This window comes from Gopherus evgoodei, chromosome 15 (genome assembly GCF_007399415.2).
Source record: "Gopherus evgoodei ecotype Sinaloan lineage chromosome 15, rGopEvg1_v1.p, whole genome shotgun sequence".
In the NCBI taxonomy this organism is placed as follows: Eukaryota; Metazoa; Chordata; order Testudines; family Testudinidae; genus Gopherus; species Gopherus evgoodei.
Window position 1 is genome coordinate 3156108 of NC_044336.1, and position 60948 is coordinate 3217055.

Genomic DNA, 60948 nt, shown 5'->3' on the forward strand with positions numbered 1-60948 from the left:
TGATCTTTTTTATCATCCAAACAGACTGAGCTCTTTCAATAGCTCACTAGCAAGCATTTTTCTCCAGCCCTCAAAACCTTTCATTGCTTTTTGCTGCCCCATCTCCAATATTTCAAAATCTTTTTCAGAGGTGGATGCCAAAATTGGATGCAGTATTCCAGGATCAGTCTTACTGATGGTGTGTCACCTCCCTAGGCTACTCACTGCTCTTTTCCTACATCTAATGATGGCATTAGCCCTGTTCACCACAGCATCACACTGGGTGCTCATGTTGAATGCCTTGCCCATCATGGCCTCTAAATTCTCTTCAGTTAGTGCTTTCCTGGATACACTTCCCCATTCTGTAGGTGTGGCCTGCATGCTTTGTTGCTAAGAATAGGACCTTTCATTTGGTTCTTTTCAAACTTGTTTTCTTTCAGTGGGGCCAGCTTATCAAGGGATCTGATTGCTCTGTGTCACTGCCCTGTCCTCCGCATTAATTATCACTCTGCTAGTATTTTATCACCCACCGATGTTAGCAGCAGTGATTTTATATTGTGTTGCAGTTCATTGATATTTATTTCCAAGAATTATTCCTTGAGAGCCTCTTCATATCCCTAGTGCCCAGAACCTGCTCGCACAGCCCAACGAGAAAAGGCCATCGAGTCCAGCTGTTCCATAGAGGCTAAGCACAGAACAAACTTAGAAGCTTGTGTTATCCATAGGTTCTGAACAAGAGGTGGGGATCAACAGCTTACAAAGACACTCTAGACTGGTAGCGTAGACAGGCCCCAAATGTATCTAAGTTTCCAGGCTTGCAAAATAGGAAAGAAAAAAACCATAACCTTGGTTCGCTTTATTTTATAGTTGTGGAAACTGAGGAACACAGAAGCAAAGAGATTTGCTCATGGTCAAAAAGCTAGGAATAGAAAATGGCAGATCTGCTGATAGTCAGTCCTGGGCCCTAGCTGTGTTTATCCTGGCCTCTCTGCTTCATCTCCAGTAACAGCCCGAGTAGAGATTTTCTTCTTCTCCATGTTCTTTAACTTCACAGCTGGCTCGAATGCATGTAGATGGCTTTTCAGAAGATGTGCTCTGGCTCAGTCACATGTCATAGGTTTTCTGGAGGAAGCACTTGGTGATATTCTAGGGCCTGTGTTATTCAGAAGATGGACATAATGGTCCTTTCGGACCTTAAACTTTTTCTTTTGCTAGGAGGATAATGCTGGACATTTTCTCACATTCAGTTTCCTTTGGAATAATTTAAATCCAGTCCAAAGAATTTCTTCTTCCATTGTGTTTTCAATACCTTTCATAGAAACAGTTACTATTAGCCCACAGGTTTCCAGTTTAGGCTGTCTCAGGGTGAGATGGCCATTAAAGGGGTTGCAACTCAGCTTAACCTATGCCCAGGTGAAGGGAATAAGTGCAGGGCTCACATGAGTAGGAGCAGCATGTAACTAGGGTCCAGGCCTGTTGGGTGACATAAGGACAGCCTGTGCTCAGCCAGGAGAGAGACCCCCAATGGAAGCACACCTGGGAGGGACTTGGATAGTCCTTTAGAGGCAGTTTAGGTTCACAGTAGGGGATGGAACAGCCAAGCTGCTAGGAATGGAAGCTGAGCCTCGTGGCCCCGTATGGTCCGTGGGGGGTGCCCATTCCAGTGCGACAGCCTTTCTCAGGGGTCCACTCTCTCTCGGGGTCAGGCCTCTCCACCTCCTGGAGCCGCACCTCTCTGAACCTTAGCACACTTGTTCCTCGGTTTGGGCCCCCTCAGGCAGTCCACTCGCAACCCTGTTCTCTAGACCGAAGTGACTCCCAGCCGGTGTAAAACAGGAGGGTTTATTCAGAGTTGAACACAGCGCAGGAAACTCCAGGGCATCAAGCCTGTCCTCCCTCAGCACAGCACATCCCAGTCCCCCTGTATCCTGGTGGGCTCTGCCTGCTCCCCCTCTCCAGTCCAGAGCCCCCTTGCTTCCCAGCTAGGCATCCGATATCCCCGGCCCCAAGCCCTGCCTCTGTTCATTGTCTTCTCTCCAGGTAAACAGAGTCATAAACAGGGTGCCTGGGCCTCGCAGCCCATTGTCCTCCCACTGGCCAGACAGCTATGACTCCTGAGCTGTGTCTCCGGGTCACCAGGTCACCAGTCGCTGGGGTATCCATCCTCCAGGCCATCGGCTGGGGTCCTAAGTTCCCTCTCTGGTCCTCTTTAATGACAAACTCCCTCTCCCCTCACCTCATTAAACCAGTAACACTAGGGGACACTGAGTCCCACTCCCTCTGCATGCAACCCACTGGAAAACACGGAAAAACCAAGAAAACCCACCACTTCGTCACAGGAGGCATTTCCCCCTCACACCTACTAGCCACTTGTTGGGTGTTGAGTCCTTGGCTTTTATTTCTAGATGACCCTGGAAGGGGAGAAGTTTGGAAGTGACTGGGCTGGAGGGCCAAGTCAGGAGAGGAGGCAGCTGCCACCCCAAGAAGGAGAGAGCTGTTTGAAAAGTTAGCCCTTTCAATGCACCAAATGTAAATATGGCTGGTTGGAGCTGTCCTCTATTGGTCCTTACTGAATACAATCAAGTCATGATCATTGGCTCCAGAGCAACTAACATGCAGGCCAGCGATCAGTTCATATTTACTCACCACAGTGAGACCCAGAATAGAGTCTTAGAAAAGTATCTGTAATTTTTTTTAAATCTCCAAGGATGATTTACTAATGGCTACTTGAGACCTCACCCATCTGTCTCCAAATAGGAACTCCCCCTTGCTAACCCATTTGCCTTCCCACAAATCATAAGCAGGTGCTAAAGGAGAAACTGAACCTTCTCTGGTTTGGATTCAGTGAACTGTACCAGCTCCCCACTGATTCCCTGCTAGGCCTTGTTAGTTAGCAGGTTGAGCCCTGTTCATTTGAGGTCCTGGGGTTCTTTATAACCAAGAACTTTAAACAGGTAATGATGTGTCTAATGTCAAGTGCCTCCGAGCCCACTGCTGTTATCATCTCTCCCCTTCCTATTCAGGTTGTAACCAGTGTCTCTAACATTCCAGTAATAAACATCGTCCCATCAGGTTTCCCTATTCTATCCACTTTCCCCTCCACATTGAGAATTTCCAGCTTCTCTTCCTTCTTACCTAGACTCTCATGCTAAAAGCAGTGTTACTTCCCTTCACGCTTCCAGTGAGCATCTTGCAGGGCATGTACACTGCAGCACAGCATTCCCCTGAGCACACACTTGTGTTATGGCAGGAGGGTTATCAGCAGTCAGACCTGACTCTCAGCCAGCCAGTAAAACAGAAGGTTTATTAGGTGACAGGAACATGGTCTAAAACAGTTTGTTGGTACAGAGAATAGGATTAGGATCCCTCAGTCAGGTCCATCTTGGGGGGCAGGGAAGCCAGACCACATCTGCACCTCCCTCCATTTCCCCACCCAGCTCCAAACTGAAACTCTTCAGCCCACCTCTGGCCTTTGTCTCTTTCTCACCTGGGTCAGGAGGTCACCTGATCTCTTTGTTCTCCAACACCTTCAGTTGTCACTTTGCAGGGGAGGGGCCCAGGCCATCATTTGCCAGGAGACAGGGAGTTGGCCAGTCTCTGTGCTGAAGGCATCACACTGGCCCTCTCTCATATTTCAAACTTCTAAGTAATAGCCAGGCAAGGTGGGTTTCTCAACTTGTGAATGTTCCTTTGCTAGAGGGAGGTTTATCCCTGTTTTACTGTAACTTTGAACCTAATGCTAGAGGGGGTTCCTCTGGGCTCTTCGAATCTGATTACCTTGCAAAGTTATTTTCCATCCTGCTTTTACAGAGATGATTTTTTTCTTTTCTTTTAAATAAAATCCTTCTTTTAAAAACCTGATTTTTCCATTGTCCAAAGATCCAGGGGTTTGGGTCTTTGATCACTTTGTAACCAATTGGTTAGGATATTATTCTCAAACCTCCCTAGGAAAGGGGGTGTAAGGGCTTGAGGGGATATTTTGAGGGAAGAGGAACTCCAAGTAGTCTTTTCCCTGTTTCTTGTTAAATCACTTGGTGGTGGCAAAGGACCAGGTTTTAACCAAAGCTGGTAAGAATAACCTTAGGGGGCTTTCATGCGGGTCCCCACATCTGTACCCTAGAGTTCAGAGTGTGGAAGGAACCTTGACACCATCTCTGGAGGGAAAGCAAGAGGGTGTCCTAGGGCAACCTGTCTGTCTGGGAATTACACAGTGAAGGCCGGGCACTGTGCAGCCTGGACATAGCCTTGTCAGATGGGAGAATGACATCGGTCTCCACCCAACAAAGGCAATGGCTGCGGATCTGGGAGCCTGAGAGCAGTGCCCTTGTTGAATCACTGAGAGGAGATACAGGTGCAGAACTGTGACACCTATTTCTGTGAGAGGGGCAGGGCTTAGGACACACCCTTCTCATCAGCATCTCCCACTGGCTACATTAGGAAGTGTCACAGATCCACAGGATCAGTACTAAGCCCCCAGCTTTGAAACAGTCTCTAAGAGGAATCAGTTCAGTGTGCCAGACCCCCCTGGGGTCTCACTCCTCCTCCAGGCTAAGCCACATGGCCTCACCGCCTCCTTACACTGAGCCGCTGAGCTCCAGCACTCCAACTTCATACCAGGAGCCATGTTCAGTGAGTGCAGCTGAGATAGACTCCTGGGGGACACTTGCCCACTCTTCAAGGACTAATGCACCTCATCTGGCATTTGCATTGACACTCAAACGATTTATTAATCATCTGGAAACAGCATGGGAAGTCCTCAAGTTAGCACAGAGAACTGAAGGTTAAAACATAGACCTTTCTGGTCAGCCCAGAGCCCAGCCAAGCTGCAGAGAACCCCATTGTTCAAGCTCTGTCTGTTTCTTCCTCTGACCTCCTTGATCAGAACCCAGGGGAGAGCCCCAAATCCTTCCACAGCCAACTCTTATTCCCCACCTCACACCACTCCAGTCCTTTGTTCTGAGATGAGGGATATTTGCTCCACTTCTCTGCTGAGATGTGGGGGACTCCATCTGCCTCTGAGTGGTTGGTTGCTAGGTGTCAGTGTCCGGGTGTGACACTTTGTTCCTCAAAGCAGCACCTGGGAACCACCATATTCACCACTGTAATGACTATGATATGTTTTGTACTAAGTATGCCTTGCAAGGCACCATTCTAAAAGTCTTCAGCTGTCATAACTATGAAGGGAAGGGTAACAGCCCTCCTGTGTACAATACTATAAAATCCATCCTGGCCAGAGACGCCAAAATCCTTTTACCTATAAAGGGTTAAGAAGCTCAGGTAACCTGGCTGACATCTGACCCAAAGGACCAATAAAGGGACAAGATACTTTCAAATCTTGGTGGGGGGAAGGCTTGTGTTTGTGTGCTCTTTGTTTTGGGGGTTGTTCGCTCTTGGGACTAAGAGGGACCAGATATCAATCCAGGCTCTCCAAATCTTTCTGAACCAGTCTCTCATATTTCAAACTTGTAAGTAACAGCCAGGCAAGGCGTGTTAGTTTTATCTTTGTTTTCTCAGATTAAAGTTTCCTTTTTGCTGAGAGGATTTACCTCTGTTTGCTGTAACTGTGAACCTAAGACAAGAGGGGATTCCTCTGGGCTCTTTGAATCTGATTACCCTGTAAAGTTATTTTCCATCCTGATTTTACAGAGATGATTTTTACCTTTCTTTCTTTAATTAAAAGCCTTCTTTTTAAGAACCTGATTGGTTTTTCCTTGTTTTAAGATCCAAGGGGGTTGGATCTGGACTCACCAGGAATTGGTGGGGGGAAAGGAGGGGGAATGGTTAATTTCTCCTTGTTTTAAGATCCAAGCGTTTGGATCAGTGTTCACCAGGAAATTGGTGGAGGGAGATATTCTGGGGGGAGGTAAACAGAGTTTCCCAAATAACTCTTGAATGATTTGGGTGGTGGCAGCCAAACCAGATCTAAGCTGGTAATTAAGCTTAGAGGTTCTCACGCAGGTCCCCACATCTGTACCCTAAAGTTCAGAGTGGGGAAGGAACCTTGACATCATCTGTTGAAAAATAATATCCTGTTGGATTGTCTGTGCTATCATTGTATGGAACGTTATGACGTGTTGCTCTATGTGTCTTTGAAATGTTGGAGAAAAACATAGTTCTCACTCTCTGGTTGGGTGCAGCAAAGTCAGATACTTTATTTCTCAAGCAACTTCATAGAGGGAGAGAGTGCACTAGGACACAGGGTTTCCCCCTCCTAGGCAGGTCTCTCTCCAGGTAAACAATTACAGAAAGCATTTATACCTTTTGTTACATACAATAATAAGCAACAGCTGCATTTTGTTTATACATAGGTCGTCTTGATATCTTATTTTTCTCACTTCTATTTAGACTACAGTCTACATTCCATATCTAACACAAGGTCACACAGTTCTTTCCCATTCACCTCACACAATCCTTGCTTCTACAAATCTCGATTAGGGTTACAGCTAGCCTGACTCTTGCTAACAGAGACTGTCATGCATTGAAATCCCCTTCAAATCCCTGTCAGTTCTTGCTCTACTTCCACAGAAATAGGTTGTGAGGTTGGGAAAAGCCACAACCAGACTTTCAGGTACAACAAAGGAGGAGCCTTCAATAGCCAAACAGCTTTTGTGGCTCATCAACACACAGTCCACTATCTCAGAGGCTTCTGAGAAGGCATGTACGCCATGGGGGAGGACTAACCCACATACAGCAAAGATCTTTCTAGCAAGCTGGAAGAAAGCATAAAAGAGAGACAGTGACATCCTCCCTTGGCCTCTCTCCCCTTTGATCTCAACACCTGGCAGCATGGCTGAAAGACAAGGCTTTGAACTGGGGAAGGGTGGTCCCAGACTGGAAGGTAGTCCCAGCCTGTGTACTGAGGAACTGTAACCTGCTTTTACCATCTCTCAGGGTGAGAAAAGCTGTTTGATTCAACTCTTGCTTAGACTAAAAGTTTAGGATTTTGAATGTGTGTTTACTTTTTATTTTCTTAAGGTAACTATCTCTGACCTTCATGCTTACCACTTACAATCAATCTTTCTCTAGTTAACAAACTTATTTTAATGTTTTATCCTGACCAGTAAGTTTGTCTAAAGTGCTTGGGAAACTGCTCAGGTTACAAAGGCTGGTGCATGTCCACTTTCCTTTGACGAAGTGGCAAACTAGGCAATGAACTTACAGTGACCAGGCTTCTGCCCAGTGCAAGACGGTACAGTTCTGGTGTGCAAAACTGTGGACCTGGGGGGAATTGGTAGGAGCTTCCTTATTGATGGTTCATGAGTGGCAGGGAGATCATTCATGTAGCACTGCTGGGTGTGTCCCTGCCTGTGCATGGCTGTGTAAGTGCAGTGCCTGCTAGAGGCTTGGAGCGTCACATCAGCATCACAGTGTGAAAGGCAGCCCCAGTTGGTGGGTTTGGAGGGCTCAGGGGTCCCACAGTCCAGGTTGCACCCTAGGGACCCTGTCACATCAGGTAATGGTTTGCCATTGTCTTCTAGGATTATCCATTAATATGAGATTGGCTTCAGTCAGACCTTTTCCAATGACCCATTCAGTCTCTAGACAGCTAGATGACATTCACATCTATGTCTCTTAGCATGCCTGAAAGCAAACAGTCCTTTTTCACCTACTGGGTAACCACGCAGCATATAGGGGAAATTGAGGCACATATCGGCTTCATAAAAATATTGCAGAAAATTCCCACTTTGTCACAGGAGGCTCCTGGCCTAGCGTGCTGGCTTTGTTGGAGCCCCTTCTTAGGTGTCTGTCTCTCTCCCCATGCACTGTACAAGGAGCCCAAGCACCTAACACAGGCTTTGTGGATCACAAGGCTGGTCTAGTGATTTTCCAAGTGCCTAAAAATTAGTCATTGCAACATCTAAGTCCCTCTGTTGATCTGGACCACAGTCCCCAGTTCTGTGGAGAACTGGCCATGTTGGGTACTAGAGGGTAAAGGCTGGAGGGGGGCTTCTGCAGGCTAATGTCATTCAGAGAGGTGCTGTTTCTACACCAACGGAAAAACCCCTGTTGCTGCAGATTGTATCTACATAACGGGGTTGTGCCAGCATAGACTGTAATGTAGACACAGTCTGAGGGAGAGCAATGTATAGTGCTCACATGCACCATGGTTCCCTGTACAGCATCCTCACCAAGAGAAGATGGAGCAACTGGCTGGAGCCGAGGAGAGTCCAAGCTGTAGGAACTGGCTGACATGAGGATGGGGCATGTCTCTTTGTCCCTAATGACTATTTCCAACTCAGCCCACAGCAGGATGTAGCTGGCAGAAGGGAAATACCCGGTTGCTGTTAGGGTAGCACTTTTATGGGAACAGGGACGTGAAATTAAACCTTTTATTCCTGGTTCACATGGGGGTGCGCAGGAGAATAAAGCCAAGTGAACTTTATGCAGCTGCCAAGTGGCCTATGGCATCTGATAAGTCTGCAGCAGCTGCTCCAGAGCAGGCTGGGGGGAACACATCCTGACAGGGCTGGGCTGCTGTGGCTGGGGGTTGTTCTTCATAGGCCCAGAGGTGGGTGGTGCCTTTGGGCAGAGACAACACAGAGCTGCTCAGGAAGCCCAGGGGGCCTGGCAGCTCCCAGGGACAGACAGAGCCTGGGGAAACACTGAGCCCAGAGACGGACAGTAAGGACTGATCAGCCCCACTCTAACCATCTCTTCATTCAGGCTCAGGGCCTGCACAGAGCCCCACTCGTTTGTGCAGGAGCTGGTGTGGGCAGAGCCCAGGGCTGCCTCAGGAGTGTTTTCTAGCCACCACGGAAAGTCCCCCACCCCCTGAGGGAGTTTTAATGACCAACTCTTGAGTTTTCGTGAAAGCTCTGGGTGGCTCAGGGTTGGTGCTGAAGGCAACTGCTGGGGAAGGGGGCAGGGTCCGATCACTACTGTGCTAGTCAGGGCAGCAGCAGTCCTGAGAGGGGGACCCAGCCCCCCAGAGCAGGGATTGAGGGGAGGGCTGGGCTGTGTCCATGGCGTCGCTGGGGCTGAGCCAATGGGCTGGGTTCTGATAAATCCCATGATCCCCTCCCCCAGCCCCAGTGGCCTCCAGAACATGGAACAGAAGCAGGAGGGGGAGCAAATAGCCCAGATGGGGCCATGTCCCTTATGCTCAGTTCAGAGAGACACTCCCAACCAGAGACCCCCTGCAACATCCCACTCTGCCCAGCACCCTGCCCCAGATCTCAAAGTGGCCCCCTCAAGGATTGAGCTCACAACCCTGGGTTTAGCAGGCCAATGCTCAAACCACTGAGCTATCCCCCCCATCATCCATCACCATGTGCCCCTGCCCCCCCGCCCCTCACCCCTCTGAACAGTGCCCCTTGTTCCCTCTGCACAGCGCCCCCTGCTACTGCCCCCTCTGTCCAGCAGCCATTAGTCATGGCAAGACCCCACCACCACAGACCAATGAGATGATTCCAATGGGAGCCTCCCCTCACTCTCCCATGCACAAGCACACATGCCCATGAACACACACACACATGCACACACACACACTCCACCATAAAAAAATCAAACTTTGGTATTTGCACGAATTCCTTGTCAATTTCCATACAGGGGACATGTCTGCATATGGTCTCACAGCTGTTCACGTTTGTCTTATCTTCTGTTCTGGTTGCCTAAATCCGGTTCATGTCGCCCACTGTGAACGTGGTTTCATTCAAATTAATCATTTACTTTTAAACATATTATTTGTGTTGCTCTTATAACATTTCTATGTTTCTATTGTGACTGTCATTTAGTATCGTTAATGCTGAAGTTTGCTTTTTTGTAATAGCACAAGTTTATTCCTTGCGACCCTGTGATTTCAATGCTGACTGATTTCCTGGGTTGCCCATCTTGTCGTCCAGGGGAAGTAATTTGTGACAGAAGGGGGTCCCCGTCACACCATGCTACCTGCACCTGTTCCCGAGGGGAGCACTCTGAAATGGGTGGATGGCAGCCCCTCCTGTCACAATTTCCTACACCTGTGAAAACTCCATTTTAAAGTTGGACACAAATGAAAGTAAGCCCTCGTCCAGACTAACCCGCCGCATTGGCGGGTTAAAATCGATTGCTCGGGGATCGATATATCGCGTCTAGTCTGGACGCGATGTATCGATCCCCGAGCGCGCTTACATCGATTCCGGAACTCCATCAACCCGAACGGAGTTCCGGAATCGACACGGAGAGCCGCGGACATCGATGCAGCGCCGTCCAGACTGGTGAGTACCTCGATTTTAGAAATTCGACTTCAGCTACGTTATTCCCGTAGCTGAAGTTGCGTATCTAAAATCGATTTTAATATCTAGTCTGGACGTGGGCTAAGTAAAGGTCTAAGGCCTGAGGCAGCCCTAAGGGCCACCAGGGGAGCTGTAGCTGAGGGAGGTCAGGCAGGAGCCTGACCTCCTGCCCTGAGCCTGGGAGACCAGCAGCAGGAACAGCAAACCCCAAACCACACACAACTAATGGAGAGCTAGAGTCACACACCATGGGACAGGACAGGAAAACACACAGGATTCTGGTGTAAATCAGGGATCACCAATTAGAGTCACTGTGACCCCTAAATTCTTTTCAGAGTCACTGCTTTCCAAGATACAGCACTGCCCCCTGCCCCATTCTTTTGGTATGGTCCACATCGCTTGTGCCTAAATGCGGAACTTTCTACTTGTCTCTATTAATAAACATTTTGTTGGAGGTGGGGGCAGGGGTTGCACTTCTGGAGGAATCTGAGCTCCCTTTCCCTGCCCCCTGTATTTATGCCAGGATGTCCCTCTGGAGTTGTCTGAGTCCCTCTCAGTGCTTCTTATGCATTTGTTAGCATCTGGGTGGCCCAAACCCTCTGTTGTCCAGAAGGCCTTCTCTCTGCCTCCCATATAGTTACCGAGATATGGGGGGTCCTGCCCTTGTAGGTGTTATCAATCCATCCCCTCTCCCTGCTACACCGCAAGTCAAGAGTTGGTGGGGCCAACGCTTCCTGGGGTGTCTGAGCCTCTCTCCAGTCCCCTCATGTGAACTAGGATGTGAGGAGTCTTGTCCCTCTACAGCAGGGGTCAGCAACCTTTCAGAAGTGGTATGCAAGTCTTCATTAATTCATTCTAATTTAAGGTTTCGTGTGCCGGTCATACATTTTAACGTTTCTAGAAGGTCTCTTTCAATAAGTCTATAATATATAACTCAACTATTGTTCTATGTAAAGTAAATAAGATTTTTAAAATGTTTAAGAAACTTCATTTAAAATTAAATTAGAATGCAGAGCTCCCCAGACCGATGGCCAGGATCCAGGCAGTGTGAGTGCCACTGAAAATCAGCTCACGTGCCGCCTTCAGAACACGTGCCATAGGTTGCCTACCCCTGCTCTACAGAGATCAGAGCCCCTCTCTCTGCCCCCAGGTAAGCCAACAGCTGGAGAATCCCTGGGAGCTAAGAACAGACATTCTGGGAGCGTGCACCAAGATCACACTGCTGTGGCCTGATCTACACTAGAAATGTGCAGGGTTGGAATGAGTTCTCCCTGACATCTTGTGGTGAACTGGGGGAAAGACTTTAGGGACAGACCGTGTTTTATATATGCCTACTATGCCTAGGTGCATAGCAGAGGGAACTGCTCTGCCAAAATGATCATTTTGGGCTGGTGTTGGGTTACACAACACTCCAAGGTTGAATGCGGGGAAATGGAATGTCATTAGCCTTATTTCATTAGCAAAGGGCAGCAGAACTGTGCTTAGCCTGCCCTGACTGAGGTGAGTCACCCTCCTCAACTGAACCTCACTTGCTAAGTAGAGATGCCAAATCCCAGTGAAAAGGAGATGGGGTGGGTACAGGTGTTCCTAAGGGCATGGCTACACTTGCAAATGTAGAGCGCTTTGAATTAAACCAGCCCTTGGAGAACGCAGTAGGGAAAGTGCCACAGTGAGTCTGTCCACACTGACAGCTGCAAGCGCACTGGTGTGACCACATTTGCAGCAGTTGCAGCGGTATTGGGAGCAGTGCATGATGGGCAGCTATCCCACAGAGCACCTCTTCCCATACTGGCGCTGTGGCTTGTGGAAAGGGGAAGGGCAGGGTGGGTGCATTCTGGGTCCTGTCTCAACACCCTGTGATGCATCGGTTTGCATCCCAGCATTTCCTGTGCTTACATCTGCATTTGGCACCATCTTTCAATGGTTTTTGTACTGCACGCTCTGTCTTCCCTTTCAGTCTGCGGGAAAGGAGCCCAAACTGCTGAGGAATATGCTGACGAGTCTCGCCAGCATGTCACATTTGGCAGTTGAGTTACTCCTTAAGATCGAGGACCCTGATGATATTGACTCGAGTAATGCACATGACAAGATTGTTTGTGGCATTCATGGACATGCTCACCACTGTGGAATGCTGCTTTTGGGCTTGGGAAACAAGCACTGAGTGGTGGGATCAAATCATCATGCATTCTTCCAGATTGCAATAGCAACCCGTTTCTCCACTGTCAGGGAAGCTCTCAGTCTCATGTCCTTGCACCACAGGGTTTGGGTGAGCTGATCACACAGTCCCATGAAAGTTCTGCAGTCACTGTTCGTCATCCCAGACTTGCATGTCGATGTGACCCAAATGATAACTCTAGCCTGTGTTCTCGCACATAGGTTGTTAAAACCTGGGAATTGCAGGGAGCAGATTTAATCAGGCTCTATTCAGTACCACGGACAATACCAGTATTTACTGACAGCTACAGATGATTTTTCAAAAGAGGTAGAAGAATTTCCACTTAGAACTATGACAGCACATGAGGTGAAGAAGACAAGATGTAAAATTATATATCAACATAGCTGTGCAGAGCAGATACTAGCAGATCTAGGTTCTCAATTGAATAATGAGGTAACAGTTTACATTTGGTGTTATTTTCACTGTATGGTCAATTACACAATCAAGGCAGTTTGACAGGGGGCTGTCAGCAGCTACAAACAGAGCCCTTTGGAAGCCAGCACCCTGGTCACTGAGCACACCCAGGGCACTGGGTACAGTTAGAGTAGGAGGGACTGAGTAGTTTGGGTTTGGAAGGGCAGAAGGGATCACTTGCACCTGTAGGGAGCCTGGGAGGTCAGTAGCTCAGTGCTGAGAAGAAAGCAGCAGCATAAAAGTCTGAATCAGAGAGCAGGAAGGGGGCTCCTTGTAACTGCTGCTATGTTGTGATGCACCATAAAAAGTAATAAAGATACATGGTGGCAGTTCCCTGGCAGACTGCCTGCTGCTTAATTCACAAAGAGGTCTGCCAGCCAGGGGTTACAGGAACTGATTGAGGGAACCCATTCATAGTTAGAAATTCAAAAATGAACATTGCCTGCAATCTCTTCATGACACTTCAGGCTGTCAATTGTGAGTGACAACACTTTTTTACGTTTTGTCAGATAGTAAAAAACATGTTGTATGTTAACCTATTTGCCAATATATTTTCCCATGTAATAACACAATAAGATTGGATAAGAAACCACAGTAATTACACATAATTCAGTGAGCAATAGGGAAAGGAACGCAGAGATTTCTGAAGGAAATTTTAGGGGAAAATTATCTATTTTTAGATTATAGTTTCCCTGTGCTAAAAACTAGGAAAAACACATAGCTTCAGCAGTCCATGCCACCTAGACACCAGCAGACAGGTTAACACCACAAATGAATCCATCACAAGATAATTTTAGGGTATTTATTTTCAAATAATCAAGGTAAGTTTAGGACACACTGCCATGAATGGCATATTGTGAAAAAACCTTCAGAACTGAATTATCATATTGAAAATGTTCCTAATGCATCAGGTTTAAAACAGAAAGGAGTCCTAGCAATGCCACATGATGTGCCTCCCCTCATACTCTGCTCAGCTAGCTCTTCGAGAAATTAGGTACAATCGCTAATTTCAAGGAATTAGACCAATCAGTCACTATTTTTACAGAGCATTCCAGAAGGTGGTGGACAGAGAACCCAGAGGAATTGTGATGAATTTCCTGGAGTAACTTTCTTTCTTTGGCACCTTAGAGATTAACAAGTATTTTCTAAATTAGAATAATCCTTTTCTTTCATATTTTACATTGAGATTTCACAGGCATAGAAAATTCTGACAGGAGTGAATAACCCTATCCACACCCACCTGCTACCCCTAGGGCAGGGGATGGGGAAAGGTGAGGGCTGGGGGTTCCCAGGTGTCTGGTTTTCGACTGAAATCTCCAGCTGAAAAGGGAAACCGGCAGCGTCTGGTCAGCACAGAAAGTCGAGTTGCTGCAGTAATTGGCCCCCACCATTGGGGGCAGGAAGAGCAGCAGCACTAGGAGGGGCCAGTCTGTGCCGTGGGGTCACTGTCAGGGACAGAGATTCCCTCCAGATTGAGCTGGGACCGGGCAGATTATCAGGGGAGCTGCGTTTGTACCCCCAGAGTTGAGACCAGGACAGAAATAAGGGTGGAGTGTCCTGGAGAAGCTGCCAGTGAAAGTGAAGAGATGGGACCTGTCAGTCACATTGTAAAATGAGACCTCGCCCACCTCATAGTCCAGGAAAATCCCCACTTGGCTAGGCCTGGTGCTCATGGGGAGGGGGGTCGAGGGGGAGGTGGGGGCCTCGTATTCCCCACCCGTCAGCCACACGGCCCAGTATCCATCCTCAGGTGTGAGTGTGAACTTCCCCTTCTTGCTCACAGATTCCCTACAAACCCCCAGTTACCATCTCATCTTGTTTCCCACCTCCACCTCCCAGTAACGCTTCCCACTCGTGAACCCCTCAGTGCCCAGGACACAGACACAAGGATCAAATCTCTCAGGGTTGTGGGGCAGATCTTGGTGTGTGTCTGTGTCTCACACGTTTCCGATCCTCAGACACAATGAGTTGGGGATGAGCCGTGTCTGGATCCAGAGTCACGTCCACTGGGGAGAGAGTCACAGAATCACGGCCGGGGGCAGGGGCTAGACACTGGCATCAAAGGGAAATTAACCTGCATCCCCATTAATCACTGGGGGGGGGTTGTTGCCTGAGGGGAGTCAGGGCCCCTCTGCCTGTGAGGAGACAATGAGGAGAAAGGGCAGGAGGAGCGGGGGAGGGGTGAAAAGGTGTCAAAGGAGGCAGGGGAGGGGACACACTGATGCTGGGAGAGGAAAGGGGAGGGGGAAGTGACAGGAGCAGAGGGGGTGGAGGGAGGGGCAGAAGGGAGGGCCAGGCACAAGGGCTATGGGGTGACAAGAGAAGGGGCAGGCACCAGGAGGACAGAGGGGGGTGAAGGGCAGATTCCAGGGGGCTGTAGCGGGAGAGGGGAGGGATGGGCATCAGGGCAGAAGAGGACAGACCCCAGGGGGCACAGAGAAGCAGGGAAGGGGCTGGCACCAGGGGGCAGAGGGGTGTGAGGGAATGGGGGAGCTCCAATGGGGCAGGGGAAATCAAGGGGAGGGTGAGCTGCCAGGGAGTGAGATGATGAGGAGTGGGGGAGCTGGAACCATGGTGGGGGGAGTGAATGGGCAGGCACTGGTGACAGAGGGGCAGAATGGGGGGTGAAGGAGAAGGTGAGCAGAAGGGAGGCAGAGGGGGTGTGGAGAAGGGTGGGCTCTAAGGGGCAGAGGGGTGTGAAGGGAGATGTGGGCACCAGGGGGGCAGAGGGACGATGAAGGGAGGGGCGGAACCCAGAGGTTAGGAGAGGGAGAGGTGAGGGATGGGGCAGTGCTGAGGTGTGGGGAAGGGCTGAGACCAGGGGTCCCAAAGGGGGGCGAGGGAAGGGATTTGCACCAGGCAGGCAGAGGGGGAAAAGGAAATGGCAGGCATCAGGGAGGCAGATGGGGCAAGGGTAGAGCTGGGACTTGGGGCAGAGGAGGAGCTGGCACCAGGGGACTGGAAGGGTGGTGAGGAGTGTAGGTGTCATGGAGTCAGAGGGCCAGGGGAGGGGCAGGGGTGAGAAATAAAGAGAAGGTGGCATGGGTGATGGTGGCAGAGGGGCGAGAGGAGAGCAGGGCCAGTGGGGCAGAGGGTGGTGGGCACCAGGGAGGAAGGGGAAAAGGGGAGTGTCAGGTGTTGGGAGGCAGGGTGAGTGAGGGAAGAGGCAGGCAGCAGAAGGGATGCAGGGGGGGAGGGAAAGGGCAGGTGTCAGGGGGATTGAGGGGGCTGAGCAGAAGGGCAGACACAGGGAGTGCAGAAAAGGGGAGGAATGGGAATGGGAGGGGGCGGAGAGGGGTGAGCAGAAAGGTAGGGCAGGTGGGTCGAGAGAGATGTTAGGAGAGGGGATTGGGGAGAGGCAGGTGCCAGGGGGTTAGAGGAGGGGTGGGCACAGGGTGGTGAGGGAAGGGGTGGGTGCCAGGGGTCAGAGAGGGAGACGGGCAGGTGTCAGAAGGACTGAGGGGAGTAAGAAGGGCGAAAGCCAGGACAGCAGAGGAGGGTGAGGGGTGGGGTGGCAATCAGATGGTAGGGGGCATGATGGTAGTGGTAGGCACCAGGGAAGCAGATTGGGGTGAGGGGAGGGGTAGGAGACATGGCAGCAGAGGAGGGAAAGGGGAGAGGTGGATGCCAGGACATAGTGGGGGTGTGAAGTGATGGGAGGGCTCCAGGCTGCAGAGCATGTTTGGGGGAGAGGGGTAGATGCCAGGATGGCAGGGGGAGAAGGGATGGGGAGTTCCAGCGGGGCAGAGTTGAGTGGAGGGCAGGGGCACATGCCAGGGAGGCAAAGTGGGAGTAGAGGGGCAGGGGCCCAAGGTAGTAGAAAGGGAGTGAGAAGAAAGGGAGGGATGTGGGTGAGGTGTCAGAATAGACACAGGGTCCAGGGTCCCTCATAGGGGTGAGGGAAGGGTAAGGGAGGGGTGGGAGCCAGAGAGGGATGAAGGAGAGGAAGGCCCCAGGGAATCTCTGCTTTTTTGGGGCCACATGTGACTGGTGTGTTGCTAAGAGCAGGTCGGTGCTGTCCCCACACACACTGGGGGTGCAGCCCTGCCCTAGGGGGAGCAGCTGGGACTCTCCATGCTGGTGGGCCCCACAGGCCCCACCTTCCAGCCACAAAAACCCCACAGCCATCCCCTTCCCTTGCCAGGCCAAGGCCCACTCCCACAGGGGCAGTTGTCTGGATTGGGCTCACTTGGGGGGGCATTACAATGGAAGATTCTGGGGGGAGGGGTGTATAAACACATACTAATGGGCTGTTGCTAATGAGGCCAGGGCAGTGGGGAGAGGAGGGGGCATTTCCCCACTTACTGCCCCCTCCATCTGGGAGAAGTTGCACTGGGGACCAGTCCCAGTTCACACCTGCGCAGCGCATCTGCACTAGAGGTTTGCACCAGTGCAGCTACATCAGTGCAAGGAAATCCCGGCAGACATGGCCTGAGACACTGCTGGTGCCAGGGGCCTGACCCACTGGGCTGCAGAGTCATTCTCACTCCCATGCTCTGGCCCAGTGCCCATGGCAGTGTTTAGACACAGGGGGACATCAGACACCTGGGGCCCAGTGGTTCAAGCCCTCATGGCATCACACGGGGGGAACTGAACCTGGGGCTCCCAGCTGAAGGCCCAGCCACTGGGCTAAAGGCTAGAAGGGAAACGGCAGCACCTTCTTCTCTTAATTGAAACTAGTCAACAAACTTGACGCGGATTCACGAATAGTTTCTCTTGACCCAAAATATAATTTTGTAGCAAATAAACTATTTGTCCAAAACATTTCACCCAGCTCAATCGCAAACCTCTTTGAGCAACTTAGGAGCCCCAACCCCAGTGACTTGCAATGAGAGACTGTTAACATCCTCAGAAATGCACAGGTACGGACAGGCCAGGTTCAGGACTTCAGCTATGAAACACTCCAGAGCTGCTGTTTAATTTGCCCTTGGCAGACAAATGTCCCCTGGGCCATTGACCTCACCCCCACAAATCAGGCTGAAAATGAAGACTCAGCTCCAGCCTGAACTCTCTGCCCAGAGCCATTTGTCCCATGGATGCTGCAAGTGGCACAGATCCTCTGCAGCTGCACCTGGGTATCTCCCAGAGTGGATAATGGTCACAGAGACCATCTCAGAGCCCCAGGAGCTCAGGAGTCTCCACCTAACGACTGTGCCAGACACATGCCTCGTTCTCATTAACCAGCCCTGGGTCCTGTCCCCGCACCATCGTTTCTCCCTGAACCCCCACTCTCACACCGCCTCTTCTCCCCAAGCCCTTGCCTTCACACCACCTCTTCCCCCCAACACCCTGGTCGTTCCTCTCAGCCCCCTCCCCCCTCATTGCTCACCCTTACAGCTGGTAAAAAGTGAGAGGGAATAGCTCTCCCATTGTTAAAAGTGATTGGCCATGGCCCCTGGCCCCCCTCTTCCAGTGCCCCTTACTCATCCCCCAACCCCTGGAGCAGATGGGGCCTTGGGGCAGTGTCAGTGAGTTCAGTGCTGGGGATATGAGTGGGATTTACACATCGGCTGCTGGAGCTCTGTGTATTGAGGGTACGAGGACGTCATGGCAGCCGTGTGAGCCCCCCACTGTCCTGTCAACATGGCTCAGCCCTGACACCTGCTGGAACCTCTCCCTGGGGAAGAACCATCCCTGTGGCCTGTTCTGGCCTTGGCCTTGGCCTCCCTGCGGAGGTGGCCGGTGAGACTGCTGTTAATGTGAGTTACGATGTGAGCTCCTGCCCGCTGGGAACCAGATTCTCAGCCTGGGCTGAGATCGGTGACTGGGGAGTGAAAGGCCCCAGCTGCAGGGCTGACTCCAGGGTTTTTGCTGCCACAAGCAGCAAAAAAACAAAACAAAACCCACACACATGCAAGCCCCGATCGCGATCTGCGGCACTTCCGCCACGACTCTACCATTGCCGCTTCTTCAGTGGCAATTCGGCGGCAGGTCATTCCTGCCGAGAGGGAGTGAGGGACCCGCTGCTGAATTGCCTCTGAAGAGCCAGACATGCAGCCCCTTTCTATGTGCCACCCCAAGCACCAGCTTGCTACGCTGGTACCTAGAGCCTGCTATGCCCAGATGCCCTCACTGCCCCCCTGAGCCAGCCCAGTACCGCCAGCCATTCAGTGTGATAACAGTGATGCTCACACTTGGTGACACCCCCAGTGCCCCAGCAGGCAGGGCGAGGGCCTCTCCAAGGAGCAATGGGCACAATCTGCAGCAAGGGAGACTGAGGCTGGAGATGCGGAAACACTTTCTAACTCTCAGGGCTGTGAAGCTCTGGATCTGGCTCCAAGGGAGGCTGTGGGATCCCCGTCACTGGAGGTTTGTAAGAACTGGACAAACCCCTGCTAGGGATGGTCTAGGCCCTGCGCAAGTGCAGGGGGGCTGGATTAGGCAACCTCTCGAGGTCCCTTCCAGCCCTGCATTGCCATGAGTCTAGGTTACAGCTGTACTGGGGCTGGGCCCAGGAGGCTCTAAGCCTGGTGAGTGGCACGTGACAGAGTTAACACTGTTCGTGACCCTAGCAGCTGGCAGCTTAGCATCCCTGCCAGAGGCATGGGCGGGCATGTGGCTGCCTGTACCTGGCTCAGACAGGTGTTACTGGGCTGTGTGGACAGGACCTAGGGTTGGCACCTTTCCATAGGGTTGCCAGGGATCTGGTTTTTGAGTTGGCACCACTGACTGGACATTAAAAGTCTGGTCAGTGACACAGCAGGGGTCAGGGCTAAGGCAGGCTCCCTGCCTGCCCTAGCTCCATGCAGATCCTGGAAGCAGCCGCCAAGTAACTTCCCTGGAGTTTGAAACTTTTCTAACAGAGAGGAACATTTTACACAGAAGATCATCCCTATATTACCCTCAAGCCAATAGGGAAATCAAACATTTTAACAGATGTTTGAAAGAGAGTTTGCAAATGGCTGAACTGGAAGGGCGATTGTGGATACCCTCCCTTCACTATGGATTTCTTGAAAGCATACTGGGCTACACGGCATGCCAGAACGCAAAGATCACCTGCAGAGTTACTACATAGGAAACAGATTAATACTAAACTGAACATTGCTGGATTGTTAAAGGCATGACCTGAGGCCCCTACCAAGGATGATGTGAGAAAAAAAACAGTTGAACGTAACCAAGCAAAGTATAAGGCTTTCACAGACAAGCGGCGGGATGTTAAGGAACCAAAGTTTGAGTGTGGTTCCTTCATTAGAATACAAAAACGTGGAATTTTATGCAAAGGGGATCATAAATTCACAGCTCTTCTTAAAATCATATAGAAGAAGGGACCTTATACCTATCAACTTTCTGATGTGCAGGTATGGAATGCTTCTTATCTTGCACCTGCCTGTGCACCAAGAGGAGATTATGCCAACACTCAGTCTGTACTGGATGACTTCACCATAGTATCCACACAACAAGACATTGCACTGGAACTGGGGCTTCAGAGACAGCCTGTCAGACCCAGACGACCACCTGTCTGGACTAGAGACTATGTTATGTAGTATCTACAGTGTTTTCAGTGTAATATTTCTGCCAACAGTATAGTGTCTTGTTTCATATTTGTTTCTGTGGTTAGAATACAAATGTTTATTTTAATTGGGAGAGTTTCTTAGAGAGGAGGGCATGTCGTGTTTAGATGTTTGTAATTATTAGAACTGGGAACACTGGCTGTTGGGAGTCTGAAAGGACAAGAAACGGGGGAGGGGGGGAGAAGGAGTTGAGGAGGCTGAGTGAGAGCTACCAAGGGTGCAGCAGCAGCTTGGTAAAGAGGTTTCCACTTTAAAAATAAAGTTGTGTTGAAGTTTGTTAGTACCTTGCCTGGTCACTACAACACCATGGTAAGTGCTGCTGGGACCCTGAACCCTCTCACGCACCCCCTCCCACACCGCTAACTCTCTGCCCCAGTCCTGAGTCCCCTCCTGCTCCCAAGCTGCCTCCTGGAGCCCACACCACTCATTCCCACCAACACCTCAACACCCTGCCTCAGCCCAGAGCCCCCTCCTTCACCACATACCCCTCATCCCTGTCCCCACCCCAGAGCCCGCACCCCCAGAGGGAGCCCTAACCCCCTTCCCACACCCCAAACCCCTGCCCCAGCCCAGTGAAAATGACTGAGGGAGGGGGAGAGCAAGCGACAGAGAGAGGGGGGATGGAGTGGACCTCGGAGAAAAGGAAGGGCAGGGGCAGGGCCAGGCCAGGGGTGTTCTGTTTTGGGAGATTAGAAAGTTGGCAACCTGACCTGTCCATGTTTTCCCAGTATTGTCCCTTTGTCCATGTCACTCTCCTGGGAAATCTGTGAGTCTGCCCAGGACATTACCAGTCCCAGGTGTGTCAGTGGCTGTAGCGGCAGAGCTGTGGGGTGGTGGTGGTGCCTATGCAAAGGGAGCTCTGGGTGCAGAGTGTCTGGGAGCTGCAGAGATAGACTCTCATAGAGTCTATCTCTCATAGACTCTAGGACTGGAAGGGACCTCGAGAGGTCATCGAGTCCAGCCCCCTGCCCTCATGGCAGGACCAAATACTGTCTAGACCATCCCTAATAGACATTTATCTAACCTACTCTTAAATATCTCCAGCGATGGAGATTCCACAACTTCCCTAGGCAATCTATTCCAGTGTTTAACTACCCTGACAGTTAGGAACTTTTTCCTAATGTCCAACCTAAATCTCCCTTGCTGCAGTTTAAGCCCATTGCTTCTTGTTCTATCATTGGAGGCTAAGGTGAACAAGTTTTCTCCCTCCTCCTGATGACACCCTTTTAGATACCTGAAAACTGATATCAGGTCCCCTCTCAGTCTTCTCTTTTCCAAACTAAATAAACCCAATTCCTTCAGCCTTCCTTCATAGGTCATGTTCTCAAGACCTTTAATCATTCTTGTTGCTCTTCTCTGGACCCTCTCCAATTTCTCCACATCTTTCTTGAAATGTGGTGCCCAGAACTGGACACAATACTCCAGTTGAGGCCTAACCAGCGCAGAGTAAAGCGGAAGAATGACTTCTCGTGTCTTGTTTACAACACACCTGTTAATGCATCCCAGAATCATGTTTGCTTTTTTTGCAACAGTATCACACTGTTCACTCATATTAAGCTTGTGGTCCACTATGACCCCTAGATCTCTTTCTGCCATACTCCTTCCTAGACAGTCTCTTCCCATTCTGTATGTGTGAAACTGATTGTTCCTTCCTAAGTGGAGCACTTTGCATTTATCTTTATTGAACTTCATCCTGTTTACCTCAGACCATTTCTCCAATTTGTCCAGATCGTTTTGAATTTTGACCCTGTCCTCCAGAGCAGTTGCAATCCCTCCCAGTTTGGTATCGTCCGCAAACTTAATAAGCGTACTTCTATGCCAACATCTAAATCATTGATGAAGATATTGAACAGAACCGGTCCCAAAACAGACCCCTGCGGAACCCCACTTGTTATACCTTTCCAGCAGGATTGGGAGCCATTAACAACTACTCTCTGAGTACGATTATCCAGCCAGTTATGCACCCACCTTATAGTAGCCCCATCTAAATTGTACTTTCCTAGCTTATCTATAAGAATATCATGCAAAACTGTATCAAATGCCTTACTAAAGTCTAGGTATATCACATCCACCGCTTCTCCCTTATCCACAAGGCTCGTTATCCTATCAAAGAATGCTATCAGATTAGTTTGACACGATTTGTTCTTTACAAATCCATGCTGGCTATTCCCTATCACCTTACCACCTTCCAAGTGTTTGCAGATGATTTCTTTGATTACCTGCTCCATTATCTTCCCTGGCACAGAAGTTAAACTAACTGGTCTGTAGTTTCCTGGGTTGTTTTTATTTCCCTTTTTATAGATGGGCACTATATTTGCCCCCTTCCAGTCTTCTGGAATCTCCCCCGTCTCCCATGATTTCCCAAAGATAATAGCTAGAGGCTCAGATACCTCTTCCATTAACTCCTTGAGTATTCTAGGATGCATTCCATCAGGCCCTGGTGACTTGCAGGCATCTAACTTTTCTAGGTGATTTTTTACTTGCTCTTTCCTTATTTTCGCTTCTAAACCTACCCTCTTCCCGTAAGCATTCAGTATACTAGACATTCCTTCAGACTTCTCAGTGAAGACCGAAACAAAGAAGTCATTAAGCATCTCTGCCATTTCCAAGTCTCCCGTTACTGTTACCCCCTCCTCACTGAGCAGTGGGCCTACCCTGTCCTTAGTCTTCCTCTTGCTTCTAATGTATTGATAAAAAGTCTTCTTGTTTCCCTTTATTCCCATAGCTAGTTTGAGTTCATTTTGTGCCTTTGCTTTTCTAATCTTGCCTCTGCATTCCTGTGTTATTTGCCTATATTCATCCTTCGTGATCTGACCTAGTTTCCATTTTTTATATGACGCCTTTTTATTTTGTAGGTCACGCAAGATCTCAAGGGTAAGCCAAGGTGGTCTTTTGCCACATTTTCTATCTTTCCTAACCATCGGAATAACTTGCTTTTGGGCCCTTAATAGCGTCCCTTTGAAAAACTGCCAACTTTCCTCAGTTGTTTTTCCCCTCAGTCTTAATTCCCATGGGACCTTGCCTATCAGCTCTCTGAGCTTACCAAAATCCGCCTTCCTGAAATCCATTGTCTCTATTCTGCTGTACTCCTTTCTACCCTTCCTTAGAATTGCAAATTCTATGATTTCATGATCACTTTCACCCAAGCTTCCTTCTTTTACATTCTCAACAAGTTCCTCCCTATTGGTTAAAATCAAGTCTAGAACAGCTTCCCCCCTAGTAGCTTTTTCAACTTTCTGAAATAAAAAGTTGTCTGCAATGCAGTCCAGGAACTTATTGGATAGTCTGTGCCCCGCGGTGTTATTTTCCCAACATATATCTGGATAGTTGAAGTCCCCCATCACCACCAAATCTTGGGCTTTGGATGATTTTGTTAGTTGTTTGAAAAAAGCCTCATCCACCTCTTCCGCCTGATTAGGTGGCCTGTAGTAGACTCCCAGCACGACATCACCTGTGTTTTTTACCCCTTTTAGCCTAACCCAGAGACTCTCCACCCTTCCGTCTCCTATGTCCATCTCCACCTCAGTCCAAGTGTGTACATTTTTAATATATAAGGCAACACCTCCTCCCTTTTTCCCCTGTCTATCCTTCCTGAGCAAACTATACCCATCCACACCAACATTCCAGTCGTGTGTATTATCCCACCAGTGGGATGGGGCAGCTTGAAACAGTGAGTAGATCAGGAGCTCAGGGTCAGCAGGGGCCAGTCACCACCGTACAGGTACCATCGGTGGGGGTCACCACTGGGGGGGACAGGGTAGAACTGGTGCCATGTCCTGCTGGATGAGGTTGGTACTTGGGGCAGTCCAGGAGCAGAAGCCTCTGGGGAGATTCGGCTGGGGAGACAGTGCCCAGGTGAGGGGACAGGTGGTGTACATGAAGCAGGCAAATTTCCTGTTTTGTTGCACCTCAGAGGTGGCGACCCTAACAGGACCCCCAGTGGTGTTTGTGTAACTGCCCTGGGTGCCCCACTCCCTCCCAACTCTGTGGGGTAGGATACCCTGCAGTGCATGGACCCCTGGGCCAGTGGTGCTGCAATGTGTGTTCATGGCCCCTGGGTTCTTTGATCCCTACTGGAGCTGCCCAGACTCTCCCAGCATACACCAGGGCACACACCGAATCAGGCTGCATGCTGGGTACAAACACACATACAGAGCTCAGTCACGGCTGTGAGACATAAAAGTTGCTGCGTGGGCACAATTTGTTGCAACTGGGTCAGGGGAGCATCGCAAGCTGGTTATAAAAACCTGTCTGCCCTGGCAGTGGAGACAGGGCCTTCCTCCCCCCAAATCCAGGGGGGACACTGAACAGCTCCTATCTGGGCCTGTTACGCTAGAAGGAAATTGTGGGCTAAAGCCCGGTCTGAGCATAGAAACCCTGCTGCTGGGAAGACAGAGCTTAGCAGTTCAGTGCAAATGATGGACAGATAAGAATGTCCATCCTGCAGAGCCGAGGTACCTCCCTGCAAAGGTGATACCAGGGGACAGTATTCCCTCACCAATCAGCCCTTTCCCAAAGGGGGCATGTCCCTGCTCTGCAATAAACCTGGGTTTTGTCTGCCCCTTTCCATCTACCCCCAGTGACATTGCTGTTTCCAGCCTATTGAAAGTCATAGGAAAATGCTTTGTGCAGGAAAAAGAGCAGAGAGTTCCCAGGGGTAGGTGGGGTTTCGCCATGGATAAAACATCAGCAGTATGTACAGTACCTGTGTAGATCTGGGCGCTTCTCCATCCTGTAACCAAACACAGACAGAGGGGTTAGAATGCTCCTGACTACCGACACGCTGAGCAGGAGATAATGTCACACAGGGTGATACAGGGGGAATGGAATTTACTGAGCTCAGCCTGGAGTTTGTCTAAAAATAAAGCCAAGAGAAATGAGTTAATACCACATAAAGTGACCAGATGTCCCCATTTTATAGGGACAGTCTCAATATTTGGGGTTTTGTCTTATACAAGTGCCTATTACCCCCCATCCCCTATGCCGATTTTTCGTTTATTGTCTGGTCACCCTAATATCACATTATCTTGCAGAAGAGAAGTGAGTTAAAAAAAGACTTTAAAGCAAGGAAGTTAAAATCCTTAGGCTCAGCCTGGAGGCTACATCAGCAACCAAAGCCTAGCACCTCCTGAGCAGAAAAGGAATTAGCACGGGGAGAAATATTATAACCCCACCTGGCCAGGTGCAGAAGGTGGTAGAGCCAAACAGGGATCCCTCAGCATATGGAAAATATTAACCCTGTGAAGCCTGCAGAAAGGAGCATAAAGTACATCAGGTGAAGTGCATGAAGGGAATTAGGAGGCTAAATGAAATTAGCAGAGTAAACGTCCAGAGATATAAAACAAATACCAGGGAATTATTTCAGTCCATAGGTATCAGGAAGCCTGTGAGATAATTGATGGGTCCCCTGGATCAGCAGGGGGGAAAGGGAGAAATTGAGGAGGGTAAGGACAATGCTGAGAGACTGACTGATTTCTTTGTATCAGTTTTCACCACAGAGAATGTTGGGGAGAGACCTGCCCTGGAGGTGCTCTGTTCATGAAATGAATATCAGGAATTGAGGTGTGAAGAGGAGATATTGGAACAACTGATAAGTTAAAGAGCCAGCAGACACCAGAGCAGCATAGATCCCTACTAGATGGCAAACAGCAAAAAGTTCTGAAATGACATCAGAGCAATATGGCTGAGCTGCTAACAATAATACACTTCTCTCATTAAAATCAGCTACTATTCTGCAGATTCAGAGGGTTGGGAATGTCATACACGACTTTAAAAATTTGGCCAGAGTAATTCTGAGAATTACAGCTGTGACAAAGTTCCTCCTCTACCTTAGTGGGTCCTGCACTTATTGGCAGATTTGTTCACCTCAGTGATCTTCCCCTCTTGTGGAACCTACAGTCTGGGGGTATGGCTACATTTGGAATTTCAAAGCGCTGCCCCGGCAGCGCTGCGGGAGCGCTGCCGCAGCAGCGCTTTGAAGTGTGAGTGTAGTCGGAGCGGCAGCGCTGGGAGAGAGCTCTCCCAGCACTGCATGTAAACCACATCCTTGACGGGTGTAGCATGCAGCGCTGGGAGCCGCGCTCCCAGCGCTGCCGCCCTGATTACACTGACGCTTTACAGCACTGTATCTTGCAGCGCTCAGGGGGGTGTTTTTTCACCCCCCTGAGCGCAAAATTTGCAGCGCTGTAAAGTGTGAGTGTAGCCATGGCCTAAGTCAGCACATCCTATGTCTGATCAGGAGTTGGGAGGAACCCAGGCCCACCCTCTACTCTGGGTTCCAGCCCAGGGCCCTGTGGATCACAGCTGTCTATAGTGCCTCCTGTACCAGCTGCATGACAGCTACAACTCCCTGGGCTACTTCCCCATGGCCTCCTCCAAACACCTTCTTTATCCTCACCACAGGACCTTCCTCCTGGTGTCTGATAATGCTTGTCCTCCTCAATCCTCCAGCAGTACACTCTCACTCTCAGCTTCTTGCTCCCAGCAACTCTCACACACTCCTTCTCCTCTGGCTCCTCCCTGCCTGACTGGAGTGATCTCCTTTTTAAACCCAGGTGCCCTTATTAGCCTGCCTTGATTGGCTGCAGGTGTTCTAATCAATGTAGCTATCTCCACTGCCTTCTAGAACGATCTTAATTGGCCCCAGGTGCCTTGATTAACCTGGAGCAACTGCCATTTGGTTACCAGGGTCCTATTGGTATCCAGCGGGGGGGGCGGGCGAAGCCCGCCCACTTCTAAAGGGCCTCCCCCCAGCCTAAGGGGAGGACCCACAGGTCTGGGACACCAAATAATTACGGGGGACAACTAATGAAAAAAACAGGATTGGGAGTGAGGTCATAGGGCTAAACGAAGGGAACCCGATGGGGACACCGAGCAGAGAACCCCGGACAACGCCCACTGCTCCTCGAAGACGTCAAGGGAGCCAGTGGACGCCGCCCAGAGGAACTCTGCCCGGATGCTTGAGCAGACGGAGGAACGGAAATAGGCCCTACAATCGCAGGAAATCCCGTCGGCCAACCTCCTCTCCCTGGTGTTGTAGATGGTCAGTTTGGCCAGGGCCAAGAGGAGGTTGAGAAGGAGATCCCGCGACTTTGTGGGGCCACGGATGGGGAGCGCGTAGATAAAAAGGTGAGGGGAAAAGTGCAACCAAAAACGCAGGAAAATATTCAGGAGGAGCCGGAACAGGGGCTGCAACCTGGCACACTCCAAATAAACGTGTGCCAAGGTCTCCTTCTCACCACAGAAAGGGCAGGTGCTAGGGACAGATGTGAATCGCGCCAAGTACACGCCCGTGCTCACGGCTCCGTGAAGGAGCCTCCAACTGATATCCCCGGCGGGCCTCGGGACCAGGGCAGAGTACAAGCTGGCCCACCGGGGCTCCTCACCCTCGAGAGGCGGCAGGAGGTCCCGCCATTTGGTATCGGGGCGGGATGCGAGGGTGAGGTAGTGAAGGGTATGGAGCACGAGCGAGTACAGATGTTTCCGTGGCGCGGTCTGGAACAAAACCGGCTGCAGATCATGCAGCTGGCTGGCAGTGAAAGGGTGAGGGGGCCGATTGGGTCCACGGGGCAGGGGCCCGATAAAAATGTCCACGGGGCCTGGGGTGGAGGGTGGGCGGGGCGTGCCCTCTTGCAGGACCCGGTCGAGGTAAGCCCGAGCAGCGGGCAGTAAAGCGGCCTTCACCTCCTGAAGTACGCGCTGGGGAGTACGAGGTCTGGAGAGCCCCATGCGCTGAGCGAGCGTCAGGGGATCCAGCCAGTCTCCCCGGTCGTAGTCCAGGAGGTCTCCGACCCTGGTGACTCCTGCCGAGACCAACCTCTGGCACACCGTGGGGGACTCCGCCACCTGCACACGAAGCTGGGGATTGTGTAGCAGGGGCTCCGCGAGGAGGTCAACCCCCACGGTGGCCGCCACGGACCTGGTCGTCGAAAAGAGCTTCCAGGTCCGGAGGAGGTCTTGGTAGAAGACCGGCCGCCCGGAGAGGTCTCGCGGAAGACCTCTCGGATGGAGGTAAAAGAGCTGCCGGTCGTATCGGAGCCCTCGAAAGCGGCGGAGGAAGGCGTGCGCCAATACGCTCCACGCCGGACTACCCGCACCAAACAGGAGCCTCTGCAGGGCCTGGAGGTGGAAGACATGGACCTGAGCGCGTAAGCACTTCAGGACCTGCCCCCCCTCCTCCAGGGGCAGGTGGAGGACCCCTGCAGAGACCCAGTGCGTCCCTGGCCAAAAGAACTCCAGAATCACAGTCCGGAGGTTGGCCAGGAAACCCGGGGCCGGGACCAGGATGTTGAGTCGGTACCAGAGCATGGACAGGACCAGTTGATTAAGCACCAGTGCCCTCCCCCGAAGGGAGAGGCACCGGAGTAGTCCTGTCCATTTCCGGAGCCGCTCCGTCACCCTGCCCTGCAAATCCTGCCAGTTCTCCGGCGGAGACGGATGCGTGGCAGAAAGGTAAACGCCGAGATAGAGCAGCGGACCCGCGCTCCACCTGATGGCCTGAAGCGCAGGTGGGAGGGAGCTCGCCTGCCACTCGTCCCCGACCACCAGGCCAGAGCTCTTGACCCAGTTGACCCGGGCAGAGGAGGCCGCCGAGTACACAGCCTGGCAAGCCTCCACCCGCGCCAAGTCGCCCGGGTCCTGGACCACGAGGAGCACATCGTCGGCGTATGCCGACAGGACCAGCCGCAGCCCCAGCTCCCGAAGCACCAACCCCGTCAACCTCTTGCGGAGGAGACAGAGGAAGGGCTCGATCGCCAGAGCGTACAGCTGGCCCGAGAGGGGGCACCCCTGCTGCACTCCCCGCCCGAAGCTGACCGGCTCGGTCAGGGTCCAGTTGAGCCTGACCAGACACTCCGCGGAAGCGTACAGCACCTGCAGAAAACCCACAAACAGGGGTCCGAAGCCGAACGCTCGCAGAGTGCCCAGGAGATACCCGTGATCCATCCGGTCGAACGCCTTCTCCTGATCCAGGGACAGGAGGGCGAACGACAGACCATCCCTACACCCCAATTCCAGAAGGTCCCGGACCAGATACAAGTTATCAAAGATGGTGCGGCCCGGGACAGTGTAGGTCTGGTCTGGATGGACCACGTCCGCCAGCACGGATCCTAGCCGCATCGAGATGGCCTTCGCAACAATCTTCTGGTCCGTGCTGAGGAGCGAGACGGGACGCCAATTCCGTAAGTCGCGGAGGTCTCCCCTCTTCGGCAATAAGGCCAGCACAGCTCGCCTGCACGAGAGAGGGAGGACCCCGCTATGCAAAGCCTCAGCCCAGACAGTGACCAGGTCTGGGCCGAGGACGTCCCAGAACACGCGGTAGAACTCCACGGTCAGCCCGTCCAAGCCCGGAGATTTATTGGTGGGCATGCGACGGAGGGCCTCCGAGAACTCGGCCAGAGTGAGAGGCAGCTCTAGCCGGTCCCGGTCGCCCGTGCTGACCATCGGGAGCCCGTCCCAGAGCACTCTGCAAGCGTTAGGATCGGTCGGATCCGGGGAGAAAAGAGTGGCGTAGAAGGCCCTGGCCCTCTGGCACATCTCCGCCGGATCCGTGAGGGGGGTGCCGTCCTCCGCCAGGAGGCAGGTGACGTGCTTCTCGGCCCCCCTCCTTTTCTCCAGGGCGTAGAAGAAGCGGGAGCCGCGATCCATCTTCCGAAGGAGGTGGATGCGGGATCGAACAAAAGCACCCCGGGCCCGATGGTCTTCGAGGGCCCGGAGCTCCTCCCGCTTCTCCCGGCACGCTCCGCAGAGGGATGGATCCTCGGGGCTGGCGGCCAGACGCCTCTCCAGCTCCAAGACCTCCCGCTCCAACTGCCCTATCGCCGCATCCCTCCGTCGGCTGGCACCCCGAGTGTAGTCACGGCAGAAGAGCCGGGCGCGCACCTTCCCCAGATCCCACCGCCGCCGCGCCGAGGAAAAGGCGCGCCTCTGCCCTCGCCAGGCCAGCCAGAACTCCCGGAAGGACGCCACAAAGCCCACATCCTCCAGCAAACTATTATTAAAGTGCCAATAGGCCGGCCCCGGCCTCTCCGCGCAGAGAGAGGCCGTCACGGTGGCAAGATGGTGATCCGAAAAGGGGGCCGGCCGAACGCTGGAGGAGTGGGCCCGTGAAAGATGGAAACGTGACAGGTAAATACGGTCCAGCCGGGAGTGGCACGACCGATGGGCCTCCACCCGGACGAAGGTGAACGTCGAGACGTCGTCTGGGTGGTGGTCGCGCCAGACGTCCACCAGGGAGTGGCGGTCGACAATCTCCCGGAGGACGTCCGCAGCTGCCGGGCACTGCTCGGTCCCCGAGCGGTCCCGTTCCTCGAGGGTGGTGTTAAAATCCCCTCCCAGGACCAGGCACTCACGAGGGTCCAGGGAGCCAAGGAAGGCGGATGCCTGCTGATAAAAACGTAGTCTCTCCGGGCCCGATGTCGGGGCGTAAACGTTGACGAGATGAACCACAAGCCCCTCCATGCGGACCCGGAGGTGCAGCAGGCGACCCGGCACAGCCTCGGCGACCCCTAGCACCTCGTGCCGTAGGTCGGGGGAGAACAGGGTCGCCACTCCAGCCGCGCAGACAGAGAAATGGCTAAAGTAGGCCCCATCCCCCCACTCCAGCCGCCAGCTAGCTTCAGCGGCCGGATCCGTATGGGTCTCCTGCAGGAAAACCACAGAGTACCCCCCCTCCCGGAGGAAGGAGAGCACCTGGCTCCTGCGGAGACCCATCCTACCGCCTCGGGTGTTCAAGGTGGCAAGGACGATCGGCGCCATGAGGAGGGCTGGGGGGGATCCTCGCTGGCAGACACGCCCACGGCTTCCGGCAGGCCGCGCAGCAATCCGTGACCAACCCCGAAGGTAAGCAAGGAGTCACGGAAGGCACGGACCCGCCGGTAGACCACGGCGGCCTGCTTCCCGGTCCTCCTACCCTCCCCCATGAGGGCCCTTGCGGCCCGGAGGACCAGATGGAAATCCCCCCACCGCTGGAGCGCAAGATGGACTTTGTTCCGGGAGCCACGGACGTCCTCAAGGAACTCCCGCAGCTCCTCCCTCAGCACATGGGGGGGTGGGGTCACTGATCGAGGACTGGCCCCCAGTGGGGCCCCCGTCACAGCCCCGTGGCCCACCAAGGCGGGCAGGCAGGGGGCAGATCCCCAACGTGGCAGCAGATGGACCGACGCCACACGACCCGCACCGCTCTCAGAGTCAAGAAGGGGTGGTGGAAGGAGAACAGCAGCCCCTGGGGGGTCGGGACAGGAAAGAGCTAGTGAACCCGCTCCCTGGGAGGTACTGCCAGGGGCGGCACTGGCATCACAGGAAGCGGGGGGGACAAGGACAGGGCCGACAGGAGTAGGGCGGGGATCAGGGAGAGAATCCGGGAAGGAGGTAGAGGCAGGATCCGGAGCCTCCACAGGTGAGACGCCAGAAGGTGGCTCCTCCTGGCCAGGGTCAAGGATCTGGGAAGCTGGCAGGGGACCCCGAACGATGCCGGGCTCAGCCACTGTGGCACGTGCGGCAGCCTCGGCACCCAGAGAGAGATGGTGGTCAATGGGGTCCCCGCTGGGGAAGGAGGGCGGGTCCTCCACACCAAAGAGGGACACCCCCTGGGAAGCAGGTCTCGGCAGCGGGGCACTGGCCGTCGCCCCGAGGGGCTCGGCAGCTGCCAACAGAGTGCCACCCACAGCCGAGTCGAGGGAAGAGTCCAGGGGACCCTCAGAGGTGGGAGCAGAAACAGCGGGTAGGGGAAGGGAACCCAGGGACAGGGGGGATGTAGTGAGGTCACCCAGATCGAGGCCCGCCGGCAGAGGGTCGTCCTCCCCCTGCGTGACCGGGGTCAAACCCAGGGCCTCGATTTCTGCGTAGATGGGAGGGAGATCACAGTCCACCACCCCAGGGCCCTCCCTGCCAGCACCCAAGGCGATACCCACCGCGGCGCTCTCAGAGGCGCCAAGTGGGAAGGGGGCGAGAGAGGCTCCCTCGGGGGCTTCCACGGGAAGGGACCCTGGAGGAGGGGCGGTGTTACCGTCCGGTGCTGCCACAGCATCCCCAGCCAGCTCCACACAACGGGAGTCATCAGGGGGCAAGGCGGAAGACTCGACATCGGCGCCCCCCTTCCTGCTCTTCCGGGGGGCCTCCGAATCCGAAGTATGTAAAGAAACTCGAGCCTTCCGCTTGCCCCGCTTCCCCTGCACTAAGGACCAGCCCTCCATGGCATCATCCGGGGGCAGGCTAACAGGGGTCGGCTCGGGGGGCAAGGGCAATGGCTCGGGGACTCGAGGAGGCAGTGGTGGGACAGCAGAAACCGGGGAGGATTCCCCCTGGGACGGGCCCTCTCCCACGGCCGGCGGTAGCCCCGCCACACCCTCCTCCACAGAGGTGGACCGAGAAGGAGGAGGAGGGGCAGCTTCGGGTGCCGGGCAGCTAGGGGGACCGGCGATGACAGGGCCGGCGCCTTGCCGGGGCTCGGGGGTCCCGGACACTCCTCCGTGCTGGGCCAAGGGACAGTCCCTCCGGACGTGCCCCATCGCCCGGCAGAGGTAGCACCGGGCCTCCCCCGTTGAGTAATGCACCCGGTAGTGGGCTCCCTGGTAAGGGACCAGAAAGGACCCCTCGAGCTCCTCTCCGCCACGCGCCGCCGGCAGCAGTTGAAGCTGCACTTGCCGGCGGAACGAGAGAACATGACGGAGGGCGGGGTCCTTGCAGCCCAAGGGGAGAGGGCTGATGACAGAGACGGGGCGTCCCAGGGCAGAAAGGGCGGGCAGCAGGGCGGCATTGGGCAGGAAGGGAGGGACGGAGGTCAAGATCAAGCGGACCCCCAGGTCTTCTAACGGCTCCAGGGGGACGAACACGCCCCCCACCGCCAGGCCCGTCTCTACCGCCTCCTGGGCGGCAGCCTCCGATGCCAGGAAGAAGACCACCTTCCCGTACATTTTGGAGGCCGCCACGATGGCCGTGGGCCCCACTACCCTGGCCAACGCCCGCACGTAGGTCTCCACGTGGGGCGAGGCGGGCACCAGGAGGCAACGGACGCCGTGCTTCCTGGTCAAAGTGGGAAAGGGGCCCCGGCCGCTGTAGATGTTGGCGGAAGCAGCGGGCGGAGGAGCAGCAGCAGGCGGGGGGGCCGCCGCCACCTGGGCGTACGCCCTGGGGGCCGGGGGAGGGACACCTGCAGAGCTGGTGGAGGGAACAGCGGGGAGGGACGCCGCAGCCAGTAGCGGGGCTGCGGCAGCGGGGGCAGTCTCCGCCATGGAGGGCCTGGCCTTTCTAGCGGGGCCCTTACCCTTCTTCCCACCCCGACCCTTCCCACCGGCTGGGGGGGCTCCCCCCGAATCAGAAGGGGCGAGAGACGTGGCAGCAACGGAGGTCTCCCCAGTACTCGCCGCCGCCGGTGCCCCAGCAGGGGCGGTGGTAGGTGGATCGGCAGCGGCGGTCGAGGTAGAAGCTTGGGCAGTGGACACGGGGGCAGGTGGAGGAGGGGTAGTGGGAGCATCGCGAGGGGTCTCCCCCGCCGCATCCCCCGCCATAACGAGAGCGGGGAGGGGGACAAACAGCGAGGGGAGGGGAAGGAGAGGAGGCGGCCACCCCTCCCCGCTAGGCTACAGGCAGGGGAGGAGGGCGCCAGAAGGGGAAGGCTAAAGGGGCGTAGGGAGCAAGCAAGGACTACGGGTGGGATTGGTGCAGGGCACCAACGCAGAGGGGAGTTCCGGCTCCTCCAGTTGCACTAGGGGAGCGGGGGGGCAACGGCAGAGGGGGGAGTGCAGTCAACAAGGGGAAACCAAATGGGGAAGGGCACAAGCGCCTGAGGGGGGGCGTGGGCGCATTGGGGGGAACCGATCAGGGCTGGGGGAGCACAGGGTGAGGGGAAAGGGCGAGCTGAGATTGGGGTAGAGGGAACACGGGGACAGCTACAGGGCCGGGGCAGAACTATCAGGCAGCAGAGGGAAATAGGTGGGGTGGACAAACGTGGCAGAGGGGAGGGGGTCAGTCAAGTATGAGGGGGGAGGTGGTGCACCCACAGGCACTTGTGCCAAAAAGTCAATGGTTGGCTGCTGCTGCTGCAGGCCCAAATGGTGGAAGTGGGCGTGGTGAGCCAGGCGAGCAGCTCAGACCCAGAGGCAGGAGTCCAAAGCAGAAGGAAAACAGCCAGCGGGGGTGGTGGAGGGGGCAACGATGGTGGTGGGGGCAAAAGGGGGACACGGATGGACTGGGGACAGGCTCCACGCCACACCCCCGGTGCCCCAGCAGACACAGTCCAAACCCCCACCACAAGAGCACAGTTTGAAAAAGACTCAGTCCAGAAAAGCCCCCTCCACAGTGGTCTTCATACTGTCTCCAGCAGCGGGTGGTCCTCTTCTCCTTCCTCTCCTCCTCCGGGCACCAACAGCTCCCCAGCAACAGCCACAGTAGGCCCAGCAGCTCCAGGTGGTGGTGGTCTGGCGTCCAGGCAGGAGGGACCCCGCTCAGAGGGTGGTGGTCTCAGCAACAAGAGCTGGGGTCCCTTACTCCCCTCTTCTCTGGGAAGCAGGCCAGCAGCGCCCCCCCAAGGGGCTGTAGGTGGAATAACAGCAGTAACTGAGGTGGGGGGGGGAACCACCAGCCAGCCAGCAAACAGACAGCAGAGAGAGGGGTAGGTGGTGGTGTCTAGCCCAGCCAGGGAAGCAGCAGGAGCAGGGACAGCAGCAGAAACAGCAGCAGCGAGGGCCCAGCGCCCAGCAGGAACAGCAGCAGCAGCAGCCCTCTCTCTCCTTCCTCTACAGCAGAGTGGTAGAAAGAAGAGTCAGTACTGGCCTATTGGCATCCAGTGGGGTGGGCGGGCAAAGCCCGCCCACTTCTAAAGGGCCTCCCCCTAGCCTAAGGGGAGGACCCACAGGTCTGGGACACCAAATAATTACGGGGGACAACTAATGAAAAAAACAGGATCGGGAGTGAGGTCATAGGGCTAAACGAAGGGAACCCGATGGGGACACCGAGCAGAGAACCCCGGACAACGCCCACTGCTCCTCGAAGGCGTCAAGGGAGCCAGTGGACGCCGCCCAGAGGAACTCTGCCCGGATGCGTGAGCAGACGGAGGAACGGAAATACGCCCCACAGTCGCAGGAAATCCCGTCGGCCAACCTCCTCTCCCTGGTGTTGTAAATGGCCAGTTTGGCCAGGGCCAAGAGGAGGTTGAGAAGGAGATCCCGCGACTTCGTGGGGCCACGGATGGGGAGCGTGTAGATAAAAAGGTGAGGGGAAAAGTGCAACCAAAAACGCAGGAAAATATTCAGGAGGAGCCGGAACAGGGGCTGCAACCTGGCGCACTCCAAATAAACGTGTGCCAAGGTCTCCTTCTCACCACAGAAAGGGCAGGTGCTAGGGACAGATGTGAACCGCGCCAGGTACACGCCCGTGCTCACGGCTCCGTGAAGGAGCCTCCAACTGATATCCCCGGCGGGCCTCGGGACCAGGGCAGAGTACAAGCTGGCCCACCGGGGCTCCTCACCCTCGAGAGGCGGCAGGAGGTCCCGCCATTTGGTATCGGGGCGGGATGCGAGGGTGAGGTAGTGAAGGGTATGGAGCACGAGCGAGTACAGATGTTTCCGTGGCGCGGTCTGGAACAAAACCGGCTGCAGATCATGCAGCCGGCTGGCAGTGAAAGGGTGAGGGGGCCGATTGGGTCCACGGGGCAGGGGCCCGATAAAAATGTCCACGGGGCCTGGGGTGGAGGGTGGGCGGGGCGTGCCCTCTCGCAGGACCCGGTCGAGGTAAGCCCGAGCAGCGGGCAGTAAAGCGGCCTTCACCTCCTGAAGTACGCGCTGGGGAGTACGAGGTCTGGAGAGCCCCATGCGCTGAGCGAGCGTCAGGGGATCCAGCCAGTCTCCCCGGTCGTAGTCCAGGAGGTCTCCGACCCTGGTGACTCCCGCCGAGACCAACCTCTGGCACACCGTGGGGGACTCCGCCACCTGCACACGAAGCTGGGGATTGTGTAGCAGGGGCTCCGCGAGGAGGTCGACCCCCACGGTGGCCGCCACGGACCTGGTCGTTGAAAAGAGCTTCCAGGTCCGGAGGAGGTCTTGGTAGAAGACCGGCAGCCCGGAGAGGTCTCGCGGAAGACCTCTCGGATGGAGGTAAAAGAGCTGCCGGTCGTATCGGAGCCCTCGAAAGCGGCGGAGGAAGGCGTGCGCCAATACGCTCCACGCCGGACTACCCGCACCAAACAGGAGCCGCTGCAGGGCCTGGAGGCGGAAGACATGGACCTGAGCGCGTAAGCACTTCAGGCCCTGCCCCCCCTCCTCCAGGGGCAGGTGGAGGACCCCTGCAGAGACCCAGTGCGTCCCTGGCCAAAAGAACTCCAGAATCACAGTCCGGAGGTTGGCCAGGAAACCCGGGGCCGGGACCAGGGTGTTGAGTCGGTACCAGAGCATGGACAGGACCAGTTGATTAAGCACCAGTGCCCTCCCCCGAAGGGAGAGGCACCGGAGTAGTCCTGTCCATTTCCGGAGCCGCTCCGTCACCCTGCCCTGCAAATCCTGCCAGTTCTCCGGCGGAGACGGATGCGTGGCAGAAAGGTAAACGCCGAGATAGAGCAGCGGACCCGCGCTCCACCTGATGGCCTGAAGCGCAGGTGGGAGGGAGCTCGCCTGCCACCCGTCCCCGACCACCAGGCCAGAGCTCTTGACCCAGTTGACCCGGGCAGAGGAGGCCGCCGAGTACACAGCCTGGCAAGCCTCCACCCGCGCCAAGTCGCCCGGGTCCTGGACCACGAGGAGCACATCGTCGGCGTATGCCGACAGGACCAGCCGCAGCCCCAGCTCCCGAAGCACCAACCCCGTCAACCTCTTGCGGAGGAGACAGAGGAAGGGCTCGATCGCCAGAGTGTACAGCTGGCCCGAGAGGGGGCACCCCTGCCGCACTCCCCGCCCGAAGCTGACCGGCTCGGTCAGGGTCCAGTTGAGCCTGACCAGACACTCCGCGGAAGCGTACAGCACCTGCAGAAAACCCACAAACAGGGGTCCGAAGCCGAACGCTCGCAGAGTGCCCAGGAGATACCCGTGATCCATCCGGTCGAACGCCTTCTCCTGATCCAGGGACAGGAGGGCGAACGACAGACCATCCCTACACCCCAATTCCAGAAGGTCCCGGATTAGATACAAGTTATCAAAGATGGTGCGGCCCGGGACGGTGTAGGTCTGGTCTGGATGGACCACGTCCGCCAGCACGGACCCTAGCCGCATCGAGATGGCCTTCGCAACAATTTTGTAGTCCGTGCTGAGGAGCGAGACGGGACGCCAATTCCGTAAGTCGCGGAGGTCTCCCCTCTTCGGCAATAAGGCCAGCACGGCTCGCCTGCACGAGAGAGGGAGGACCCCGCTCTGCAAAGCCTCGGCCCAGACAGTGACCAGATCTGGGCCGAGGACGTCCCAGAACACGCGGTAGAACTCCACGGTCAGCCCGTCCAAGCCCGGAGATTTATTGGTGGGCATGCGACGGAGGGCCTCCGAGAACTCGGCCAGAGTGAGAGGCAGCTCTAGCCGGTCCCGGTCGCCCGTGCTGACCGTCGGGAGCCCGTCCCAGAGCACTCTGCAAGCGTTAGGATCGGTCGGATCCGGGGAGAAAGGAGTGGCGTAGAAGGCCCTGGCCCTCTGGCACATCTCCGCCGGATCCGTGAGGGGGGTGCCGTCCTCCGCCAGGAGGCAGGTGACGTGCCTCTCGGCCCCCCTCCTTTTCTCCAGGGCGTAGAAGAAGCGGGAGCCGCGATCCATCTTCCGAAGGAGGTGGATGCGGGATCGAACAAAAGCACCCCGGGCCCGATGGTCTTCGAGAGCCCGGAGCTCCTCCCGCTTCTCCCGGCACGCTCCGCAGAGGGATGGATCCTCGGGGCTGGCGGCCAGACGCCTCTCCAGCTCCAAGACCTCCCGCTCCAACTGCCCTATCGCCGCATCCCTCCGTTGGCTGGCACCCCGAGTGTAGTCACGGCAGAAGAGCCGGGCGCGCACCTTCCCCAGATCCCACCACCGCCGCGCCGAGGAAAAGGCGCGCCTCTGCCCTCGCCAGGCCAGCCAGAACTCCCGGAAGGACGCCACAAAGCCCACATCCTCCAGCAAACTATTATTAAAGTGCCAATAGGCCGGCCCCGGCCTCTCCGCGCAGAGAGAGGCCGTCACGGTGGCAAGATGGTGATCCGAAAAGGGGGCCGGCCGAACGCTGGAGGAGTGGGCCCGTGAAAGGTGGAAACGTGACAGGTAAATACGGTCCAGCCGGGAGTGGCACGACCGATGGGCCTCCACCCGGACGAAGGTGAACGTCGAGACGTCGTCTGGGTGGTGGTCGCGCCAGACGTCCACCAGGGAGTGGCGGTCGACAATCTCCCGGAGGACATCCGCAGCTGCCGGGCACTGCTCGGTCCCCGAGCGGTCCCTTTCCTCGAGGGTGGTGTTAAAATCCCCTCCCAGGACCAGGCACTCACGAGGGTCCAGGGAGCCAAGGAAGGCGGATGCCTGCTGATAAAAACGTAGTCTCTCCGGGCCCGATGTCGGGGCGTAAACGTTGACGAGATGAACCACAAGCCCCTCCATGCGGACCCGGAGGTGCAGCAGGCGACCCGGCACAGCCTCGGCGACCCCTAGCACCTCGTGCCGTAGGTCGGGGGAGAACAGGGTCGCCACTCCAGCCGCGCAGACAGAGAAATGGCTAAAGTAGGCCCCATCCCCCCACTCCAGCTGCCAGCTAGCTTCAGCGGCCGGATCCGTATGGGTCTCCTGCAGGAAAACCACAGAGTACCCCCCCTCCCGGAGGAAGGAGAGCACCTGGCTCCTGCGGAGACCCATCCTACAGCCTCGGGTGTTCAAGGTGGCAAGGACGATCGGCGCCATGAGGAGGGCTGGGGGGGATCCTCGCTGGCAGACACGCCCACGGCTTCCGGCAGGCCGCGCAGCAATCCGTGACCAACCCCGAAGGTAAGCAAGGAGTCACGGAAGGCACGGACCCGCCGGTAGACCACGGCGGCCTGCTTCCCGGTCCTCCTACCCTCCCCCATGAGGGCCCTTGCGGCCCGGAGGACCTGATGGAAATCCCCCCACCGCTGGAGCGCAAGATGGACTTTGTTCCGGGAGCCACGGACGTCCTCAAGGAACTCCCGCAGCTCCTCCCTCAGCACATGGGGGGGTGGGGTCACTGATCGAGGACTGGCCCCCAGTGGGGCCCCCGTCACAGCCCCGTGGCCCACCAAGGCGGGCAGGCAGGGGGCAGATCCCCAACGTGGCAGCAGATGGACCGACGCCACACGACCCGCCCCGCTCTCAGAGTCAAGAAGGGGTGGTGGAAGGAGAACAGCAGCCCCCGGGGGGTCGGGACAGGAAAGAGCTAGTGAACCCGCTCCCTGGGAGGTACTGCCAGGGGCGGCACTGGCATCACAGGAAGCGGGGGGGACAAGGACAGGGCCGACAGGAGTAGGGCGGGGATCAGGGAGAGAATCCGGGAAGGAGGTAGAGGCAGGATCCGGAGCCTCCACAGGTGAGACGCCAGAAGGTGGCTCCTCCTGGCCAGGGTCAAGGATCTGGGAAGCTGGCAGGGGACCCCTAACGATGCCGGGCTCAGCCACTGTGGCACATGCGGCAGCCTCGGCATCCAGAGAGAGATGGTGGTCAATGGGGTCCCCGCTGGGGAAGGAGGGCGGGTCCTCCACACCAAAAAGGGACACCCCCTGGGAAGCGGGTCTCGGCAGCGGGGCACTGGCCGTCGCCCCGAGGGGCTCGGCAGCTGCCAACAAAGTGCCACCCACAGCCGAGTCGAGGGAAGATTCCAGGGGACCCTCAGAGGTGGGAGCAGAAACAGCGGGTAGGGGAAGGGAACCCAGGGACAGGGGGGATGTAGTGAGGTCGCCCAGATCGAGGCCCGCCGGCAGAGGGTCGTCCTCCCCCTGCGTGACCGGGGTCAAACCCAGGGCCTCGATCTCCGCGTAGATGGGAGGGAGATCACCGTCCACCACCCCAGGGCCCTCCCCGCCAGCACCCGAGGTGATACCCACCGCTGCACTCTCAGAGGCGTCAAGTGGGAAGGGGGCGAGAGAGGCCCCCTCGGGGCCTTCCACGGGAAGGGACCCCGGAGGAGGGGCGGTGTCACCTTCCGGTGCTGCCACGGCATCCCCAGCCGGCACCACAAACTGGGAGTCATCAGGGGACAAGGCGGAAGACTCGACATCGGCGCCCCCCTTCCTGCTCTTCCGGGGGGCCTCCGAATCCGAAGCATGGAAAGAAACTCGAGCCTTCCGCTTGCCCCGCTTCCCCTCCACTAAGGACCAGCCCTCCATGGCATCATCCGGGGGCTGGCTAACAGGGGTCGGCTCGGGGGGCAAGGGCAATGGCTCGGGGACTCGAGGAGGCAGTGGTGGGACAGCAGAAACCGGGGAGGATTCCCCCTGGGACGAGCCCTCTCCCACGGCCGGCGATAGCCCCGCCACACCCTCCTCCACAGAGGTGGACCGAGAAGAAGGAGGAGGGGCAGCTTCGGGTGCTAGGCAGCCAGGGGCACCGGCGATGACAGGGCCGGCGCCTTGCCGGGGCTCGGGGGTCCCGGACGCTCCTCCGTGCTGGGCCAAGGGACAGTCCCTCCGGACGTGCCCCATCGCCCGGCAGAGGTAGCACCGGGCCTCCCCCGTCGAGTAATGCACCCGGTAGTGGGCTCCCTGGTAAGGGACCAGAAAGGACCCCTCGAGCGCCTCTCCGCCACGCGCCGCCGGCGGCAGGTGAAGCTGCACTTGCCGGCGGAACGAGAGAACATGACGGAGGGCGGGGTCCTTGCAGCCCAAGGGGAGAGGGCTGATGACAGAGATGGGGCGTCCCAGGGCAGAAAGGGCGGGCAGCAGGGCGGCATTGGGCAGGAAGGGAGGGACGGAGGTCAAGATCAAGCGGACCCCCAGGTCTTCTAACGGCTCCAGGGGGACGAACACGCCCCCCACCGCCAGGCCCGTCTCTACCGCCTCCTGGGCGGCAGCCTCCGATGCCAGGAAGAAGACCACCTTCCCGTACATTTTGGAGGCCGCCACGATGGCCGTGGGCCCCACTACCCTGGCCAACGCCCGCACATAGGTCTCCACGTGGGGCGAGGCGGGCACCAGGAGGCAACGGACGCCGTGCTTCCTGGTCAAAGTGGGAAAGGGGCCCCGGCCGCTGTAGATGGTGGCAGAAGCAGCGGGCGGAGGAGCAGCGGCAGGCGGGGGGGCCGCCGCCACCTGGGCGTAAGCCCTGGGGGCCGGGGGAGGGACACCTGCAGAGCTGGTGGAGGGAACAGCGGGGAGGGACGCCGCAGCCGGTAGTGGGGCTGCGGCAACGGGGGCAGTCTCCGCCATGGAGGGCCTGGCCTTTCTAGCGGGGCCCTTACCCTTCTTCCCACCCCGACCCTTCCCACCGGCTGGGGGGGCTCCCCCCGAATCAGAAGGGGCGAGAGACGTGGCAGCAACGGAGGTCTCCCCAGTACTCGCCGCCGCCGGTGCCCCAGCAGGGGCGGTGGTAGGTGGATCGGCAGCGGCGGTCGAGGTAGAGGCTTGGGCAGTGGACACGGGGGCAGGTGGAGGAGGGGTAGTGGGAGCATCGCGAGGGGTCTCCCCCGCCGCGTCCCCCGCCATAACGAGAGCGGGGAGGGGGACAAACAGCGAGGGGAGGGGAAGGAGAGGAGGCGGCCACCCCTCCCCGCTAGGCTACAGGCAGGGGAGGAGGGCGCCAGAAGGGGAAGGCTAAAGGGGCGTAGGGAGCAAGCAAGGACTACGGGTGGGATTGGTGCAGGGCACCAACGCAGAGGGGGGTTCCGGCTCCTCCAGTTGCACTAGGGGAGCGGGGGGGCAACGGCAGAGGGGGGAGTGCAGTGAACAAGGGGAAACCAAATGGGGAAGGGCACAAGCACCTGAGAGGGGGCGTGGGCGCATGGGGGGGAACCGATCAGGGCTGGGGTAGCACAGGGTGGGGGGAAAGGGCGAGCTGAGATTGGGGTAGAGGGACCACGGGGACAGCTACAGGGCCGGGGCAGAACTATCAGGCAACAGAGGGAAATAGGTGGGGTGGACAAAAGTGGCAGAGGGGAGGGGGTCAGTCCAGTAAGAGGGGGGAGGTGGTGCACCCACAGGCACTTGTGCCAAAAAGTCAATGGTTGGCTGCTGCTGCTGCAGGCCCAAATGGTGGAAGTGGGCGTGGTGAGCCAGGCGAGCAGCTCAGTCCCAGAGGCAGGAGTCCAAAGCAGAAGGAAAACAGCCAGCGGGGGTGGTGGAGGGGGCAACGATGGTGGTGGGGGCGAAGGGGGACACGGATGGACTGGGGACAGGCTCCACGCCACACCCCCGGTGCCCCAGCGGACACAGTCCAAACCCCCACCACAAGAGCACAGTGTGAAAAAGACTCAGTCCAGAAAAGCCCCCTCCACAGTGGTCTTCATACTGTCTCCAGCAGCGGGTGGTCCTCTTCTCCTTCCTCTCCTCCTCCGGGCACCAACAGCTCCCCAGCAACAGCCACAGTAAGCCCAGCAGCTCCAGGTGGTGGTGGTCTGGCATCCAAGCAGGAGGGACCCCGCTCAGAGGGTGGTGGTCTCAGCAACAAGAGCTGGGGTCCCTTACTCCCCTCTTCTCTGGGAAGCAGGCCAGCAGCCCCCCCCAAGGGGCTGTAGGTGGAATAACAGCAGTAACTGAGGTGGGGGGGGGAACCACCAGCCAGCCAGCAAACAGACAGCAGAGAGAGGGGTAGGTGGTGGTGTCTAGCCCAGCCAGGGAAGCAGCAGGAGCAGGGACAGCAGCAGAAACAGCAGCAGCGAGGACCCAGTGCCCAGCAGGAACAGCAGCAGCAGCAGCCCTCTCTCTCCTTCCTCTACAGCAGAGTGGTAGAAAGAAGAGTCAGTACTGGCCCCAGGAGAAGCAGGCTTCTGTTCTCTGAGGGACCAGAGCAGGGGCTGCACTAGAGTAATCATGAACCTGCTAGGACCAGTTAAGGCAGACAGGCTGATTAGAACACCTGCAGCCAATCAAGGCAGGCTAATCAGGGCACCTGGATTTAAAAAGGAGCTCAGTTCAGTTTGTGGTGGGCATGTGAGGAGCTGGGAGCAAGAGCTGCTGCTGGAGGACTAAGGAGTTCAAGCGTTATAAGACACCAGGAGGAAGGTCCTGTGGTGAGGATAAAGAAAGTGTTTGGAGGAGGCCATGGGGAAGTAGCCCAGGGAGTTGTAGCTGTCATGCAGCTCTTACAGGAGGCAGTATAGACAGCTAAAATCCACAGGGTCCTGGGCTGGAACCCAGAGTAGAGGGTTCCTCCCAACTCCTGATCAGACACAGGAGGAGTTGACCTAGACTGTGGGTTCCACCAGAAGAGAAGATCACTGAGGTGAGCAAATCTGACAATAAGTGTAGAACCCACCAAAGTAGAGGAGGAACTTTGTCACACAGTGCCGGATAAACTGTCTGAAACAAGAACTAAACCAGAATTCTAAATCAGCTGTATGAGAATGATAGGAAAAAGTCCAACTAGCACAGCTGGAAAAGTAAACTGAGGGTACATCTACACTTAAACCTCTACAGCAGTGCAGCTGCACCACTGCTGCTGTGGGGCTTCAGCATAGACACTACCTATGCTGAGGGGAGAGATTCTCCCATCGTCGTAGGTAACCCACCTTCTGTTGACCTAGCACTGTCTACACCAAGGGCTACCTTGGTATATATAAACTACATCTCTGAGGGGTGTGGATTCACACTCCCGAAAAACATAGCTACACCAATATAAATTCCTAGAATAGACTCGGCTTGTGTCTCACTAATCTATGGAATGTCAGTGAGTATGTCAGTACAGTATGGCACAAAGGAGAACCCAATGGCATAACTGATGTGGACTTTCAAAAAGTTTTTGAAAAAGTTGGTCACAAAAAGTTTTTAAGGAAACTAAGGCTGCCTATGCTACCACTTATGGCTCCAAAACTTCTCACTCAGAGGTGTGACTATTCCACCCCTTGAGCGACATAAGTTACGCTGACATAAGTGTTAGAGTGCACATCACTATGTTGGTGGGAGAAACTCTCCTGCCCGCATAGCTACCACCGCCCACGGGAGGTGAATCATTATGCCGACGGGAGAACTCATTCCTGTCGCATAGAATGGCTACACTAGAGATCTTGGAGTGGCACGGCGGCATTGATACAGCTGTAGTGTTAGAAGCTCTTTAGTGCATACAAAGCCTAAGTCATCATGGGGCGAGACGTGAAGTATTGTCCTGGAACAGAACCCGCTAAATGACAGAAAACAAAGAGCAGGAATAAATGGTTAATTTTCATATGGAAAAATGTTCGCAGTGGGGTGCCTCAAAGTCGGGTATTAGGACTGGTGTTTAGTTTATTTCAGTGGTTCTCAAACTGTGGGTCAAGACCCCAAAGTGGGTTGTGACCCTATTTTAATGGGGTCGCCGGGGGTGGCTTAAAGTTGCTGGGGCCTGGGCCCGAAGCCCGAGTCCCTCCACCCAGGGCTGAAGCTGAAGCCTGAGGGCTTCAGCCCTGGGCACTGAGTATCAGATTACAGGTCCCCTGTCTGGGATGGAAGCCCTTAGCATTCAGCTTTGGCCCTGCCCCCCCAACCACCACCCAGGGGGCGGGGCTCAGGCTTCAGTCCCCCCTCCTGGGGTCTGGTAGTAATTTTTGTTGTCAGAAGGGAGTCGTGGTGAAATGAAGTTTGAGATCCCCTAATCTAGTTATCAGTGACTTAGGACAAAGGATAAGCCCTAAAGTGGCAAAATTTGCAGATAACACACAATGATTTAGGTTACCAAAAAAGTCTGAGCTATTTCAGAGGGACCAAGCTTGGATAACACAATGGCTGATGAAATTCAGTGTTGATCAATGTAAGGTAATGCACATTATAAGGATAATTAGACCGATGTATGGTTATTGGCTTTAAAATACTCAGGAAAAAGACCTGGGCTTCACTGTGGACACCTCTGTGAGGAGCTCTGCTCAATGTGACCTAAACTCTCAGGGTGAGATTCTGCGCTCAGAAGCCGTAGCCCAGGGCACAGGGGGCTAAGGCAGCTTTAAGCCCACATTGCATCCCCCTGACCCTGGGTGCTCTGGATGCAAAAGCAGCCACCGCTGTAGCTCAGGGCTTGTCTGCAGGGCAAAGTAACACCAGTATAAAATAAGTTGGGCATTTTAAACCACTCATGTTATACCAGCATAATGCTCCATATGAAATACACTTATTCCATAATAAGAGTGAGTTTTTCTGGCTTAGCTTGTGCCTTTAGTGACAGCAGCCTTTCCCTGGGCACATATGGGCAGCAGCATGGCCCAGAATCTCTCCAGCACTGTGCACTGTGGCCCCGCCCCAACACCCCTCTCTCGTTCCCAGTCCCATCTTCCCTACACTCCTACAATAGGGCTTGTAAGTGGGTCCTCAGAGGGTAGTCCGCAGCTGTTCTCTGCAGTGCCTGCACTGGAGGAATCCTCCCCCAGCTGGATCCAAGCCTTTTGGAGCCCAGTTACGCTGTTTTGGTCCTTTTACTGACCATAAAGGGATTGAAGGATGGGTGAAAATCTCACACTCCATTTATTAAAAGGTGTCCAGCCTTTCTGGGTATGAAGGTAGCATTGAGCAAGTGACCTGGGTGTAAGCAAGCAAGCAAGCAAGCTGGGTGCACCAGCCCAATGAGATCAGCCTGAGTCTGCAGGCAGCGCTGTTTGCTGCTCATACTTACCAAGTGGGGCTGGGATGCTGACATTAAAGCCTGATCAATGACAATTTAATTGTCACCATTTGCAATTATCTCACTGCTGATCATTTTAACAGAAATATCCAACTTCTGTGCTTCTCCCTCACAACTGGATGCAAGGACTGATACTGGGGAGGGGGGCAGTGGGACAATGGCAGATACTGGGGCAGAAGGCAGTGGGGCAGCTACCTGTCATCAAAGGTTGCTGGAGTGAGGAACAGTGAATTCAATTCTCTCCATCCAAATACAGTGTGACCACTTTTTTGCTAAAACAGGAAGGGAGGGAGGAGACACATTTCCCTTTCCCTCCCCTCCCCCGATACGAAATGCCTCCTGGATAGGAGAACAAACATATGCACATAAACACACAGCACATGGCAGGTCACTGAGGGTGAAATCCTGCCCCTTCCCTCTTTACATTGGCGGGGAAGGGGGAATCCCAAGTGAGAGATCCTGTTAAACACTGGACAAGTCTTATAGTCTCCAGCAATGAGCCTGGCCCATGTGGGCTGCTAGACAGAGCTGCTCAGGCCCCTTCCCCTTCCCAGTTCATCTGTGTCAGTGCGACATAGAAAGAGAAAAGGGCGAGAGGTTGGATTTCATTCCATCACATGTATGGTGAAGTTCCTATTACTGTTGAACGCAGCTCCGCTGTAGTTATGAGACAGAGGAACAAAGAGCCGGCAAATGGGTCACACAGATAGGTCTGTCTGTGGAGACCTCTGCCCTCTACGTCCCTGCTGCCTGGGACTGGACTACAGTGATGGGTGGTTCAACCTGTTCCCACAGGCTGTGGCCTCTATGGGTCATAGTAGCCGACCCTGCTGCTTGAGTCCTAGACCCACTCACATCAGATATGGCTGTTGTGGGAAGGAAGGTCTCTGTTTATCGAGTTCCCTGTCTGGTGCCCTCTGTGCCCATCCCTTGAATGGCCTCAGCTCCCGACTGGGGATGGGGGAGGGAAGAGAGTGATGGGAATGGGACTTTGACCTGGGCTGGATAAGGAACAGGATCTTGCTGGCTCCATCATAGGCCAGATCCTGATCTTGTGGGCAGTGTCCGCCCCTTGGTTCTATGGATAACAGGGAAGAGCTCCCCCTAGGGGGAATAGTGGTAGATAGTGGATGTGCCAGCAAAGAATGGGGTGGAAGTGCACTTCCAAAGCTGGATGCTAAGGTCACTATCACTGCTGAGCACAGCCTGAGCTAGAGCATCTTGTGCCAGGTGTGAGCAGCGTCTCAGAACAGCCGTGCAAATCCTGAGTGTGTTTGTGTTATTACAGCATCCTAGCCACAGCTCGCTAGTGCAGAGAATTCTCTGAAAGACCCAGGGAACGTGACAGTGACCGTTAATTGTTCTGATTGTTTAGCGCTTGGAAATGAGCCCAACATAGCTCTCTGTGAGCACATACACAAACTTTACATACAACAAAAAATTAGTGAATCCTTGTCATCTAAACATGGACTCAACCCACATAATGTATCTGTTAAAGCAGGGGTGGGGAACCTTTTTTCTATCAGGGGCCACTGACCTGCAGAAGAAAATAGTCAGGGGACACACACAGTCCCACAGGCAGGGGGCAGGGCGCAGAGGCTCGAGGCTTCCCCTAGGCTCTGGAGTGGTGCCAGAAATGAGGGGTTCAGAGTGTGGGATGGGGCTCTGGATTGGGGCAGGGAGTTCAGGTGTGGGAGGAGGTAAGGGCTCTGTCTGGAAGTGTGGGCTTGGGATGAGGGGTTTTGGGTGCAGGAGGGGGCTCCAGGCTGAGGCGAAGGGGTTTGGAGTGCAGGAGGTGGCTGAGGGCTGGGCAGGGAGTTGGGGTGTAAGCTACAGCTGGGGGTAGGGGCTCTGGGGTGGGGCCGCGAATGGGACAGGGGGTTGGTTCAGGGCACAGGCTCCAGGATGGAGTTTGGGTGTGGGAGGGGGCTCTTTATTCATTTACATAAATAAATGGACACAAATCTGACATCAGGAATTATAACATTCAAAAACCAGTAGGAGAACACTTCAACCTCCCTGGTCACTCAATAACAGACCTAAAAGTGGCAATTCTTCAACAAAAAACTTCAAAAACGGACTGCAACATGAAACTGTAGAACTGGAATTAATTTACAGACTGGACACCATCAAATTAGGCCTGAATAAAGGCTGAAAGTGGATGTGTTATATCCTTGGGGGCAGCCGGTTTAGGAAGAAATCACTTGAGGCCAGACAGCAGACAGTTAACAAAACTACCATTTATTTACAGACACAGAGCTCACCTAACTGGCCAAAGATGGCTGGGCTATCCCCTAATAATCTAACTCAGTTGCCATAGGAACAAAAACAGTGACAACAAAATACACAACAGGATGGGTCATTACAAAACCTAATTTCCCCCTACTGTTACTCACATCTTCTTGTCAACTCTTTGAAATGGGCCACTCTCATTACTACTACAAAAGTGATTTTTCCTCCCTTGGTATCCTACTGTTAATTGAATTGTCTCATTAGACTGACCTCCCACTTGGTAAGGCAACTCCCATCTTTTCATGTGCTGTGTATTTATATCTGCTCCTGTATTTTTCACTCCATGCATCTGATGAAGTGGTTCTAGCCCACAAAAGCTTACGCCCAAATAAATTTATTAGTCTTAAGATGCAACAAGGACTCCTCATTGTTGTTTTTTTTTTTAAATCTCTCTCTCTCTCTCTCTCTCTCACCAAGTTCCCGCCTCTTGTTACTTAACCTTTTGCTCTGTGCTGCCTCCAGAAGCAGTAACTGGCCAGAGGAATGAGAACAACCAGGATCACCCCCAGAGCCATCATCCAGCAACTAACTCGCGGGAAAAACAGCTCTGCAAGAGAAAGTGCCATTGACTTGGGAGCAAACACATGCAGAATGAAGGCAGGACATAGTGACAGTGGTGACTCTGTGACTAGTTAAAAGAATCACAGGGAAATATGGCTGCTTTGTGCTTTATTATTAAACCAGTGAGAGCCCAAGCTTTAGCCTGGTTACTGAACATGGTTAATAAATGGGAGGGGGCATGCTGGGGGTAGGGTGCAGCTCCGTTATGCCACTCCTATCCCTCACTGACACGTTCAGGCATTCCCTAGGTGGCTCCAAGTGATCCCAAAGCTGCAGCCAGTGAAGAGTAGCCCTTAGAATCAGAGAGTTGTGACCAGCTTCCTGACACCTCCGACTCTCCTCAGCCATATAAAAGAATCTGACCCAAAATATGTTAATGTAGGATTTTAATAAAAATAAAAATTGAGCCTGGAGATTCAGAGTAATAATTCCTCCAGAGTCCTCTTCTCTGGGCCTTGGAGCAATGGCTGACTAGAGGGTCCTTGCTAAGTGATTAGTGCAATGTATTGAAAACTGTGTAAAAATTACAAGCTGACACTTGAAATCCTGAAGGGATTCCTGGTCCTGCTTGCAGGCTAGGGGGCTCTGTAGGGAGCATACATCTGGGTCCTCTGCAGTCAGTCTGCAAAAAGCCAGCTTAAAGTAGGGTAGGTTTGGTTCTGCCTTGCTGCCTTAGGGAGCAGCCTGCTTTGTCTCTCTTTGTATTTGGCTGTGGCATGTTAGAGTTCTGGATTCTTAGAAATAAAGCAGTGTGACATTGCAGCCTTTCAGGAACAGTATTTATGTTTTGTTTCTAACTCTCCGCATGTTCTGTGAACATAACAATCAGGTAATACTGGGCATATCATAGACTAACCAGCAGTACAGCACTATGAGACCTCAGACAAATAGTGCTTTACAAATACAACATTCTTACTATTATAGTGATGAAATATTCATTCACTAGTAACCAAGTTATTTGGTAGATAATAACACATAAAATCACAATCTTTTTTCTAAAAATTAAGGTGCTCTTAGGTAAGATTTTGTTTCTGCATATCTGGGGCCTGAACTTTTATTGCTGGTGTTTTCAGATGTAATCTAAGTAACAACACTCAGATCATATTCAGTGCTCTCTTGCGCTAATCAGGAAAAATGACTTTATTACCCAGATTTTCATAAATATTTAGCACCAAAACTCTCACTGAGAGCAAAGGAGAATTCCCTCCCCCACAGAGAATCGTGATGTTCACACACACACACAGACACACACACAAAGTGAGATACAAGCATAAATACTCCTGCTGGAAGGTTGCAGTATATCATGACTTTATTTCTTAGAATCCAGAATCTGAATGCACAAGAACCCCAGAACAGAGAGGGAGGCGTCTCCCTAAGGCAGCAGGCACAACTCACCCACCTTGCTCTCCAGTGGCTTGTCTATAAGCACAATTAGTGTGCAGCAGGCTGGGGTGTAAATCCACTGTGCACTGGCCTGCTGCACATTAACTGGCTGTGTGCACCCTGCTGCACTGCACTAAAAGTTTCCTTTGCACTTTGATCTGTTCCCATTTTAAAGTGGGGTAGATCAAAGCATAGCATGGAATTTTTAGCACATGTAGCAGGGTCCAACCCAGGCCTGCACAACATACAGCCCTCAGGCTGCATGTGGCCCCTGTGGGCTCACTGTGCGACCCGGAGGGGGTGAGTAGGCAAGCGGCGGGGTGAGGCAAGCCAATGGCTGGCTGGCTGGCTGGGATGGTGAAGAGGCCAGTGGCAGACTGGGGAGTGAGGATGAGCCAGTGGCAGGGGGCAGGGGCAGCAGCAGAAGGTAAGAGGCCAGCAGTGGGCAGGCAGGTGAGCTGGTGGGGGGGAAGGAGGGTGAGGAGGCGAGCAGGCGGGCAGGGGCGGGAGGGGCAGGTGAGCTGGTGGCGGGGGAGGGGCTGAGGAGGCGAGCAGGTGGGCAGTGGCAGGGGGGCTGGTGAGCTGGCAGCAGGGGATGGGGGCTGAGGAGGCGAGCAGGTGGGCAGTGGCAGGGGGTGGGCAGGTGAGCCAGCAACTGAGGAGGCGAGTGAGCGGACAGTGATGGGGAACAGGTGAGCTGGCAGCTGGGGAGGCGAGCGGTGGGTGGGGGACTGACTAGGAGGGATGCAGCAAGCCAGCTGGGGATTAGGGGGAGAAGAGGGGTGTGATGGCGGGGCCAAGCAGGGTGGGTGTTGTGTTTTCAGGGGGCTGAGTGGCACGAGGGGGGCGTGTTTCAGCAGCGCTGGGGTGGGGTTTGGTGAGGCTGGGGGGTTTCGGCCCTTAGTTGTTTTCTTTGGAGTAATATGGCCCTCGTTGCTTTACGAGTTGTGCAGGCCTGGTCCAGCCCACGCTCAGACATCTATACCACAATTTAACAAGTCCTTAGCCTGAGGCCCTTAGCCTGAGCCAGCTGGCCTGGGTCACCAGCGGGCTTTGAATTACAGTGTACACATATGCAAAGGATATTGAGGTTGTTCAGGACTTTACAAGATGTGCTCAGCATATTGAAGGTTCAGGCCAATAAACAGGAGACACAAAGATAAATACTCTCCGCTCATGTCTGCAATGTCTCAGTCTATCCATGTGCGGCACAGACGGGTACTGACCTGCTATTGAAATCTCTGACTCTCTCTCCTGGTTGGGTCGGGGGTTCCTGACAGAGCAGGACACTTTCTGGTTGGACTCTTCTGTTATAACAATGGCTATCTCTGCTTGAAACAGGCCATTGGCCTCTTGGATTATTTTTTCAGAGGCTGATGGTAAGATCTGCCCCCGAAGATCACTCCACTGAGCCTTGGGCTGTGGGTACCATCCAACTGATCGACACACAATCTGGATCCCTCCATCCTGATGTCCCTCCACAGAGATGACAGGAGCAGAGCCCAAACCTACAGAAGAAATAAATGAACTTGTGATAATCTTACAGCGCCCAGTAATGAGCCAAAAGTTTTATTACACAGTTATCAAAAGCCATTTGCTATTAAACTGAGAATTGAATGTGAGTCCATAGATGTGGTTGATTAGTTAAACTGCCCAGATTCCAATCTGATAGAATTAATCTTAATGTCAGGGCTGTTCTATGCACAAACTTGCTCCAATTTAGTTAAAGTGGTTTTTTTAAACCAGTGTAAACCCTCGTGTGGACACATTCACATCAAGGAGGAATCGACTCAAGCTTAATTAATATAAGGCATTTCCAAACCATTTAGGAGTGTCCATATAGGGTGGGCAAACTACAGCCTGCAGTCCCATCCGGCCCGCGGGATCGTTCTGCCTGGCCCCTGAGCTCCTGGCCTGGGAGGCTTGCCGCCAGCCCTTCCCCCATTGTTCCCCCCTCCTCCGCAGCCTCCGCTCACTGCACTGCCCTCACAATGCTCTGGGTGGTGGGGTTATGAGCTCCTGGGGCAGCGCAGCTGCAGAGCCACGGCCTGAGCCGGTGCTCTGTACTGCACGGTCCGTGGCTGGCTCAAGCTGGGCGGCACGGTGCCTGTCGTGGTGCAGCCATGCTGCCAGCCACTGGGGCTCCCGGCAGCGTGGTAAGGGGGCAGGGAGCGAGGGTGGGGGGTTGAATAGAGGGCAGGGGAATTCAGGAGCGGTGGTCAGGGGCCGGGGCAGTCAGAGGGCAGGAACAGGGGTGTTAGATGGGGCAGGGAACCCAGGGGTGGGGGATAGTTAGGAAGGAGAGGGGGGGTTGGATGGGGCGGTGGGGGGCAGTTAGGGGTGGGAGGTCTGGAGGTGGTCAGGGGACAGAGAGCAAGGGGGTGGATAGGGCAGTGGTTGCAGGGGGGCCATCCGGGAACAGGGGGGGTTCGATGGGGCAGGAGTCCCAGAGGGGCCATCAGGGGGCAAGAAGCAGGAGGGGTCAGACAGGGGGCAGGGCTGGGCCATGACTGGCTGTTTGGGAAGGCAAAGCCTCCCTAACTGGCCCTCCATACAATTTCTGAAACCCGATGCAGCCCTCAGGCCAAAAAGTTTGCCCGCCCCGGTATAGACAAACGTTAAATTAATTCACTACCAAAAACCTTTTTACAGGGGAATTCAGGTTGCCTCAGGTGTGCCTTGTACCCTTCCAGAGCACAGAAGCTGGCAGCAGAAAACTGGACTCCTCTGAGAGCCAGGAAACACCCACACTCACACCCACAAAGCACACACATTAGATAACAAAAAAATGCAAGGTTAAGGTAATGCCTTCTGCCCCAGATCACACTTTTACTGATGAGCTAAACTGAAATAAAATGACCTTAATCTAAATTATCTTAATCTGGCTGGTGGGAGCAGCGACCCAGTGGGGGTGGCATGCAGGAGCAGCGGGCAGGTGGCTGGCAGGAGCAGCGAGCAGGCAGCCAGTGGGAGTGGCGAGCGTGGGAGCAGGGAGCAGTTGGCCAGCAGGAGCAGTGGGCAGGTGGTTGGCAGGGGCAGACAATGGGAGCAGTGAGCAGGCGGCCGGTGGGGGTGGCCATTGGGAGCAGCGGACAGGTGGCCGGTGGGTGCATTTTCCCCCCTCCCCCTGCTCATGGCAGGAGCAGAATGCACACAGAAGTACTTATGAACTCTGGGTCTGTGCTGACCAGGCACAACTGTGAGTGGTGTGTTAAGCGAGGGGCAGACTGCAAGAACTTGGCTGTTGGACTCAAGAACCTGAAGCAAAGGACACTGCCCAGCATACTCTGCGGAAGGTGTCTTGCTCATGTGTCTGCGTTCATGAATATCTCTTGTGCTGTTTTCTCAGATTAATGCTAGGTTACTTTTATTAAAGAAACTATTTCTATCTCAGACTCTGTGCTTGTGAGAGGGGAAGAATTGCCTCTTAGAAGAGCCCAGAGGGTAGAGTGAAATTTTCCCACATTACTGGGTGGGGGCTCAAGCCGGTTTTGGTTATATTGTTGAAAAGGAACCCCCTAGATATTGAACCCGGCGCTTCTTGCTGCCCACTCCAACTGGCAGAAGGGCTACATTATTATAGCACTTTTTGATTGTCAGAGTAACTTTTGTCAACAAAAGTTGGCAGTGTAGACAAGGCCTGTTTCAAGGTGGATGGATTTTTTTTTTGATTTTTTTTTTTGAGATGTAATCTGTATCCAGGAGATAATTTGGAACGTGCTGAAACTATATTTGAAAAAAAAATAAATTACACCTGCAAACACTCGCTGGGAGGGGTGATGGGGATAGAAGAGGAGATGGGAACAGGGGTTGGGTCTGCAGCAAGGAATGTGGGTATTATGAGGAGGGAGATAAATTGGAATGGGTGGAAGGGGAGGAAAAAAGGGTTGGGGCTTCCTCAGGTGAGGGAAAGGAGTGGGATGGGAGGGATTTGATATTGTGAGGGGTGACAGTAAAAGTTGTGAGTTTAGGGGCAGGGAGTCCTGTCAGCCCCAAATTCTCCCCTTCCCTGTGCTGAGATCTGGGGGAGCCCTACCCTTTTGCAGGGCTCTGAATTCCTTTTTCTTCCCACTGTATGTCCTGGGATCTGGGAGACCCTGCCACTCTTGGGGTATCTAACCCCCTCATATAATCTGTGCTCACAGGAGAGGGGGGTGGGGGCTAAATATGGTGGAAACGTAAACATCTGAAACGCAGGAAATGAATAGTTAAAATACACATCACCCCTGTGTGGTGCTCCCCTGCTTGGAGCAATGCTGGGCTGCTGGACCTCATCAGCGTTTCGGGAGAGGAGACTGTCCAGTCCCAGCTGCGCTCCAGCCATTGGAATTATGATACCTACGGACAAATTTCACGATGCAAGACAGAAAGGGACCATGACCGGGACATGCTGCAGTGCACGGTCAAAGTGAAGGAGCTGCAAAATGCCTACCACAAGGTGCGGGAGGCAAACCACCACTCCAGCGCTATGCCCATGAGCTGCTGATTCTACAAAGAGCTGGATGCGATACTCGGTGGTGACCCCCACCTCCACTGTGGAGAGCCCTGTGGATACTTCAGGGGCTTCCGTGCCAGTCGAGAGTGGATGGAGCTAGGAGGAGGAGATCTTGGACGAGGCTGAGGAGAAGGAGGGGGACCCAGAGCCAGAAAATGACTTGTTCAGAGATGCGTGTAGCCAGGAGCTCTTGTGTACCCTGGAGGTGGCTAGCCAGTCACAGCCTTCAGAGCTTGTCGAAGTGGAAACAGGAGACAAGGCCCCATGTAAGTGGCTTTGATTTTGGGCGTCGCTGAAGTGAGTTGTTGGGGGAAGGAGGGTTGGAGAAGGCTGGCTTGTTTCTGGGTGCTGAGCTTGCAGGAGAGATTTGCAGAAGGCTGACTTGCATCTGTGCGATGCGCATACCACCACATGTCTAGGCAGAGTGGTGGGACAGGGTGTTGATGGACTCCCTCACTTCATGGGAATCTGCCTCAGAGATCTCCATGAAACTCTCATGGAGGTACTGGGCAATCTGCTGCTGCAGGTTCTTTGGCAGAGCTGCTTTGTTTCTTGCCCCACTAAGGGTAACGTTCCTGCATCACTCGGCCATTCCTTAGGGGTTGTGGGGGGCCATAACTGCACATAGGATAGCGGCATAAGGGTCTGGGTGGAAGCCACATTCTTTGAGATGACCCTCCCTTAATTCCCTGCTCACCCTCAGCAGTGAGATATCTTCCATAATGATCACAGCCTGTGGAAAGTGTGGGGACAGGAATGATTATCAGGCCCCCCCCTACAGTGTTGGCTCTCCCCTAGAGCCACGTGCCCAGTGTACAGCAGGGTCTGGGAGCAGTGATTTCCCCTGCCCCTGTGGCTACTCACCGTTTTGGGGGTCTTGTGGCTTATGTGTGCTTGCCTGGGATCAGCCAGTTAGTGACAGGTGTGTGAGTACTGGCTGTGTTTTAAAGCACTGAATCACTGTTGTCTGTGTTGCAAACAATACTGATTCTGTAAAATGTTGCATTTAAACTTCACAGACCTGACCATGGGAGGCCAGCCTCCCTTATCAGTGGCAGAATGGCTGTGCAGAATTAAGAAGCAGCCATGAAGAACTAAGGAGGACTTTCTGCATGAGATTAGGATGCACTCTGTTGCCGAGAAACAGGAATTGAAGGAGCGGCAGGACAGTGAGAAGAGGGCACGAAAGGAGAATACGGCACACCAGAATGAAGCCTCAGCAGTGAGATATCTTCCACAATGATCACTTCCTGTGGAAAGTGGGGGGGACAGGAATGATTATCAGTGCCCCCTACCAGTGCTGGCTCTCCCCAAGAGCCATGTGCCCAGTGTACAATAGGGTCCGGGAAGAGTGAGTTAGCCTGCTCCTGCGGCTACTCACCATTTTGGGGGTCTTGTGGTTCACGTGTGCTTGCCTGGGGCCAGCCAGTTAGTGAAAGGCGTGTGAATAGTGTTTGTGTTTTAAAACACTGATTCAGTGCTCTGTGTGTTGCAAACGATAGTGCCTCTGTAAAATGTTTCATTTTGATTTCACAAATCTGATCTTGGGAGCCCAGCCTCCCTCTTTTTTATCAATAGCGGAACGGCTGTGCAGGATTAGAAAGCGGCCATGAAAAAGTAGAGAGGACCTTCTGTGTGATGTCATGCTGCACTCCGCAGCCGAAAAACAAGAGTTGAATGAGTGGCGGGACAGCGAGAAGAGGGACCAAAAAGAGAACGCAGCATGCCAGAATGAAGCCACGGAGCAGCTCTTAAAGATTATGGAGTGCCAAGTGGACACGCTCCAGGCACTCCTAGCACTGAAAACTGAGCAGCTCCATGCCCACACTCCCCCGCAGCTGCTGTTGCAAAATTCTTTCCTGTGCGCCATCCCCCTGTCCCACAGCACCAACACACAGTCCAACTCTGTGGATTCCCAGTACCTACTGCACTCAACACCCATTCCTCTGCAGTTTACCCTGCTGAAGTACAGTACCCGCTGCACAGTACTCCAAAGGACAAGGGTCAGGGGTGAAAGTAATTTAAAGGATTTACTGGTAAGCCGGAGTCCTGATCAGGGGCGTGGCCTCAACCAGAAGAGACAGGGCCTTTCGAGATTTAAAGACCCTGGGGCACCAGCTGTGGCTGGAAGCCCCACGGCGTTTAAATCAACCCAGGGCTCTCAGCTGCAGAGGTGGCTGGGAGCCCCCAGGGCTCGGGCAAATTAGTGGCCCAGGGCTCCAGCTGCCACGGAGCTCCAGGCCCTTTAAATCACCACAGGAGCCTGGCAGCTGGAGCTGCAGTGGCGCTTTAAAGGGCCCAGGGCTCCCCGCAGCGGCGGAAGCCCTGGGCCCTTTAAATCACCGCCGCAGAAGCTGGTCCTGTCCGGCGTGGCGTTCTGGTTCTTGCCGGTACATGGTACCGGACCGGACTGGCTTACTTTCACCTCTGACAAGGGTGCACATGACACCTGGACATAAACAAATCTTAAACCATCCCGGGACACCACTTCCCCAGGACCCTCCCTTCCACCATTCCCCACAGCACTGATTTGTTATTCTGTTTGCGTGTCTCCTCCGGTTGTTGCTTTTTAATAAAAGATTTGTTTTGGTTTGAAAGTGACCTTTATTACCTTAACTGAAAGCAAACATACCCCTGCAAGGCAACAGTAAATTTTCTTAAATCTTCACAGTGCATCATCCGCACCAACACAATCACCCCTAGCATTACAAGTACTGCACTCCCGAGCATAGCAACAAACATTAGTGGCTTTCAGCTTCAAATTGCTGCCTCAAAACATCCCTGATCCTTATGGCCCCGTGCTGTGCCCCTCTAATACCCCTAGTTTCTGGCTGTTCAGATTCAGCCTCTAGGTGCTGAGACTCAATGGTCCAGCCCTGAGCAAAGCTTTCACCCTTCCTTTCATATTATGGAGCGTACAGCATGTGGAAATAATCATAGGAATATTGTCATTGGCCAGGTCCAGCCTCTCATATAGGCAGTGCCGGCAGGCCTTGAAACAGCGAAAAGCACACTCAATAATCATCTGCACATGCTCAGCCTGGTATTGAACCACTTCTTGCTGCTGTCAAATTGCCCCCGTGTACGGCTTCATAAGCCAAGGCATTAAGGGGTAGGTGGGGTCTCCAGGATCACAATGGGCATTTTGACTTCTCCTATGGTGATCTTCCGGTCTGGGTAGAAAGTTCCTGCTTTCAGCTTCCTGAAAAGGCCAGTGTTCTGAAAGTTGCATGCGTCATGCACCTTTCTGGACCAGCCTGCTTTAATGTCCATGAAACACCCATGGCGATCCACAAGCACCTGGAGAACCATAAAGAAATACCTATTTTGATTAATGTACTCGGTGGCTAGGTGGTCCGGTGCCAGAATTGGAATATGAGTGCCACCTATCTCCCCTCCGCAGTTAGAGAAGCCCATTTGTGCAAAGCCACTCAAACGTCACGCACGTTGCCCAGAGTCCACAGTCTTTCGCAGCAGGATGCAATTAATGGCCCTCCACACTTCCATCAACACGAGTCCAACAGTTGATTTTCCCACTCCGAACTGGTTAGCGAACAATCAGTAGCTGTCTGGAGTTGCCAGTTTCCACAGTGCAATCGCCACACGCTTCTCCAACAACAAGGCAGATCTTATTTTTGTGTCCCTGTGCTACAGAGCTGGTGCAAGCACATCACACAGTCCGATGAATGTGGCTTTCCTCATTCGAAAGTTCTGCAGCCACTTCTCATCATCCCATATGGGCATGATGATGTGATCCCGCCACTCAGTGCTCGTTTCCTGAGCCCAAAACCGGTGTTCCACTGTAGTTAGCACCTCTATGAATGCCACAAGCAGTTTCATGTCATAGCTATTGCGCGTGGCGAGATCAATGTTAGACAAGTCTTGCCTTTATAGTTTAAGGAACAACTTCACTGCCACTCATGATGTGTTAGTCAGAGCGAGCAGCATATTGGCCAACAGTGCAGGATCCAGTCCTGCAGACTGAAGAGGCGGAGTGCACACTACGCAAACCGTTGAAAGATGGTGCCAAATGTGGAAGGAAGTACAGGGATTGCTGGGATGCAAAGCAATGCATCACAGGGCATTGGGACAAGGCCCAGGATGCCTTGCAACCCCCTCTGCCTTCCCACAACACTTAGCGGCAGAAGAGAAAGACATGCTCTGCGGGTTAGCTTCCCAGAGTTCACTGCTCTGAATGACAATGCAAATGCTGCAAGTGTGAACACGCTATTGTGCAAGCAGCTGACAATGTGAACACACAACAGCGATTTCCCTTTAGCACTTGCCGAGCGGTGCTGTAACTGCTGGTGAAGAAAGTCTGCCACTGTAGACATACCCTGAGTATGCGTCTGGGTTTTAGAGAACTTAGAAAAAATGGATATTACACAGCAAACTAGACTCAATTTTATCCAGAGCAGAGCTGCTGCCTCACTACAGTGAGAAAAATTGTGTCATCTCACAATGAACCCTCTGACTCCAGTTATTACCCTGTTGAAGACATTAAAACATCAGAAGAAGTTACTGACCTGCTACATGTAGTTCCAATATAGCATCTTCATAAGAGACACTGGACTGAAAAAACACTTGTACTGCCCATTGTCAGAGAGTCGGATATTGCGTATTCTCAGAGAAAAACTCATGTTGGTGATGTGGTCTCTTAAAAGCTCAGTTCTTTCTCGATATTCCGGCATCTGCTCTCCATACTCATCCTGCCCATCATGGTACAGGAGCACAGCTAGAGAGAACTGGGATCGGAACCATCTCACCTCCATGTTCTCAGTGCTCATCCTGGGGGAGAGGTGGCAGGGCAGGACAGCCTCCCCACCTAGGGAGGCAATGACTGGGTGGCCAGGTCCAGCCACTGTGAATTGTGCTGTGAAATGTACAATGAAAAAAGGAAATTAAATCAGTGAGGGGCTGGGGCCTGGCGTTAATTCAGCAGTAAGACACACAGTAAGAGAGCACCCTGCATTAGAAGCGAGACTATTTATAGACAAAAGTCTGACAGAGCAAACTTACCATAAACCAATCAAAGGTATGAACATGTTACATTTATCCCAAAGAATTCTCATCTGGCACATGGGACTCTTTGGTAGGTTCCAAAGTCTTTCAAACCTTTCTCTAAGGGTTTGTCCTCTTGGTTAACAGGCCCTGTCACTTTGCAGCCCAAGATCTCGGGCCTCTGGTAAGTTCAAAGCCAACTTTTATATCAAAAATCTTGTTCTCTTGGGCTTCTGGGACCTGGTCTAACCCAGTTTATGCAATTCTCCCGAGGGGTGGTACTTCTCTGGAGCTGTTACCTGTCCCTCAAGTAATTACCCTCCATGGTTTGCAAATACTGAAGGAGATGGGCTAACCCTCCCCCATGGCATAGATTACAATCCCGAAACCACAAAGATACATATAACATGTATAGATACCATTGATAAAAAGGTACAGAAATAAACAGAACATTCATAAGGTGAATTTGATAGTCCCCAAAATGCCGCATGTGGCTGCAATATCTGTCACAGAGAGTTCACACATGAGTGTTATACACTGTCCCTGCTATCACTGAATAGAGCTCTAACTTCTCATAGGCACCCTGGGGATAATGGTACTGGGGGCCTGGTTCTCTGATAGAAAGAGATGAGATTTCCTGCTTTCATATTTATAAGATATGATTATAAGATCAAAAGATTATATGATATGATTATAAGATAGAAAGAGATGAGGAGAAAAGAGATGAGATTTCCTGCTTTCATATTTATAAGAGCATTCTCAGTCTGAACTGACCTCACTTGGTTTGAATTTTGACAGAGAAAGAGACAGAGAGGCACAGAGACATATTCAGGTATGTAATATAAAAAAGTCTGAAACCTTCCTTTTCCTCTTTCATTCAGCCATCTCCCAGCAATGGAATCCACACCATTAAGTCTCACAACCACCCTAGTTGATACAATCTGTAAGAGATTTACTTTCCTCTCATCATCCAGTCCCTCCCTCCAGCCCCCAGCTGCTTCGTCTCATTCACCTTTTGCCTTTTGTCAGACCCTAGACCCAGATCCTGCAAAGACTTTAGCATAAATATAACTTTACACTTTGGTCCTTTTGAATTAATGGGATGTTAAGAGTTTGCAAGGTCAGGGCTCACAATTGTAAGCCCCTCAGGTTTATTCTCTCAGCATCTCTACAGAGCTCAGCACAATGGGGCCCACATCCTCCA

At 54.0% G+C, this 60948-nt stretch overlaps 1 protein-coding gene across 1 annotated transcript; it reads right to left on the reverse strand.

Moving 5' to 3' along the window:
- Window positions 1-14127: 14127 nt before the first annotated feature.
- LOC115635688 (butyrophilin subfamily 1 member A1-like) lies at window positions 14128-59644 on the reverse strand. Its single transcript, XM_030534817.1, is given in 8 exon segments — window positions 14128-14757; window positions 14759-14828; window positions 25039-25065; window positions 25168-25188; window positions 48744-48851; window positions 51475-51756; window positions 59270-59323; window positions 59326-59644. Coding segments are annotated over 8 exon segments (1254 nt in total). The 5' UTR covers window positions 59531-59644; the 3' UTR covers window positions 14128-14270.
- Between the last annotated feature and the right edge of the window lie 1304 nt (window positions 59645-60948).